The 72,089-nt window shown below is 33.8% G+C and overlaps 6 protein-coding genes across 11 annotated transcripts in view; 1 reads left to right on the top strand and 5 right to left on the bottom strand.

Moving 5' to 3' along the window:
• Positions 1-1,997, top strand: part of LOC137809314 (uncharacterized) — a 4,906-nt gene extending 2,909 nt beyond the window's left edge. The window contains exon 2 of the mRNA XM_068610443.1: positions 958-1,997. Within this exon, the coding sequence (XP_068466544.1) occupies positions 958-1,997 (1,040 nt within the window). The remainder of the gene's footprint in view (positions 1-957) is intronic.
• Positions 1,998-6,897: 4,900 nt separating this feature from the next.
• Positions 6,898-7,770, bottom strand: LOC137809313 (uncharacterized). The gene has a single exon (XM_068610442.1). It carries the CDS (start codon positions 7,768-7,770, stop codon positions 6,898-6,900), a length of 873 nt encoding a protein of 290 aa, XP_068466543.1.
• Positions 7,771-11,045: 3,275 nt separating this feature from the next.
• On the bottom strand, positions 11,046-11,609 carry LOC137809312 (secreted RxLR effector protein 78-like). The gene has a single exon (XM_068610441.1). It carries the CDS (start codon positions 11,607-11,609, stop codon positions 11,046-11,048), a length of 564 nt encoding a protein of 187 aa, XP_068466542.1.
• A 16,392-nt stretch (positions 11,610-28,001) lies between these two features.
• On the bottom strand, positions 28,002-29,855 carry LOC137809311 (uncharacterized). Its single transcript, XM_068610440.1, has 4 exons — positions 29,798-29,855; positions 29,323-29,409; positions 29,136-29,218; positions 28,002-28,556 (listed from the first exon to the last, which is right to left on the bottom strand). The coding sequence occupies exons 1-4, from the start codon at positions 29,853-29,855 to the stop codon at positions 28,002-28,004; spliced, it is 783 nt and encodes a 260-aa protein (XP_068466541.1).
• Positions 29,856-35,824: 5,969 nt separating this feature from the next.
• On the bottom strand, positions 35,825-42,440 carry LOC137811232 (lysine-specific demethylase JMJ13). 2 transcript variants are annotated; one of them, XM_068612891.1, is made up of 11 exons: positions 41,772-42,440; positions 40,279-40,621; positions 39,504-39,660; positions 39,193-39,412; positions 38,990-39,043; positions 38,831-38,910; positions 38,441-38,718; positions 37,930-38,325; positions 37,234-37,646; positions 36,835-37,113; positions 35,825-36,672 (listed from the first exon to the last, which is right to left on the bottom strand). In XM_068612891.1, exons 1-11 carry the CDS (start codon positions 41,772-41,774, stop codon positions 36,319-36,321), a joined length of 2,577 nt encoding a protein of 858 aa, XP_068468992.1. In that variant the 5' UTR covers positions 41,775-42,440; the 3' UTR covers positions 35,825-36,318. The 2 variants fall into 2 exon arrangements, with proteins under 2 accessions (XP_068468992.1, XP_068468993.1); XM_068612892.1 differs by having other exon boundaries at positions 35,825-36,721; positions 41,772-42,202.
• Positions 42,441-61,450: 19,010 nt separating this feature from the next.
• On the bottom strand, positions 61,451-67,461 carry LOC137811231 (homeobox-leucine zipper protein HDG5-like). 5 transcript variants are annotated; one of them, XM_068612888.1, is made up of 12 exons: positions 67,259-67,461; positions 66,789-67,039; positions 66,535-66,698; positions 66,271-66,388; positions 65,441-65,632; positions 64,681-65,154; positions 64,036-64,137; positions 63,737-63,949; positions 63,450-63,618; positions 62,850-63,118; positions 62,626-62,721; positions 61,451-62,374 (listed from the first exon to the last, which is right to left on the bottom strand). In XM_068612888.1, the coding sequence occupies exons 2-12, from the start codon at positions 66,924-66,926 to the stop codon at positions 61,931-61,933; spliced, it is 2,379 nt and encodes a 792-aa protein (XP_068468989.1). In that variant the 5' UTR covers positions 66,927-67,039; positions 67,259-67,461; the 3' UTR covers positions 61,451-61,930. The 5 variants fall into 5 exon arrangements, with proteins under 5 accessions (XP_068468989.1, XP_068468991.1, XP_068468990.1 ...); XM_068612890.1 differs by having other exon boundaries at positions 66,535-66,695; positions 66,789-66,954; positions 67,259-67,426; XM_068612889.1 differs by having other exon boundaries at positions 66,789-66,954; positions 67,259-67,424.
• Between the last annotated feature and the right edge of the window lie 4,628 nt (positions 67,462-72,089).

The raw sequence follows: 72,089 nt of genomic DNA, 5'->3' as shown, positions 1-72,089 counted from the left end.
TTCGGTACGGGCAGGTGACTGGGTGATGAACTGGGATTCTTCTCGTCCTCCTGCTTATCCCTCAGCACTCGGCACTCAGTCGTCGGGTGAACACCGGATTCTTCTTCTTCTTCTTCTTCTTCTTCTTCTTCTTCTTCTTCTTCTTCTTCTTCTTTGCGTGTGACCGGTCGGACTCTCCTCCCTCGGCCATACCGCTTATGGACTTTAGCTGGGGGGATCCCAACGTGGTTGAGAAAGCCGAGCGGCCGCTCTAGTTATTTCGATGTTGTGCCTTGTGAACCAACTGAGAGAGTGTGCATGGGGCGACCGGGTGACGGTCCCCCTTTCTTTTATATGTATACTTGTTTCTTCTCTGACCTCCACGTGTCTTTGCCTTTTGACACGTTTACGATGGGCGTTCTTCGAGCGCTCAACGTGGCGCCCACCCAGGTTCATCCGAACACCTGGGCGTCCCTTCAGGCCTTCCGCCTGTTGTGCAACGTAATGCGCCTTCACCCTTCTCCCTCTTGTTTTCTCTGTTATTATGCCTCTCACCCTGCCAAGAAGGCCTCGTGGCATTCATTGGTTGGGCGGACGGGTAGTGTTTTATTCGACCTATTTGCCGGCTCCTACAAAAGATTTAAGGAGCGTTTCGTTAAAGTCATCATTCGGCCGGAGGCGACAACCATATTTTTTGACGAGTCTGGTGGATCGAGGTTCCCTCTCTACTGGACTCGCAAGCCCTGCGGCTTCAAAGAATGGCCGAGGCCGACAGAGGGTGCCGATGAGATGGAAATTCTTTCGCTCTTTGACGCCCTCCCGAGGAGGCTCCCATGTCGAACGCTGGTCAAGGCTTATGCCAAGCCTGGGCGTTGGGCGACCGTTCGGGGTACGGGTTTTTGTTTTGGCGTTTAGTCGGTCCGTTGGTCGTCATCTTTCATCGTTCGACCTTTTTTAACTTGTGTTTTCTTTTTCCAGAGACCATGGTGAACGAACGACCAAGTGCTGTTGGCGTGCTTGATAAGCACCGACAGAAGGCGGCCGAGCGCAAGGGTCGCCGCAGCTTGGAGGTGATGCCTCCAGTCAATGAGGTGGCGGCCCAACCTAGGGAGCGGGCTGGTCCTTCCCAGAAGTCCAAGAAGCGGCCGAGGGAGGGTAGTAACATAGCAACTACCGTCCGGTCGCTTGGTTCGATGCCGACCCCGCCTCCTCCTCGTCGAGAGGCGGTCAAGGTGGCGCAGCTCTCTCCTCGCTCCCGCCCGGGTTCATCTGGGCCGACCCCCTTCGATCTCTTGGGGCGCGGCCATCAATTCACACGAAGGGTTCGTGTGGCGCTCCCCGATGAGTCTCGGGAGTCCCTCCAAGGTGTCGCCCCGACAGAGCTCTTCAGGAGTGGCCTCGAGCTCGTGTGCCGCTCGGTCGTACTTTTCCAGCACGGTCTCCAGGGGCAAGACCGACACGTGGAGACCGTGTCACACTTGGAGCATCAGCTCTCGGAGGTCACCCAGTCCTTGGAGCAATCTTTGGCTGCCAACGCTGACTTGACAACCAAGATTGCCAAGGAGTCGGCCGATAGGGAGTTAGCTCAAAATGAAGCTGCTGAGGCGAAGCGGCAGCTTGAGGCCGAGAAGAGGAGGGCGGCTGCTGAGGTCGCCCAGTTGAAGGAGTGGGCCGACAGGAAGCTTGCCGAGTCGGCCGCTGAGGTACTTGCCCTTCAGACTGCCAAGGCCAAAGTCGAAGCTGAACTGGACGAGAATTACGACGAGGCCGAGGAGTTATTGAAGCAGTGCTTTGAAAGAGCCGTGCGTCAAGGGCACGTGCTATATGGAGGGCCGCCGGCTGCTGGGGAGTTCGACCTTGATTGTGAAGTCTATCAGGGTCGGATCATGCCGAGTGCTGAAGTGGCGGCCTTGACTGCTCGAGGGTCTGAACCGGCCGGGACCGAAGTAGGGGAGGCCGAAGTTCAGGGTAGGGGGGCTGAGGCCGAGGAGGGTGAGTGTATTGAGGTGCAGGACTAGGCTTATACCTTTGGCCGGGTTGTGGCTTTTTCCTTCTTTTGTTATCCTCCGGGGCTGGGGCGTGGCCTTTTTACCTAATTTTCTGATGTATCGCCCAGTTTTAATGCTTAATATATTGTCCAACTTTCCTTTGAGTTTTGCATAAAAATTTTCAGTCGGCCTCTCATTAATTCGGGCGGTCGGCCATTAATTGCGAGTGTTAAGAATCGAGCAAGTGAAATGCGGGCGATCGGCCATTAATTGCGAGCGGTAAATTCGAGCAAGTAAGATATGGGCGATCGGCCATTAATTGCGAGTGTTAAAAATCGAGCAAGTGAAATGTGGGCGATCGGCCATTGATTACGAGCGGTAAACTCGAGCAAGTAAGATATAGGCGATCGGCCATTAATTGCGAGCGTTAAACTCGAGCAAGTGAAATGTGGGCGATCGGCCATTAATTGCGATCGTTAAACTCGAGCAAGTAAGATATGGGCGATCGGCCACTAATTGCGAGTGTTAAAAATTCGGTTGGCCGGCACTTGTGATGTTAATCGAGCAAGTGGGCGATCAGTTGGCCGGCACTTGCGATGTTAATCGAGCAAGTGGGCGATCAGTTGGCCGGCACTTGCGATGTTAATCGAGCAAGTGGGCGATCGGCTGGCCGGCACTTGCGACGTTAATCGAGCAAGTGGAGAGTCGGTTGGCTGGCACTTGCGATGTTTAATCGAGCAATCGGGCGGCCTGTCGTTGCTTGTACGACGGAATATTTTGGAGAGGTGGTGGCAGAATATTTCTAACTACTTGGATGAAAACGCCTCGTTAAAACCTCCCTGGTTGGGTGAGGAAAGAGTGCGTGATTTTATTGATTTTAGCTGTAATAGAACTTGAGGTGCGTGGTATTCTACGTCCTCGGTACAATTTTTCCTGAAAGCCATTCTAGATGATAGGCTCCTCCTTGTGCGACTTCTCGGACTCGGAAAGGCCCCTCCCAGTTGGATGAGAACTTCCCTTCCTTTTTTCTTGCATCGCTGCGCATTCTCCAGACGAGATCGCCCTTCTGGAAACCCCTCGGCCGGATTTTGGTGTTGTATCGTCTGGACGCCCGGGCTTTGCAGGCAGCCTCCCGAATCTTGCTTTTGTCGCAGAGCGCACTTACCAGGTCGAGGTTAACCGCTAGGCTTTCCTCGTTTAGGGTGAGATCGAACATTTGCCGTCGTATGGTGGGCTCGGCCACCTCAACCGGGATCATGGCCTCGGTCCCGTACGTCAGACTGTAGGGTGTTTCCTGTGTGGTAGTTTGCGGGGTGCACCTGTACGCCCAAAGTAACTCGATCAGTTCCTCGGTCCATCGGCCCTTTGCTTTGCCCAGCCGCTTCTTCAGCTCGTTGAGTATGACCTTGTTGGCGGCCTCAGCTTGCCCATTGGTTTGTGGGTGTTCCACCGAGGCCATGATTGATTTGATGCCCAGGTCATCATAAAAGGACTGTAGGCCTCGGTCGATGAACTGTCGGCCATTGTCAGTTATTATTGTGTGTGGGACGCCGAATCGGCAGACAATGTTTTTCCATACGAAGTTTTGCACATTCTTTGCCGAGATGGAGGCGAGGGGCTCGACCTCAATCCATTTTGTGAAGTAGTCGACTCCCACCAGGAGGAACTTGGTCTGCCCCTTCCCTGGGGAGAATGGTCCGATAATGTCCATCCCCCACATGGCGAACGGCCACGGGGAGATGATGCTGTGCAGCTCTTCCGGCCTAGTGTGGAGGAGGGGGCCGAATTCTTGGCACTTGGCACATTTCTTTACGTATTCGGCACAGTCGCCCTGTATGGTCGGCCAGTAGTAGCCGGCTCTCAAGACCTTGGCGGCCATAGTTCTCGCCCCGGCGTGATTTCCGCAGACTCCTTCATGGATCTCGGCCAGGATGTACTCGGCCCTTTTGCTGGTTATGCATTTTAGCAGAGGGGTTGAGTAGCCTCTCCGATACAAATCTTCGTTGATCATGGTTTACCGGGCGCATTGTTGCTTCATCGCCTTCTCTTGGTCGGCCGTGCACGTGCCGTCCGTCAGGTATTGGATGACGGGTGTCATCCAATTGTCGGCCTCGGCCTCAGCCTCTTCTTCTTCTACGGCCATACACTCGGTCTCGGTCTCCGTAACACTTGGATGTCTCAGCCATATTTGTATGACCGACCTCTGGTGACTCTTCTTTTTGGTGACCGAGAACTTGGACAGGATGTCGGCCCTCTTGTTGTCCTCCCTCGGTATGTGTTGCAAGGGTGCTTTGCTGAAGCGGACGATACTGTTTTTGGCCGCGTGGGAGTACCGCTGCAGCAAAGACTCTTTAACTTCGAAATCTCCATTGACTTGGCCGACCATCACCTGGGAGTCGCTTTTGCATGTGACCTCGCACGCTCCCATGTCGTAGGCTAGGTTCAGCCCAGCCAGCAGGGCTTTGTACTCGGCCTGATTGTTGGTCGCCCGGAATCCAAACTGGAGGGCTTGTTCCAAGAAGAGGTCGCTCGGCCCCTCCAGGACGACTTCCGCTCCACAGGCTGTTTTATTTGAGGAGCCGTCCACATAGAGAGTCCAACCGCCCGAAAGGGTGGGCAGCGGTGTCAGCTCGGCCGAGAAGTCGGCCAAGCACTTAGACTTGATGGCGCCCCTCGGCTCATAGCGTATGTCAAACTCGGAGAGTTCGACCGACCATCCTATCATCCTCCCTGCAAGGTCCGGTTTAGATAAAATTTTAAAAATAGGGTAGTCGGTTCTTACAGTTATGGAGTGATTTTGGAAGTAGGGGCGCATCCGCCTTGCCGTGAGGACGAGTGCGAGAGCCACCTTCTCAATCATCTGATATCGGGTTTCGGCCAAGTGGAGGGTTCGGCTGATAAAGTATATGGGTCACTCCTCGCCCTCGGCTTCCTGCACTAGGGCGGCGCTGACAGCTTCTTTCGAGACTGCTAGATATACCAGGATTGAGATGTCGGGCCTCGGCTTTTGGATGACGGTCGGGGATGTGAGGAACTCCTTGAATTGTTTGAAGATTTCCTCACATTGGTCGTCCCAGATGAATTTTTTGCCCTTTCGGAGCAACTGAACGATCGGCCTCGTCCTCTTGGCCATGCGGGGGACAAATCGAGAGAGGGCGGTCAGCCGCCCAAGGAGTTGTTGTACCTCCTTCACGGTGTTCGGGATTCTCATGCTGAGTATGGCCTGACATTTGTCGGGGTTGGCCTCTATCCCTCGGTGGGTGAGCATGAAGCCTAGGAACTTTCCTCCTTCCACCCCGAAAGTACATTTTTCGGGGTTGAGTTTCATGTTGACTCCCCTTAGAGCCCTGAAGACCTCGTCCAGATCCTTCAGATGCTGTTCAAACGAGTCGGACTTCACGACTATGTCGTCCACATAGACTTTCACGACTATGTCGTCCACATAGACTTCTACCGCCCGGCCTATCAGATCCTTGAAAATTTTGTCCATGAGACGCTGGTAGGTCGCCCTGGCGTTCTTGAGGCCGAACGGCATGACCTCGTAGTAGTAGTTGGCGTCGGCCGTCATGAAGGCCGTCTTCTCCTTGTCCCTCGGGTGCATGCTTATCTGGTTATAGCCAGAGTAAGCGTCCAGGAAGCTCATAATTTTGTGGTCGGCCGCCCCATCCACCAGGCAGTCAATGCTCGGGAGGGGGTAGGTGTCCTTCGGGCATGCGCTGTTGATGTTTCTGTAGTCAACGCACATCCTCCAGTTACCGTTAGGCTTGGTAACCATGACGACGTTGGCCAGCCATGTCGTGTATCGGGCCTCCCTTATGAATCCGGCCGACAAGAGATTGCCCGCTTCCTCCTTTGCCGCGAGTCGCTTTTCGTTGCCCAAGTCCCTCTTCTTTTGGGAGATCGGGCGGGCTTCCTTGAATATTGACAACCGATGGGTGATGACATCGGGGCTCACACCCGGCATGTCGGCCGGCGTCCAAGCGAACATGTCGATGTTCTTTTTTAGTGCGGCATGCAAGATCTCGGCCTCGGCCGCTGCCAAGGCTGTTCCTACAGCCGTGTTGTCTTCTTCGTCGAGGAGGGGGACTCTCCTTAGCTCTTCTCTTGCCTCCAGTCTGTCTTCGGTCGCCCGGGGGTCGAGGTCCACCAACGCCACGGTTGGCCTGATTTCCCTCGGGCGGTCCTTCCTGAGGGAGCGGTCTTTTCGGGAGGACTTCTTTACTCTGAGGGGAGAGGAGTCGGCCCTTAAAGGTTCCACCCGGAGGCTCTCGGCTTAGCACTCTCGTGCTTCTTTTTGGTCTACGTGGACCGTGAGAATGTCCCCTGTTCTGGAGGGAAACTTCATTGCGAGGTGGGGGGTTGATACTATGACCATCAGCCGGTTGATGGATGGTCGGCCGAGGAGGATGTTGTAGGAAGTGTGGGCGTCAATGACCAGGTATCGGATTTTGATGGTCCTGGTGCTCTTCCCCTCTCCGAAGGTGCTGTATAGGTCGATATAACCCTTGGTGCCCACCCTCTCGCTCGAGAATCCTACCACGTGGTCGTCGTATGGCATCATCTCGGTCCCGGCCATCCTCACAGCCTTGAAAGTTTTCCAGTAAAGGATATCCACCGAGCTTCCTTGGTCCACGAGGGTCTTCCGTATGGTGAATCGGTCTATGTCGACCGCTATCACCATCGGGTCGTCCTGCTGGCGGTAGTCTACGCCCTTGAAGTCCTCGTCCATGAAAGTGATGGGTGGCATCCTCGGTCGGAATGCCACCGTGTTCACTTGATGTACCGCCCGGAGGTGCCTCTTTCGAGCGTTGTTCGTGCTTCCTCCTCCGGCGAAGCCGCCGGCTATAGTATTGATAACCTCTCGGTTACCTCTCTGATCGGCCTCCCTGGGGGGATCGTCTCTTCGTGGGCGGTCGGCCCTTGCGGGTTGTCAGTCGCCTCTTGCATTTCGGTCACTTCGGCCGCGTTGAGGTGACCTCGTCCGCCTGGGTGGATCCTCCCGGCCGGGTGGGTCTCGGCCATTCCGGACGAAACGTCGGAGATGCCCGGCTTGGATGAGTTCCTCGATCTTATCCTTGAGAGCCTGACACTCGTCGGTCGAGTGTCCGGTGTTTTGGTGGTACCGACACTGCTTCCTCCGGTCGGCATTATTTGGGCTGGCCACCTTCCTTGGCGGAGGGATCAACTTGGCGTTGAGGGTTTCGTCCAAGATCCTCCCTCTCTCAGCCGTCAACGGCGTGTATCTCGAGAATCGAATTGGTCGGTCTCGATTCTCCCGTCGCCGGTCAGTTCTCTGTATCGGCCGCGCTTGGCGGTCCTTTTCTTCCTTCCTCTCTTCGCCGGTCTCGGCACGGGCCTGGTTGCGGAACTCTCTTAGTTCCTCCAGCTGCATGTACTTAGCGGCTCTCTTTCGCAGCTCGTCCAGGCTGTCGGCCGGCTGCATGCATAGGTTGTCGGCAAAGGGCCCTGGACGCAGAGCCGTCAGCATGTGGTGCATGGCGACATCCGGACTCAGATTTCGGATGCTTATCGCCACTTTGCTGAACCTATCCACGAAGGTTCTCAGCGACTCTCCCTTCTCCTGGCGGATGCCTACCAGAGCGATGGAGGTCAGATGGTGCGGCCGGCTGGTCGCGAACTGTGTTTCGAACTTTGCGACGAGCGTGGCAAAGCTGTCGATGGAGTTGGGTGAGAGCTTGGTGAACCAACTACGGGCTGCACCCTTCAAGGATGTGGGGAACGCTCGGCACAAGACGGCGTCGTCCGAGGTGTAGAGACTCATATGGGTGGTGTAGGCGTCCATATGCTCGTCCAGGTCGGTCGACCCGTCGTATTGGTCTCGGTTGAAACCCTTCCACTTCTCAGGAAGTGGGACTTCGATGATGTTGTTTGTAAAGGGATGTCGGCGGTTCGGGTCGGCCGTCAGGGTCGTCCGGGTGGACCTGATTAGGCATGACTCGTCGCCCATCTCAGTTCCGCGGGGAGGGGGTCGGCCTCTCGTCCCCTCGGCCACATCCGGGTTGGGGGAGAGGTGTAGGACTTGCCGACCACGTTCGTCGGTATGACAGAGGGTCCTCCCTCCCCCAGCTTCTTTCTCATATCTTCGTTCTCCCTGCGGAGAACCTGCAGCTCTTGCTCATTTTTCTGAGTGGCCTCCTCGGCCTTTCTTCGCATCTCGGCCATCTCCCTCTGGAGAGACAGCAGCAGCATTGTTTGGTCGGCTTCAGTCATTCTTTCCATGCTTCTTGTTGAAACCATATACTTTTTTCCTTCAGCTAGTATCCCTCGGCCCCACGGTGGGCGCCAATTGTTCCTGCTAGGGAGATGGGACCTAGAGAACTATTGAAGTCTTCTTCTCCTTCCTTCGGTACGGGCAGGTGACTGGGTGATGAACTGGGATTCTTCTCGTCCTCCTGCTTATCCCTCAGCACTCGGCACTCAGTCGTCGGGTGAACACCGGATGGTGGGGGTACCTGCGAAGGCACTCCGACGCTCAAGTCAGTAAAGCGGATGGTCAGCTCTCAGGTAGGTGAACAGTAATAAATGACGTACCTTACTCCTTGGAATGTGTGCTATTTATATTATTCTTATGGGTCTACCTTGTTGGGCCCGTTTATCGAGGTGGATATCGCTTAGGGTTGCATTACCTAATTCTTGATGGTGGATTAGCTTCATTGAGCTTGGTTTGAGAATTAATTGTGATGGGGTTCGGCCATCGGCCACCTTCTCATGGTGAGGGTCGGCCATCGGCCAAATCCATGTGGTCTTCGACCGTCCCAGTTAGGTCTTCTAAGGTCTCGGTCTCTCGGCCAAGTCCCCAAAGGTCTCGGCCACTCGGTCTCTCGGCCAAACATCCAAAGGTCTCGACCATTCAGTCTCTCAGGCAAACCAACTGGGTGTCGGGCAGCTAGGCAGGTCTTAGCCTCGCCCAGTACCGGTACAGACTATAATATTGGTGTTTGAAGAGTGTTTAAATTATTTTTTACAGTTAATTAAAGACCATGGATTGAGATGACAAAAAGATGTGCATGGTTATGCATTTGCATTTATCAAGTTTGTTTGAAATTAAATTTGGATAAAAATGAATTAATTAAATTAGAGAAAACACTTATTCTCCAACCTTATACAAAAGGATATCTAGCAAAACCAAAACAACAATGTCTCCCACCACCATAATCATAAAAAAAACTTGGTACAAAAATAACATCAAAATAATTACCAATCCTCCCACCAACTGTTTTCTCCGAACATATTTTACACTAAAATAAAATATATGAAAAATAGAAGGACAATAGTAGATAGTGACAAGTCATTTTGAATAAGGTGAGTAGGTATATTACGACATTCCTTTAACAATTTTTAATTATAGGATCTAGCACAATTAAAGTATTTTGTTTTATTGATATTTTGTTTAGACGGGTTGATTTAAACTATTTTAATTTTAGAATTAAATTTTAAAATAAAGTACATCGATCAATATCTTATTAAATTTTAAATAATTATTAATTAGTACAATTATTTAATACTTTATTATTTGTATTGATTGATTGATTTTCAATGGCATATCTTTACATCTAACACTCAATTTGTCAAAACAAATCAACATTTTCTCACAACCAACAAAATCAACATCTGATTTGTCTAAAATAAATCACTTATTTTTAATCGAAAACATACAAGTCAAAGGATCAACCACCAATCTGAAAAGAAAAAACAAGTTGAAGGAACTTTGGAGGTTACCCAAGACGAGACCTTCAATTAAGTCATCGAGAAGATTTTGAAATGATCTATCACTCCTCCCTTAAAAAAATTATTATTCTGATGTCTCCAAATCTCATTAACCAAAGCAATCCAGACAATTCAAAAAACTAAATTAACAAATGTAGGCGCACCAGACAAATTAAATTGTAAGAAATATAAGGCAGAAGCATGATAGTCAACCGAGTTCAACCCTAACCAGGCATAACAAAGATTTCAAACAAGCCAAGCAATTCTGCATTAAAAAACAAATGACTTGTTGTCTCCTAATTCACCCCGTAGAGGCAACAAGAAATATTTCCAACCACAACCCCATGTCTTACCAAATTAACCTTAGCAACAATCTTATTTTCCAGAACCCTCCAAGTTGTGACATGGGCTAAGGGCAAAACTTTCATCTTCCAAAGAGAGTTATACAAGCTCGTGGGCTCCCCAACTACCTTACCCCTTAAAAAATTGTACGCATTATTAGGTGAATACTCAATGCAATCACCGTCCTTTTAAACCCAACTATCATCGATTTCAAAGATGAGTCTCGAATCGTGCACTGCCTCAAGAAGCTAACTAACATGTTCCTTCTTCCAATTGAAAAGTCCCCTTCTCCAAAAGAAATTTCATTATTAATCCAATCCCCACAACAAAAAATCTTAGCATCTTTGGTTATTGCTAGAGAGAAAAGCGTTGGAAATCTACTTTTTAGAATGTCAGAACCCAACCAATTATCTTACCAGAAAAATAACTCTTTCTCATTACCAACTTCCCACCTGGAGTTGTCTTCAAATGACCTTTCCCAAATCTCCAGCTTCCAGACCTCCTTTAAATCTCTCAACCAAAGAGAGTTTGAGATGAGGAACCTTTGCTCTTTTAAACTTCTCCAACCACCATACTTAGACTCTAGAATTTCCTTCCAATGCCCTCCCTTACTCAAACTCAAATGCCAGATCCATTTTTCCAATAAGGTCGCATTAAAGAGCTTGATATTAAGGATGCCAAGATCGCTTGCTTTCCGAGACTCGCACACCTTATCTCAAGATACCCAGACAATTTTCCTCCCTTCGGACCCCCAACCTCATGAAAAATTCCTTTGTATAGACACGATCTTCTTCAACACAGTAGAAAACATCTTGAACAAAGATAAATAGAACAACGATATAGACGAAAATACAGATTTGATTAGACAAATCCTCCCAGCCATCGAGATGAATCTACCCTTCCATTTGTTCAATCTATTCTTTTTTTTGTCAACAACGCCTTCCCAAAACGCGCTCCTCTTATGACACCCCTCAACTGGCAACCCCGAGTATTTGAAAGGAATTTTCGTCACCTCGCAAAGCGAAGAGTAACAGCCTGATCGACTTTCACCCCTCCAATTCTGGTTTTCAAGAAATTCACCTTAAGACTAGAAGCTAGCTCAAAGCAATTCAGAATGACCTTTAAGTTAAACACGTTTTTAGTGTTAGCATTGCAAAAGAACAAAGTGTCATCTGCGTACTGAAGCATATTGACCTTAACCTTCTTGCATCCAATCTCCAGACTCTCAATCAAGTTCTTCCGAACAACTTTCTTTGAAACCTCGACTAGCCCTTCGACTGTGATAAGAAACAAGAATGGTGCTAAAGGATCACCTTGCTTCAGACCTTTCTTCGGAGTAAACTGCTTCAACAGACTCTCATCTACTAGAATAAACACCAACGCAGATTCCAAACAATATTTAATCCAGAAGCTCCACTTCTCGCAGAACCCAAGCCTATCTAACATGTAGTAAATAAATTCCTGTCGCACCGAGTCATATTCTTTCTCATAATCCACCTTAAAAAAAATGCAGCTCTTCTTCTTTCTCTTCACCTCCTCTAAAACTTCATTGGCCACAAGTACGCTATCCATTAAAGAAAGCAGATTGTCCAACGTTAATGACTTTATTCATCATTTTCTTCAACCTGATAGACAAAATCTTAGAAATAATCTTAAAAAGGCACCCCACCAGCGAAATAGGTCTGAAATCACACAACTCTTGCGGATTGACGGATTTAGGGATCTGAAACATAAACAAAGTGTTTGACCCCCTAGGCCATTTTCCTCTATTTGCGAAATCATTCACTGCCAAAAGAATATTCTTCTTTAAGCAATCCCAACAAAATTTAATGAAACCAAAATTAAAACCATCAGGACCATGGCTCTTCGAGCTGTCACATCTCCAAACTCCATTCTTAATTTCCTCTTCTAAAAAGGCGCCTACCAGCATCGCGTTGTCAACTCTAAAAATAGTATTGAAACCTACATTATCCAACCTGACTTGCAGCCCAAGATCCCTGTCAAATTTGGACTTGAAAAAATATCTAACCTTAGCTTTAACCACTTCCTTATCTTCACACCACTAACCATTCTCAAAGACCCCATTAATCATGTTTCTCGCTCTTCTCCACTTAATTGTCGAATGAAAAAACTGAGTTTAAATCACATTGTTTCAGTCACTTTTGACGGGCTTTCTGATACAAAACAACTTCTTGTTTAAAAAAGTTTCGACTTTGTTCTACCAACAAGATTCTCCCCTCCTTCCTTCCAAAGCCATCCAAACATCTCTCCGCCTTGCACACCTCATATATAAGCCATTTATTGTGTACAAAGTCACTGAACTTGTCATTACATTACTAGATATCTAAATTTCTAATCAGTCTCAAGTCTCAATCCACACTCATATCTTTTAACACAAGAGTGCAATCATTTGAGAATGTGATATGTGTTTAAAAAAAACAAAGATCATAATGTATGGTATGTGAAGAAAGAAAAACAAATTCTAGAATGCAGATGGAATATAATAGGTTGTGTTTAACAAAAAATTATATACGATTATTACATTCTAACATAATCCATTATATAATGGATATTTTTAATATAAGCAACGCATAAGTTTCATATATTATATTATAATATAATAAATAATAAAACTAATATAATAATAAAATAAAATAATTTAATTTTTATATTTCATAAAATAATTTATTTTGATATATTACTATTTTAATACCTTTTTTTATTTACTAAAATTTATAATCATTACAAGAAAATAATGAAATAGAAACCAATTTTTAGAGACCAAAATAATTAGTTGCAATAGTAACTAAATTAGAGACCATTCTATAAACTAAAAAAAATTGGTTTCTAAATTAGTTTATATTATTGTTAAATAGTTTCTAAATTTGGTATCTAATTAGCAAGGTTTTAACTACAATTATTTAGTTTCTAAATTTGGTAGCAAAAACCTTGGTTGCTAATTAGATATCAATTTAGAAACTATAACAATAATGAAAACTAATTTAGAAACCAATTTTTATTTTTTTTTCTAAAATAGTCTCTAATTTAGTTACTATTGCAAGTTACAACTAATCATTTTGGTATCTAAAAATTGATTTCTATTTCATGATTTTCTTGTAGTGAATAACTTTTTATTTTAATTTTAAAAATTATTTTAAGTCTAATTTATGTTTAAAAATTAATTTTGTATCAAATTAGTTTTAAAATGTTATTTTACTGATTATTTTTTAAATATATTAAAAATTTATTTCATTATATATTTACATATAGATATATTATAAACTTTTCACTTACTTTCTAATTTTCTTCTTTAAATTTAATAACCTTATATTTCACTATTTTTCTCTTTCATTCTTTTCTTTTTAATTAATTTTCATGTAATACAAAAAGAAATATTATTCTCGCAACAACACATATAGATATTAATAAAATTAGGCATATATTTAATGGATATATGTGTAGAACTATAAAGAATAGATAATTTTAAATTTTACCTTTTAAATTGTTGTTAAAAAAAGACATTTAATAATAACTTAAATTATTGTCATATATAATAATATACAATAATATATGTTATATGATAGTTTTAAATTAATTATCGATCTATATATATATATATATATATATATATATTAAATTTTTTGTATATTATATTATATAAAATTATTATATGAGAATTATCATATTATGTATAAAAATGATGATGATTATCATTATAAATATCATTTTTTTATTATTATATTTATACCAAATAATATTATATATAAAGTTATTTGTGTATGATAAAACATGTTATAATTTGTGTTCAATTCACAGTCAAATATAATTTATAATTAAAGTAGTATAAAAAATATTCATAATTCACTGAAAAAAATTATTAAAAAACAATTTTAAAGAAAAAAAATAATTAGTTAATATAGTGATTAATTATTTTTTTATCTTTAATATTAATTTATATTTAATAATTTTCTGATATTATGTTAGATATATACCATGTTTAAATAAAATGAAACATCACTAATCAGTTAATCAGTTGATGATGTATGTATATTTGAGTTTCAACTTTTTTTGTTTTTCAACTAATCAATAAGTTGAGGATTCTTCAATCCATACACATAATATTTCTCTTCATTGGTGTATAATGTAAACACATTCATAAAAAAATAATGATTTAAAGTATAAAACATAATTTAGATAATAATACTGAAATTAAATAATATTTAGAGGAATTTACATCATTCATAATTGTTTCTGCAAAAAAGGGGGTCAGAAACTCTCTTCAAGCTAAGTACGTTGACTTCTTGGATTGACTCTTCAGGTTGGACCTAAGTCTGGCAAGCTTCTTAAGTTGGGCTGGATCTACTGCACCTTTCGGCTTCTCCTCTCGGTCTCCTCTCACGATTGGGTGTGTACCTGCAAGGCGCTCCGATGTAAAAGTCAGAATCAGTTTACTTGATTATCAGATAAAAATTACTCTACTTACCTGTTAGACTGATGTCCTATTTATAGTATTTTCTTATTGTGCTCATAATCTACTTGGGCCTTTCTTTTTGTACCCACTGTCTTTTTAAACACACCTATTAATTTGGGCCTTATCATATTGAGTCTTGCTACAGTAACCATATTTATTATAATATATATATATATATATATATATATTACATTTAATTTTTTTACATATATACTTTTTTACTACACCTCTTTTTAGTGCATCCTTTTGGTTAGACCTCTCGGCCTAGCAGTACAATAATTAAATGTAATATTGTAATTTTTAACACATTACATACACATATATGCAATGACATATTACTCTTCCTAAAAGAAGTTGCTTTCATAGAAACCTTCACATGATTTATATATGATGATAACAATCTAACAATTGGATCATATGATTGTTAATAGATACATGTTGATTTTTTTTCAAAATATTTTTATTATCTATAAGCAACAAGTTCATATTAATGAAGTTATAAATATATATATATATATATAGAGAGAGAGAGGAGTGGTCAAACTCTTGTACAAAACTGAACAGAAACGTACAAACATCTTTCCCAAAAGCTTACCACAAATATCCTACTTGAGTAACTAAAAAACAAGTCAATAAATCAAAATAAAAACACCACATAAACAACCTAACACCTCATAAATAACCTTCTAAAAAATCAAAACCTTAGAATTTCAAAGTCTCTTAATCAAATACATACAAACTAAAATATCAATGCACTAAACATAATAAGAAAAACATATAGACAAATTTAAAAGTAACCCAAAATTATATCTTTAATTGAAAAAAAAATTTGAGAATGATGAATTACTTCTCCTTTAAAATAAAATTCTGCTTACCTTTAAAAAAAATCTTTGGTGTGATGTGTTTTTATGAAAATGTATGATCCAAAATATTTATAACTATTTGATCAAGTATTATTTATTATTTTAATTTTCTTATTTATAAAGTATGTATAAGTTTAGATGCGGAGAAAAGTAGCAGTGTAACGATATTCAATTAAAATGTTAGCATTAATTAATCCATGTGTTTGTCTTGAAAAGGATTACCAGTTGATGGTGTCAAAGGTTTTCAAATGGTTACAGTGAACAATTCCTTTTCAGTAAATCCTAATCAACAAATCTCACTCAGTTAGTGTAGAAAGCAAGCATTCATCATCGTCTTCCTTTCACAGCTAGCAACTATTCTGCTCAATCAATTACTCATATCATCACACATGGTTAATTTATTCCATATGCCTATTAGACTAAAACCCATGTCACATTCATGTTATTGTTTCTTTCTACAGTGTCAGTGTGCTTTGCCTTTCACTAAATAAAACACCATGGCACAATTCGGAGACAAGAAATGCAATGAGTAATAATTTCAAACAGAGTCAAACATTGAAGGAACAATCATACATGAAAAGAACAAGTTTTTCTTTATATTTTAGAGTATAATATTAAAACAAGAAAACAAATAGAATTAGACACACTAATCTATTCTATCTAATGTTCAGTTAGTTATACATATGTCAAAATTTCTTGTGAAGGAAAATTGTGTCAAAATTTCTCTCATATTATGTTGAAAATTATCCAGCAGAAGTAAGAATGTGAGAGTTGGTAGTTACAAGAGAGGGGAAATCACTGAATTTTGTGTTGATTATTTGGAGGTATTTGGGTTTTTCCTTATTGGTGTTACCGACATGAGAGATTATTATATGGGTCATATATTTTGTTGGAAACGATAAATGTTTTGCTCCGTATATACAAATTGAGTCGCAAAAGTCAAACACAGTGCGTAGCAATATTTGAACCACAGAAAAGAGAAAAGGTTAATATATGCAAAACAAAGTGAAGAAGTGAGGATGTCAATGTCAATCAATTAGCATGGGCATGGACACGACTGTGATCATTTTACTCCAAATCCCCATGTCCATACAGTGCTATGCATTGTTTCATGGGAAAAATATTAATATTCAAAACACAAAATTATAAATATTAATATTTTATATTTATAGCATTAAAACTAATGTTCGGATCAGTTGGTTCTACCCTCATCCAAAATATCATATTTTGAAAATTTTTAATATAAATTTTTAATAAAAAAATTTACTTTAATAGATCAGTTTACAATTTTTTTTAAAAATTCATATTTTTGCATGACCGACATTTCAAATAAATAATACTTTTTGAAAGTCTATCACATTGGAACAAACTAACCAAGTTTATTTAAGTCTTTATATCTTTATATCAATGGTTGTTCTGTTGATGACTTGTGTAATAATAGTTCAATTTATATTAAAAGAGAAAAAAAAATTATAACTTATTTAATGGTTTGATTAAGGGTTAATTAATTATTAATATAGAAATTTACTAAAATTATTTAAAATTTCAAGTAAAAATTAGAAAAATATTTACTTATAATACTTGAAATATGATTGATGAAAATAAATGATAGATAAACTAACAACTCATTATAAATATAAAATGAATCTCTTAATATGAACAAACTATGCTCTAGTTAGAAAATTTATAAATCATACATAAATATTTTTAATTAGAATAATTTATATTATAATATTAATTTTAAAAATAAAGTGAAAAATACCAAATCGTATTCAAACTATAAATTTATTGATCTCAACTAATTTGTTTAGTTCACTAGTGAAAAGACAAAAAAAATATTCAATTCTTTTTTAAGGTTATATTTTTAAGTAAAGTTAGATTTTTATAATATGAATTTTCTTTATCATTAAGAAAAATAAAATAAATGTTATTCATTTTAGAAGTGGTCTAATTTTTATACGGATCAAAGAGACAATCACACTTCTTTACCGGCAAAAACATAACTTACTAATTTATCATCAACTACCTACACATACATTACCAATCAAAATATCCTACCACTCTAAGTCACCAGAAAAGCTAACACTTCTCAAAGATACCAATAACCAGCCCAACCAACCTAAAAACATAAAAGACTTTTAATCGAATGCATACACACTTTAGATTTTAAGGACCAATCAGTGAAGAAAAAGATCACATGAGACACTTTTGATGAAATTCAAGACCAAGTAATAAGTAAAATTATTATATATTTCACATTAATTAAATATAAGAGCAATTTACAATATATAAGTGGGGTAATCATCACCTTACAAACCGATTTTTGTAAAAATGATTTATGTGATTATTTTTTATTGTTGATTAAAAAAAATTATGTTAAGAAGATATCAAATTAATCACAAATATATGAATCTAACATTCAAGATATACATGTCTGATGAAGAAAATGTTATAAATGGAGACCATCATTATCTTAAAAAATAAATTAGGTTCCTACACTTAAAAATATTTTTTTTTTTTTAATTTTTTAAGATAAGCTAGATATTAAAGTTATTATTTTAAATATTTTTTTCTCTCCCTTACGTATTCTTCTCAATTTCGAGGAAAAAATCATCTTCACAATCTTTTTTTCTCTTATATCTTTTGGTCTATATATATAATGAATGAAAAAGGAATTTTCACTCGTGTCAAACAAACAGCATGAAGGAATAAAAGTAACTGCGTAAACAGTAGGGGTCGTTTTGCAGCAGGGTACATATAATCCACCTAATTTCTCTAAAAACAAAAGCATCGATTTTGTGCATGGTGAAAAGTATGGTTTAGATAGACTGAAAATTTTGAAAGTGGTCTTGAGTTAATATACAAAGTTCCTTGCTTAAAGCAGGTTTGTTTTTCTTTGGTTTTACTTTTCCCTGTCTACCACCTAATTAATGAGCATCATCAAAATCTCTTTTTTGTTCTGTTAAAGCCTTAAAGAGTGAAATTATGGAAATCATCAAAAAGAAAATATATAATGACAATAAGTGATTTGTTGAGAGATGACCCTACGCGTTTCATGTGTCGATTTTTAGTCGACACGATTGTAACAGTTGTGATTCTCATTATAGGTGATAATAAAGGAATCTTTAAGGAACTAAAGGATATTACAGGTAGAAAAATTGTCTCACCCATATCTCTGTTTTTTTCCTTTTATATCTTCATTCCTTGCACTTAATTAATCAGTGGAACATTTGTTATAGAAAATATATGAAGTGGAGATGCATTTTGTTTTGTTTAGTGATTGGTGAGAGAGAAAAGAAAAGGTTGTAGATGCAGGTAGTATATATTGTTGAGAATATATTTGTTTCTTCCACGCAGCAAACAAGAAGATTGGTTTTTGTTTTGGGCATAGCGTAAGAGAATAGTAATTGGGCAACACTTAGGATAAAATCTGAATCATATATATGTATAGAAATATCCTTTTTCTTTTGGAAAAATTGAAAGGTAAGGATATAATATTGTATGGATGAGAGTTGAATAACATTCTTTTGAAAGTGTGATGAAATGATTTGGGGTTATATGCCTTGGAAACATAGCAGAACCCATGAATTAGAATTTTGTTGGGTGGAACCCCACAAATTAAAGAGTTGAAAAGCAGCAAAAGGGTTCTTTTTTCCATTTGCGTCCTAGCTATAAGCACATAGGCATATAGGATATATCCCCGTTTCTTTCCTAATACTCCTCCACAAGAAAAATAAACAAAGTAAAAGATGGAACATTTTGAATACATGTTTTCTGACAAAGAGGAGCAATGGATGATAAGGTTCCCCACATATCTAGTTAGACTACAGACTGAAAGATAATATGCGAGATTTTGACAAGAACCCATTAACATTAATTTTGGCTTTGTTCCCTGTCTCAATCTTACATTTTTCTTGCTTCACTTCACTTTCTATAAATTCACACATTTATTCTCTTTAGGAAAAGTTATACATAATTGTGGGAGCTAGATGGATGGCCCTACCAAGTTTCTTTAGCTATTCAATCAAACTGGAAAATTGGTGGATTTGCCATGGAAGTCAAGTTACACAAGCATGAAGGTTCCCTCTTGATTTGACTCATTGTTTGTTTCCTTTGATGGACAGATAATAATATTATACATATGCTTGCTTCAGTTACCAACTTGGGGAGGCCAGATACCTAGAACTCCCAACACACAAATTCAAAACACATTGCTCAAAAATCAACATAATTATCATTCACCTTCATTATTTTTTTAAGAGAAACCAAAAATGTAGCAAAAGGGTCATTACCAATGGGTCTGGAGAAGTCCAAGGAAGGCTGCAAGGAAGGAAAAGGAATAAAAAGGGTAGAGTACATCATATCATAGGGTTGAGTGAAACCTTTTTCGTGTATGGTGTATTGTGTGAAAAGAATCGAAGAAATAATCAAACTAAAAGTGTGATTGAGATGGATCATGCTAATACATCTCCAGAATAAAATGATGAAAATAGTTCCTCCTTCTATACGCTTCTATTTAGAAACAAAGTCCTTAACAACAGTTCTTTTAGGTTGGATAACTTTAGTGATGCAGACCCATGTGGATTTTTTTTATCAGTAAAATAAATAAATAAATAAAAATTATTTAAGGGTGTTTCAATTTATATACATATAACTATGCTACTCAACATAATGTTTAATAATCTTACCCAAATCAACCAAGTCAAAACCAACTATATACAGCCAAGAACTATCAGGAACATTAAATTAATAACAAATTAAGACATCAATCAGAAAATAATAGGAGGAAATAAAAACTATTTTTTTAAAAAAAAATAGAGTAAATTTTCTGTTTTTTTACCATATATATTACAAGAATATTAGGTTTACAGATGAGAGAGACACAAAAGATGGTGTGATGATAAATAGAAATTGAAAATGATTAGCACATAGTTATTTATAGGTTGAGATGTTTGCAAATCATGTTTGACGATTAGTGTGATCACAACCAAGGTGTTTCTTTCTTTTCTTTTTAATAAGAATTTGAAGTCCACAACAAAAAAGCTGTAGTGGTGATTAGAGAAATGTGAAAGGAAAATCACTAACTATAATCAAAATAAAGAGGTCATCAAATTGAGATGTTCTTTATATTTTTCTAAATAAAAAAAACTTTAATATGTAATGTTGGATTGGTAGTTTGAAAGGGACATGCATAAGATTTGGTGCAAAAATAATGCATGATTGCTAATGAGAAACAGAAATAATTGAGTATTTCAATGATATGAACAAAATCAATGAATAGAAGTGGTGATAATCATCACTTCATTCTGGAACTCCTTTCAAAGAATCTAAATTTATGTTCGAAGTTTCTTCCTTGTGTTGTGCGTGTACCAATGACTATGACAAACTAAGTCATGTTTGCATTGCTAAAATTTTGAAATAGTGCATTAAGTTATGATCCCTTATCTTTTGTAGGAATTCTATAAAAGATGTGTGGTCGTATGAATCTATTGCAACTTGCAAGGCAATGTCAGAAACTTAGGGACCCCCAAAAAACATTTACACGAGTTGAATAACATAAATAGCATTAAAAAAAGTTACACGATAGTTTTCAATAAAAAAAAATGGCATTATTTTCCTCTTAATTCTTTTCATGTGGGAGAAGTATCTAAGAGAATTAAAGATAATCTTTAGATAAAAATAAATGTTTCAAATGAAACTTCTTATTAAAGTTGCACATATGCACTCCTTATTTTATTTTTTTTCTTTCCCATGCATTCAACTTCTTCTATCGTCTCTCATGGAGAACCCAAATCGGTTTTCTCCCTAACCTTTATTTTTCCCTTAATTTATGATCATCGTTTGTAGTGGTGAAAAAGAATATCTGAGTTTTGCATTTTTAATACAAAGTTACATATTAGTCCATGCAAGGGTTGTTTTCTTGGTATAAAACACTTTCATGTGCTCTTTCTCTCTATATCTATATATAAAGTATATATTGTATTAAAATAAAATAGGATTAAATATATTTTTATTCACATGTTATATATAATGTAAAAATGATTTCTTAATTCAAACTTTTATAGTCAAAAAATTATTAAAATAAGTTTTTATTAATGTTTTTTACATAATAATTGAATTTTCAATTTATACAGTATTATAATATTTATGTTAATTATGAATTAACATGAAATATTTTAATATTTTAATTATATTGAAAATTTGTTATATTTATAAAAAAAATTTAACAATAACATATTTCGATTGTTTCTTTATCTTAAAATTTCGAGTATAGAAAAAGATCAATTTCACGTAAAAATACAACCACGAATAAATATTCAATCCAATAAAATAAAAAGGTATATCTATAAAATTCAAATGTTGTTTTGAACTTGCATTGAATCTCAAATCCTTGACGTTTGAGTGATATAAAATATTTTAGTATAGGTAGATGATTAGTGGCATCCATTAGATGGGCGTGTGTGTGGTATGAGAATATTCAAAAGCAAAGTATGAGGTGAACATAATTTATGGAGTAATGAAACAATATTTCATACCAGATTCCATAACAATATCTTCAAGCATATATTTATGCCTTTAGAAGAAATGAAGGAGCACCATTCTCTTTAGCTGCATTTTAACTTATATTATTATGCAGGTTGCATTCATATCAATACTCATATACAGATCATTCTAACTCCATAATTCAATGAGTTTTGATGATAATAGTACAATAATCAATTACCTTCTCAAAACATAATAACATATAAGATTGAATAGGGTCTTTTTTTAATTTTAATATGTTTCTACTATCTAAAAATATGACTTTATTTACTTTCTGTAAGAAAATACTTATTAGTTTTTATATTGGAGGTATTTTTTAACTGTTCTTTTCTAATCTTCATCGTTAACTTTAATTAGTTTAACGCTAAAATTTAAAAAAAAAATGTGATTAAAATAATAAAAAATATTTTAAATTAAGATAATTAGATTTTTCAGATACGTAATAAAATTAGTAATATAGTTATTTTTAAGATAAATAAGTAATTATTTTTACTTTTCCATTCAATAATTTTATTTTACATAAAAATAATTATAATTTACTTAGAGGTTTGGTTACATTTTATTTTCTATATATTAATATTAGTTTTAATTTTATAATATTACATCATTTTAAAATAAACTTTAATATCATAAACAAAAATAATAATGTCTAAAGAGAAAAGCATAAAATATGTTTTATATTTTAATATATGTTGGTTACTTTTTATTATTATGTATGAATGAAAAAAAAAAGTAAAAATACTTAAAATTTTGAATATGAATTTAATTTTTATTTAAAGTTTTTACTTTTATTTTGTTAATTTAGATATAATAATTTAATTTCTACTACATGCTTTTTTTAGATATATTTGAAAAAAATAAAAGTATTATATAAATTTAAATATTTAATACTTAAAAATTAGTTATTATATAATATTACAAATTTAAAAGACAAATATAATATATTGATATAGAGAAGAGGAATAGAGGAGAAAAGAAAATAGATCTAACAATTCTGACTTAATATCAATTTGGTAGAATTACTTAGAATATTCAACTTCCACTTCCTAATGCACTGGTCCTTTCACATTTATTTTATTTTATATTATATTTTTTGAAATATTAAAATAGTCTTTTGGATGCAAGGGTAGGGTTTAGAAGACGTTCAAGTTTTAAATCTTAGTTTGGATTGTTAGATGTTTAGGATTTTAAGTAAACAAGAACCTTATTTTCTAATTTCTTTAAGGTATGAGTAACTTCATTCTTATATGTTACTCATATATAGTCTCAAAGTTCTTTTATACTCTCATTTATTTTATTAAAAACTCCTCAACATAACAAAACCCACAAAAACAACTTAAATATCTATACTTTTTAATTTATTGCCTATTATTTTAATGGTTATTTTTTTAAGTTTGCATTATAATAAACTAACCATAATTATAGTCCTTCAATAAATTCTATATCGGGCAATCTTATGAAAAATAATAAGAAGTAACACCTTTTACATTAAAATTTTAAAATTTACTATTTTCCACATAGTTGAGTTAAGTAATATAATGCTCGATAAAGAACATGAACTTGATTGTGTAGGCATGTGGAACCATATGTGAGATCCATTTAGTAAAACTTTTAAAAATTATTGGATTAGAAAGAAGATTTAACGAAGTTGTAAAAAAAATACTCAGAAAGATAATTATGCGTAAATATGAAACTCATTAAATAATGTTAAATGTAAAAAAGTTAAAGATATTGGATTGGAAATAGTCTATCAGTATGTTTGTTTATACAAGTGTTTTTATAAGGATTTGTAAAAAAATAATTTCTCAGCAATATATGTATAAATTAATTTTAAAAACTATATGATATAATTATTTTAAATTTTATTTTAATCTATAAGTTTATTTTATTTTATCTTTCATTGTTTTCTCTTCTAAAAGTCACCGTAGAAAATCTAGTTTGTACATTAACTTTATCAAAATAACTTTCATAAATAAAAATGATAAAAATTATCACAATAAAGTGGAGATACGTGAACATATTTTGGCCCGTCACGAGTTGAAGGCCTCTCTTTCTATAAGCCCACTTTCTTTTATTGAAACGTAAACTAGAGGAATTTCTTCTTACACCTCCATGCATTTCTTTTACACCACCATAAATATGAAAATTTTCATTTTGCATTTTTGAATTGTAAAATTCTGAAGTTAAGAATGATTTTTGGATTATATAATATAGAATTGTATAATTTAGAAGAAAAAAAAATATTTTTTAGATTGTATAATTCAAAAATGATGTAATCTTTTCTGTTGAAAAATGGTAAATTGATAGCTAAGGTCACACTTAATGTTTCGTAGTAGAAAAGGACAACAACATCGTTAGTTAAGAACTCGATTTTAATGGTGATTTTCTTCTACACAATAGTTGTATAAAAAAAATTATTAAATATAAATTAATTTTAGAGACCAAAATAATTAGTCATTATATATTATTGAATTAGAGACAATTTTATAAACTATAAAATTATTGGTATCTAAAATAGTTTCTATTATTAATAAAAATTTATAAAATAGTTTCTAAATTAGCATCTAACTATTAGCTACCAAGGTTTTAGCTACTAACTATTTATGTTCTAAATTAGTCTTTATTAACTTTTTAGAGACTAATTTAGAATCTAAAATATTAGTAGTTAAAATTTTGGTAACCAATTTAAATACTAATTTAAAAATAATTTTATAATATTTTATTAAAAATAGAAATTACATTAGATTCAATATTTTTTTAGTTTCTAAATTAATATCTAATTTATTTAATATAGTGATTAATTATTTTTAGTTTTTAAATTTAATTATTATTTAATAATTTTTTTATAGTGTAATTATAATTAAAAATGACAACTAAGATTATGAAAGTCATCTGAATTCTGAAAACTAAAAATAACTTTGGAATTGTATAATTTAGAAAAAGAAAATAAAGTGATTTTGTTTATATTTTTAAAGGTGGAGAAAAAAAATATGGAGGAAAAAAAAAGGTTTTAAACCCGACATCAAATTGCTTTAAAAAATCACCAGATACATAACAAAAAAAATTGTGATTATGAATAAAGTTAGAGTGGGTCCATGTATTCTTTCCTGGGTCTTAAAATTAGTCATAAGTTGTGAACAAAAAAGGAAAATAGTTAGTCAAAAGTTTCGGCCACTTCTATCAGATGATGCATATTACGTATTCCTAGTAAAAAACAAGGTTCCTGTCTTAGTGGAGAGACAAAACTTTAAATTTAAACAAATAATTCTAATAATTAAGAATTGAACAAAAATTCAGAGGGAAAAATAGATAAAATGTTGTATGAATATAGTCATGCTAGTTTATATTTAAGATAAAGAGAAAAGATGGAAATAAATTAGATAATATGGTATGATAAAAAAATATATAGATATTAATGAAGTGTCTATATATAATTACTCTAACAAAAACTTTTCACTCTAAACCGATTAAAACAATCACAATAGCAAGTATACTCCGATGTCACTATACCATGAATATAGATTTCGTTTTTTAAGTTCAAAGAATAAAACTTAAATTAAATAAAAGAATGAAAATATCATTTCGAAAAAAGTATACATAAATTTAAAATATTTCATTTTTTATTTACTATAAAATTTTATTTATTTCAAACTTTAAATCCTTTGTATTCTTTCTCTAAGTTAGTGCAATAATCTCTATCATTTTATTGTTCAAACTCTAAAGTTTAGAAAACACTTGAATTTTAAGTTAAGATTAACTAATTAGAATCTTAATCATGATAAGTTTCTTATTATCCTACTCTTAAATCTATTTTATTTTTCTCTTTTATTCTTATATGTGAACTTTTGTATTCCTCATATTTGATCAGTTGAGAAATATAAATTTTTTCTTCCATTAAACTAATGATGTTGCTTTAACTTAAAGGTTTGTGTTTTGAAAGCTCTTTAAAAGAGTTTTGTGCACTCTAGGAACTAAAGATATACTATAATACTTTTTCTTGTCTAACAAAATGTTTTCATAAAAGTTATTTGGAGTTAAATTACGAAGTTGATGTTAGTTTTTTTTTTTCCTATGATGCATAAACAGGTTGTTAGATGTTTTTTTGCTATAATTATGTTTTTCTAATTTTCTACATATACTACTTGATGAACATAAGCATCACATCAAAACACAAATGTAACTATCAGGAGATCAACCATTAATCTAAACAAACAAACAAAAATGTTATTCATTGAAGTATTAGAATGTGTACACTCACTACAAGAAAATCATGAAATATAAATCAAGTTTTAGAGACCAAAATAGTTAGTTGCAATAATAACTAAATTAGAGATCATTCTAGAAACTAAAAAAAAAAATTGGTTTCTAAATTAGTTTCTATTATTGGTAAATAGTTTCAAAATTGGTATCTAATTAGCAACCAAGGTTTTAGAAACTAAATAATTGGTAGTTAAAACTTTGGTTGCTAATTAGATACAAATTTAGAAACTATTTAACAATAATAGAAACTAATTTAGAAACCAATTTTTTATTTAGTTTCTAAAATGGTCTCTAATTTAGTTATTATTGTAACTAATTATTTTGATCTTCAAAAATTGATTTTTATTTCATGATTTTCTTGTAGTGACTATTCTCATTACGAAAGTTGACGTGTGGGATTGAGCCTTCCAAAAAGGTGTTGAGTTCATTGAAGAAACCAATACAAATAAATATTATATTGATTTTACTTCACCCAACTTTTAAGGATATATAAAACAAACATTAGAAAGAGTCATAAGAGTTAATTGAACTTACTTGAAAAATAAAGATAAAGATATGAACATGAAGTTTAGAAGTTCTTCAAACATGAGAATTAAGTATGAATATTCTTTGAAAGAATATTCCTTTTTTAAGCATATAGTTAACATTCATTATGAATTGGTTCTTTGTGCAATAAGGTTTGTTACACAAGAATGTCTACATCTCAGAATAAGCAAGAGAGAATTATTGTTTAAGCATTCAATTGGTCCATCAAGCTATAATTTTCATATTTAGTAAGAGAGAGATGTTGAGACTATTTTCTCTTTTCTAGAATTTTCACCGTTCAAGTGATGTAAATTTGTTAAGCGAATAACTTTGGATGAGATTTTGTAAGTGTGAAGCTTGAGTAATGACTAAGGTCACTAAAGTGGTAGTTTGAGTGCTTGAGGAGTAAGAGTTAAGGTTTACTTTTTTTCTACTAGAGTTGGTCGCTAAAATGTAAAAAATAGAGACTCAAGCAAGAAAAAGTTTGTAACTTCTCATCTTTTGTAGTTATGTATCAAGCAGTAAAGTGATTACTTAAGCAAAAAGGTCAATTGTTCAAGCTGTTAGTTTTCAACTTGAGTAAGGAAAAGTCAATAACTTGGTTTCAACTATGAAGAAGTCACTCAAGTGAGGATATCTCGCTCAAGCAACATTCCTCTCTTTCTTAAGTCATGTTTTCATTTATAAAAATTAAAGGTTATATTTATATATACATACAATTGAATTATATGATTATGGATGTTTTTTGTTGAAATTGCGTGAATGAATTCTATTGAACTATACAATGATTTAATTAGAATGAGAAAAGTCAATAACTTAATTTCAATTATGAAGAAAATTCATTCAAGTGAGGATGACTCGCTCAAGCAACATTCCTTTGTTTCTAAAGTCATGTTTTCATTTATAAAAGTTATAGGTTATATTTATATATTTCTACAATATGATTACTAGATTGATGTATTTTGTTGAAATTACATGAATGAATTGTATTAAGTTATACAATGATTTGATTGGAATGAAAAAATGTTATCAAATAATATTTTGGCTAAGTTGTTATTTGTGATATTGAGTAAAAGAAACACATTGAAGATAGGAGTAGATATCTTATTGATGGCCTAAATGATATAAATTAAGATATTAAATAGTGAGAAATTGAATTTTTTTTTTATCAGCAATAAAAAATAAATAAATGGGAACCACTTCAGGGGTGGTCCAAGTCTTATACACGAAGAGCACCAAACTCCTACCTAGAGACACCTTCCAGCTTAACTAAGGAACTACCAAACCAAACTCAAGAAAGCATTAAACAACCAACATCATACAATCCACTGGGTTCATAACCCAGTTATAGTACGTAAAGGAAGTACAACGGGACTTTGCATAAATCCAAGACCAAACATTTACCTGTACTAGTGTGCATACTTCGAGCGCATCTACCACACCCCTGTCAAAGGTCACAGAATTCCTATGTCTCCAAATTTCGCTCACAACACCAACCCAAATCGCACGCCAAACGTCATTAACCACATCAGAAGCCGAACACATCCTGAATTGTAGAAAGTTTACCAAAGGGTCTTTGTGAATAACAAACGACATGTCTAGCCACTCAAAACAAAGACACCAAACACGCCAAGTAAAGTCGCAGATTGAAAACAGATGATTGGACGACTCTTCCACCTTCCCACACAAACCACACAACGAATTCTCAACCACCACCCCTCGCCTTTTCAAATTTACCCTAGTAGCAATCTTATTCTCCAACACCCTCCAAGCAGTGAGCAAAGCAGAAGGCAAAGCTTTGCACCTCCACAACTTACTGTAAACTGGATAAACCTCCCCAACTTTATCCTTCCTAACCTAAAAATAGGCTGAGTTAACCGTAAATGTTTGAAACCCCCCAGCCTTCCAAATCCAGCAATTTGTCTTCCCCAATTCCAACTTCGCCCCATGCAGTATTTGAACAAACTGCTCCACCAAAGATTTCTCCCATTCAAAAAAGGGTCTACGTCATTCGAAGTGCCACACCCAAACACCACCAATCCAATTTCCTAGCTCAACCACCTTTGCAACTTTGGACAAACTAAGAGAGAATAGTCTCGGGAAAACACCCTTCAACGCTCCACAACTCAACCAAATATCCTCCCAAAATGAGATACCCCTCCCCTCACCAACTTCCCACTTAAACCCATCTTCAAAACTTCTTCCCCAACCCTTCGAAGCCCACACCTCCTTCAAATCTTTCCACCACAGAGAGCCCTTACTAATTTTACCTTCCTCTCTCAAGCTTCTCCACCCACCATACTTAGAAACAAAGATCTTTTTCCACAAACCTCCCTTATTCGTACCCAACCTTCAAATCCACTTACCAAATAGAGCCAAATTAAACTTCCTTAGGTCAATAATACCAAGACCCCCATAGTCACGCGGCTCGCATACCTTTTTCCAAGAGGCCCAAGCAATCTTCCTACCATCTGACCCCCACCCCCAAAGGAAATTCCTTTGGAGCCGCACTAACTTCTCTGACACCATAGAAGGTAACTTAACAGTGACATAAAAAATAACGGAATTGAGGAGAGAACAGAATTTAACAAGCAAATCCTCCCAGCCAACGACAGACACCTACCTCTCCACATTGAAAGTTTACCTTGAACTCTCTCTAACACTCTGCTCCAAAATGCACCCCGCTTGTGACACCCTCCTACCGGCAATCCTAGATAAACAAAAGGAGTCACCATCACTTTACAATTAAGAATAGCCGCAAAACTCTGAAGCAGGCTCTGACCCAACCCCGTCCCACCGATACAACTCTTCACAAAATTCACCTTAAGCCCAGAAACAAGCTCAAAGCAGTAGAATCGCCTTAATATTGAAGACACTTTTTATGTTAGCTTTACAAAAGAATAAAGTGTCGTCAGCATATTGTAACATATTTAACTTCACTTTATTCGTTCCAACCTCTAGACTGTCTATCAAACTCTTCTCTTCTGCCATCCTGGAGACCTCAGTCAACCCTTCCGCAACTATAAGAAAAAGAAATGGTGCTAGTGGATCACCTTAACGAAGTCCCTTCCCAGGAGTAAACTCCTTAGTTTGATTACCGTTCACAAGCACAGAGACTAAGCAGATTCTAAGCAACCCTTTATCGAACGAATCCATTGAGCGCAAAAGCCCAACATATCTAGCATATAATAAAGAAATTCCCAACTTACCGAGTCATATGCCTTCTCGTAGTCAACCTTGAAGAAAACACAACTCTTCCTTTTCCTTTTATATTCTTCAAGCACCTCATCCGCCACTAACACACTGTCTAACAAACCGCTACCTTAAATGAAAGCTGACTGTCTAATATCAATAACTTTGCTAATCACCTTTTTCAAGCATAGAGACAACACTTTAGAGATGATCTTATATAGGCATCTGACTAACGAAATAGGTCTAAATTCACCAAGTTGCTGAGGGTTTTCTACTTTTGGACAGAGACTTAGGAATGATGCATTTGAACCTCTAGGCCAATGACTCTTAGAAGCAAAATCCTTCACCGCTGACACCACTTCCAACTTAATGATTTCCCAGCAATGCTTTAAGAACCCAAAATTAAAACCATTTGGGCCAGGACTCTTAGAACTATCACAATTCCATATTGCATCCCTAATTTCTTCTTCAGAAAAATCAACAATAAATAACTCATTATCCTCTTTCAAAATAGAGTTGAACCTAACGTTGTCCAACCTAACCTGACACCTTTCTTTTCTGGCAAACCTCTCTTCAAAGAAAACTCTGACCTTATCCTTAATCACCTCCTTATCCTCACACCACCGGTCGTCAACAAACATCCCATGTAACTCGTTCCTTGCCCTTCTCCACTTCACGGACTAGTGGAAGAACTTTGTATTAAAATCTCCATGTTTCAACCACTTTTGTCTTGCTTTTTGGAATATGACCGCCTCTTATTTAAACATAGCTCTATTAAGGTCAGCTAATAAAGTTCTCCTTTTCTCCCTTTCAGACTCAACCAAGCCTCTATCATCATCTTGTGCATCTAACTCATTAATCCTCTTTTGTAACTCCTCTCTAGCAAGGCTGACATCCCCGAAGACCTCTTTGTTCCAAACTTTTAAATCTACTTTAAGCTTTTTCAGTTTCTCTTTGAAAATATAAATTCCACGTCCTTGTACATCATTGTTAGCCCATTTCCTCCTCACAAAATCTTTAAATCTATTATCTCTTTGTCACACATCCAAACACCTAAAAGGTCTCGGACCCCAGTCAACAGACACTTCTTTAAGAACAACTGCACAATGATCCGAAATTGATTTATTTAGGACGAACTGTTGATAGCGGGGCCAAGCATCAAGCCATTCTTTTGACACAATAACCCTATCAATTATGCTCTTCACCATTCCATTAGGTTTATACCACGTAAACTTCCTGCCAACCAACAGAATATCTACTAATTCTGATTTTTCAATAAACTCATTAAATCCTTTTATTTTTCTCTAAAATAATCTATCTCCGAGATCATACTTTTCCTCTCCTCTTGACGTCTGATTGAGTTAAAATCTCCAACAACACACCAAGCCTTCGAGAGTTGATTCGACCTAAACCCATTAATCTCTTCCCAAACCTCTTTCCTCTCCCGTAAAGAGCCAGAGCAGTAAACATTTACTATTGTTACAAGTACCCCATTACCAACCTTCCAAGAACCCTCAATAATAGTAAAATTCCTTCTGTTAACATAGTTAGACATCTAAACAAACTTTTTATTCCAAATCGTCAAGACTCCACTAGCACTATTGTTTACTTTATTTACGACCCAGTCAACTTCGTTACTTCCCCAAAGAAGACAAACTTTCTCCCTACTAAACTCAGAACATTTTGTCTCTTGTAAGCACACCATATCCGCCTGTTCCTTGCTTACCAAATCACTTAAATATGTTCTTTTCAAAGAACCTCCTAGCTCTCTAACATTCAGACTAATTATTTTCATCGACAAACTTTCTGATTTCCCCCCTTGGCTTCCTCCCTTCACTACCATCCCAAAAAGACAAGGCATGTAAACTATTAATGACTACATCTTCTTGCTCGAGGTTAGAATACTCTGCTTCTTTACCAACACTCCAAACACTGGACGCCACATTTTTGTCATTCTTTACCCAAAAAAATTTGTTGCAATTTTCAATTCCACTATCAGTCGAGAAATTAAGATCATCAAACGGGAAATCTGCAACATCAGACTTAACTTCTTCTACTCCCATTTCCTTCCAAGTTGTTAGGACCATGGAGCGATTAACTTCGTTTATCTCCAAGAATCTAGCATCCTCAGACTCCACCCTAGCCACCCCTACCGGAGGGAATACTCCCTCGCACTCACCCTCTAGCACCAAAGCCCCCTTCCGTCGATCCCCACTCCCAACGCTGTAAGTCCCTCTCGGCCCAACGACGACACTTGGAGGGCCAACCACCTTCGTCACGGCCAAGCCTCCACCACCAGGAACGCCCCGTGAACCTGCATCTTTGTTTTTTGCTGTCTCCCACATACTTGAGTGCTCCTGCCAGCCCAAGCTTCCCACGTGACCCAAAAAACCACCAGAAAAAAGCAACTCTTCATTCTCCTTCATTCGTGAATTAGAGGAACCCACTTTAAATGCATGGCAACTTTTTGCATGCACTTCTTTAATGTTAGGTAGGTGAGAAGTGGTCTCCTCATTAATTGATAGGGAACCGTGTGCCACCTCAGCCCTTCCCACGAGCCCACTCCCAACTCCAACACTCATAAATGAGTTATTCACACCCACCACTTGCTCCTCGAAAACACCCTGGACTTCTTCTTCTCTTTCCTTATTTAATACCAGAAGATCCTCAACAACACCCTTAAAACCGCACTCAACAGCGTGTCAGGCCTCCAAAGAGTGGGCCACTCCTTCAATAAATTTTGCACCATTTTCTACTAACCCTTCGATTCTACCAGGTTGGTGATAAGAAATATTCTCGATGGAACCAACCACTTTTACTGCACCTCTTAAACTCTCTTGAACTTCAGAAGCCACTTGCATCTGGACAGTCGCGCCAAGGGTCGACGAACACACCTTGCCCTAGACAGTTTCGCCTTCACCAACTCCACCTCCAATAGCTTCTCCGAAATCAGAAGCTACCGAATAACAAAAACTTCCTCCCACTTCACCTTCTTCTGACCCTGCTTCCGTGTCCACCTCTGAGAAACCTCCATTCCACTTAGCATAAAATCTTTTATATTCAAGATTTGGGACTCTCTCCTCCTCTTCAAGCAACACCTTACACGAAATACCATTGATACAAATATCTTTCTCCAACCTAACCGAACTGGCTACCGGTAACTTAACTTGAAAACGAGCAAACTCTAATACTTCCTTTTCCAAGGTTACGTCATCTATCTGAACCACTTCCCCAACAAGAGCACTAATACTAACAAAACTTTGAGAACACCAAAGTTGTAGAGGGATGCCTCTACACCGAACCCAGGCAAACCTCTCTAACTAAAAATGAACCATCCCAGGGGACAACCGAAGAAAACAGTCCATCAAACCAAGCTTTGTTCTCAGCAATAAGCCTCTCGAGAACTCCCTCGTCATCACAAGACAGCAGAATAGACCTCTCCCCAAGATATCTTAGCCTAACAAGACTAAATCCTCCCATGATAAAGCTTTCCTTAATCGATTGCATACAAGATACCTCCCTAATACAACCAATAAAACATCCCTCTAGCCAAGAGGTCAATTCCACTTGTACGTTAAAAGAAGTAGCTCTCGCACTCTCATGTGAGCAGTTCGCAAACTCGCCCGAAACTACAACGTGAGCATAGGAAACCTTCTTCTGCTACTCCTTCGGTTTCCAGACATTCCTAACACGAACCGGTCTTGACTTGGCGTTCCAATCTTTCCTTGTCACCTCACTCCTCCGGTACTTAGGTAGGTTCACCTGTAATTTCCACATACCTATCCATATTGTATCCAGTTCCCTTTCCAGACAAAAAAAGTCAGCCACACCATGAAACCTAACAAACCCAAACCTTTGATTCCTTGCATTAAGTTTTCTAGAGATGAAGACATCCAGTACTCTTCCCCATCTTTGGAAAACTTTCCACAAATCTCTTTCGAAGAAGTGATCGGGAAAGTTAGTAAAGAAAAATGAAGTATCAGCCATCGTCTTGCACCCTACCTCATCGGAAAAAACTCTCAGCCTCACCGAAAAAATCTCTCAATCTCACTGTGTTTCCCTCTCCATCTTGAGTTCTAGATACATCGCTTCTCACTTCGCGTATCAATGAAAATTTGAATATGATTCTTTCACTATTTCTATAAACATTTTACAAATAAATTTTATTATAAAACTAAAATTGGTGTCCTGAAAGTGTTCTTAGAATGAGTTAAATAACATATACTTAATACGAATCTATTAAAAGGTATTAAGTTACAATGAATTTCATTAACAAGTTGTGATTGTTGTTGTGAATAAGATATAATAATGAATGTGTATGATGATTTAGAATAACTTATAACGAGCTACTCTCTCACTTATGACTATTATAATTGAATTTTGTATGAACACAAATGATGTTGTACATCTTATTAGTAGATTTAGATAGACTTGGAAAATTTTATATTTTATATACTTTCTATTGAAAGGTTTTGTATATAATTTTGTAAAGAATAACAAATCTAATTGGTTATATATATAAAGAAAGAAAGAATGAAAAAATTAACCTAACAGTCGAGGGAGTAAATATCTAAAGTGATTAATATACATGCTATGTTAGATATCAATAAATACAGCTGCAAATGCTTGTAACTAATAACTATAGTCAGATGTGTTAAAAAAACTGATAAGCTAATACAAATTATATCAATAAATAGCAAGAAATGTAATTCTCAAACAAATTCTCTCCAAAAAATCTCAGACAAACCATTACCTAGTTGAATACTCCTGTCTCATGAAGATTCCTAGAAGGGCATTAAAGACAAAATCTAAGAGATTTAAATAATGGAACTAAAAATAGTCGCAGGAGAATAATATTGGAATTTGGATTTGGTTTTTAATACATTGTAATTTAACGTTTGGAGATTATTTATGCGTATATAAAACTTGTAAATTCGAAAATAAAATAAATGTGTAAGAATTACTGAATTATCATCAATTGAAGTCAGCTAAGTAACATACACTAATTAAAGGAAATCTTCGGATCTTACTAAAATAGTATTCTAAGAACATAGAAGTTAAAGAATATAGAACATAGTTTGCTAAATACTCTTAATCGCTTAAAAGGTAATTATTTTATATATATTCGTCTGAATGTTTAACTTTAGTTTTCTTAACTAGACGACAATCCTTAAAACATTCCTAGACAACCTGCAAGATAGCTTGAACAAAATATCTAAATAAAACGAACAAAACCTTCAAATGCCTTAAAACAAATATATTACTCGAACATTTTTATTGCGGTTGTGCATCCGTGGCTATGAGACAGCTGGATACAAAACAAACAAATACCATTTTAAAAAATATGGATAGTTTTATTACACAAGTAAGTTTGATTTTAGACATAAATAAGTATTTTTGGAAGAAGTTATCACTGTGTATAGATCAACTAAACAAATTTTCCGGTTAACCAATTGACATAGGTTAAACTAACAAATATTGATGCTGTCTAATTTGATGTGAATAGTCTCAGAAACATGTGACCTCTGCCACCATAACAAAGCTACCTACCCACAACAATTTACTCCTGTGGCGTGTTATTAAACTAAAAAGTACAATCATCATTCACCATGAATGCCGCGAACTTTTCACCAGCGGTTCATCTTGACAACATTGTAGGGGCTAGGAAAAATAGACAGCATAATTTTTATTATCTTTTAAAACAATTAGACAGACTATACGTAATTATTACGCATAAAAAGTATTATTCTTAGCAGTTATATAATCCACTAAAATGTTTCATGATAATTAGGAATGTGGTAAAGAATAGTATATTACACCAAATGATTTCTTGCTCTGGTTCATGAAATATATGATCATCATTAGTTACAAAAGAGCAACTGCCCTTCACCGAATTTGATCAGCACAACAAATAATGGACGAACTGTAAGGTATTGAGAGAAAATGAGAAATTTCCCTGAACTTTATTCAAGTAGTTCTAGGTACAAAGAGGACCTATTGCTACAAAAAGAATGGATTAACATCAGAAGGGGAAGCAGCTGATAGAATTTAATGAGAAAACAATGGAGAGACCCAAGTTCCTAACAGACCTAAACAACTGGTGAGAAGAAAAATACAAATTTACACGGAAATAATTGTCGCTAACCCGATTTCTAAGTCCTAACTTTGCAAGTCAGGTTCACCAACCAAAGTTGGAAAAACACCTCGGCGCGAGAACCCAAAGGATCACCACCCGTGCAGATTCCAAATGTTGGCCTGCACAAAGAATGTAATTTCATATCCTAATACGTTAATATCTTGCCGCTGCTTGCTCCCTTAATCAATGATTTGGATTTAGTGTATTGTTAGAAAGCCCGTAAGCTAAATGAAGTTAGCAAATTCAGACTCTTGATCGCGTTTCACAATCATTTCGAGCCAACTTGAAACATCAATTCAATCTGCTCTCTAAGCCTAAAAACGAAGGGCCTCGGACTTTAAGGCGCTTTGGCTCCATCTCAATGGAAGGCGGTGCCCTAAATGTCTGTCGCTGCAACAACCTATCTTTCCGGTGTTGGTGGTGATCTCGTTGCATACTTATTTCCTCGTTCCCTAACTTCTTATATCTTATAGAAATGGGAATGCCATTACCCCTTGCAAATCTGTCCCTGGAGGAGACTTCAACACGACCTTTATGGTTAACAACAGGGTGAGTGTGTTTGTAACTTGATTCATGGGTTCTGCTGAAATCCATTGGTTGATCACTCTTTCCTTCAGGAAGGACTTTCTTCAGTCGTTTTAGTCCCTGCTCATATAGATTACAATGTCATCATGGTCCATTCATATAGCAAAATCTGATAATCCATTTAGGAAAGAGGAAACATTGGGAACGTAAGTTGAGCGCTGAGATAAAATGGCAACGGTGTACATTATGGACTAAATAAGTAAACTAAATGTTTGACAATACCTGCTGCTCAGTCTGCTTCGAAGACATGACATCATTCATATGTCTCCTCTCCGCTTTAAGAGAAGAAGGGCGCTTTACCCTAAATATCTCTGAATCAGAATCACTCTCGTCCGCGATGGGCTTTGTATCAAATCTCTGAAGAACACCCTGTGGTTTACCCGAGCTTTCATGGCACACAGCAGGGGATAATGAAGATTCACATGCACTGTTGGATATTCTTTCACCAAACTCCTCAAAATCAGCGATACCTTCTAAATTGATATTAGTTTGCCCTTCAGCCTGTTAGCAGAATAAATAATTAACAGACAGTTTAGCTCCAGAATCGATAATAGCTGTTTAATAACCTTAATGAAATAATATGCAACGTCAATATTCAAAAACCATATTCAGATTACTTACATTTTTGGGATTAGAGAAGCTCTCAAGAGATTCAGAAAGAGTGGACGTGGCTGATGAAAATGAAACGTCAGACACCATGGGTATTTGATTTTCAGAGCAAGGTACAAAGAGAGATTGATTCTGTGTACTGTATTCTTGATTATTTGTTGAGTGCTCTGGAGTTGTATAAAATTCAACAACAGAATCAAGTTTTAGCTCACAATAAGGAATGTATCCATTTGCCTCGGCTCTCTGAAACATATTTGATAAAGGATACGCATACATGTTTTGGCCACTTTTGGTTTGCTTCCTTATCTCATATGATATCCCATCTTCCTGCTCAAACATCTTGGCTGCAGCTTCCATATCCATAATATCCTCCCTCATATAAAGTGTGTGTTTGCTCCCACAGGTTAAGTCAAGAGAATCAACATCTGAATTCTCAAAATTTAAAGACATAAAAAATGAGAATATTGAATCACAAAAAATGCATGTAATAATCAAGTAAATAACTCATTGTGTCCATAATTTATTCTTTTAGTCCAGAAACAAGATATTTTTTTTCCTATTATAATGTCATAGGATATTGAAGAAACAACTCTAAATCCATGAGATTATCATACATGGTAAATAATATTAAGCAAAGCATAGAATAAAATAACACGTAACAACCAAACATACATAACACATTAGTAAATGACAATGAGCAAAGCTTACCGTGACGTAGGCATACAGGATGCGCATGACAGTTGCAGTCAACATAAGCTATGTAACAGTCACGTTTGCAAAGGCTACAGAGAATTGTGCCATGGGAATGAGAAGAGAAGCTTATACAAGCCCTTGATTTCGTTAGAAACCATCGCGCACAATGATGAAATCGCATCAAGTTAACAAATGAAATCTTAATGCTATTGTGAGAAAAGAAATCAGAAGAGGGAAAATCAGAATCTTCAAGTTCCAAGCATGTACGGAGAAGCATTGCTTCTTTGCATAGAAGTTCTTCATGAGGCAGTAAAGGAACCCTGTTAAGAAGTGCATATCTTCTGCTAGCAATAGCCCCTAACGGAAACCAATCACCAATAGCAAAATTCACTGCTTCTCCACAGTTGAAACCTACAATTGTAACGAATATTACATGGATTAGTTTTTTTAATTTATTTACTTCACATGCAGTGAATAGGTGGGATATCATTCCTGGGACTACAAAATAGAAATGAGAAAATCTAACCATGACTGAAGCCAGCATGATAGGCCCTAGGGAAAGTTATTATAAACTCGCCAGGCTTTTGAACAGCCTTGTAAACAGGGACTTCATGCTCCAACAAAATATTTGGTGGAAACAGAGTTGTTTTCCCCAGGAGAACATCAAAGGCACCATCTTCCCCATCACTTGATAAAATATCATTAGTGTACACATGTTCTCTCACCACCCTTTCAAATTCCAAAGCTGCATGACCTGGAATACCGTACCATGTTTTGGATGCCCCACAGTGATGATAATTAATGCTGTCATAACAATGTAATATATTAATATCAATAAATAAACAACTAAAGAAGAAAGTCTTCAGTTGTGATAATTTTATCATGAACTTATTATGAAAATAAGCAACATTTTTACCTGTACAAATAATGATCTTCCACATGCCAAGCAAACATACTAAACAGCATTCCAATGTAAAGCATGGGTTCCGTTACTCCCTGGAATGAAAATCTAATATTAATTCATGTAAAAAGTATATTACAAAAATGACTTGACCAGCATAAGAAACTATCATACCGGAATTAATGTTTCCAAGAGACGTAAACTTGATTTGGGCAACCTTGAAAGTTTCTGAGATCATAGAGAAGGAATTGTTTAATAAGTTAACTACTATATCAAGGGAAAAGCCAAAACGTATCTTTGTCACAGATATTCTGCTCTTCTATAAAGAAAGAAAAAGGATATCTAAACAAATAGTGAGACACCAATAAAATCAAGACCTTCAAATTCCATTTGCTGTTCCCAAGCTGGTCAATGGGAGAAGACGAAAAGGCACTGCCATCAACATCACATGCATATTCAACAGTTTCCATCTTCCCACAACCAATTTCATTCCAAAACTCTTTTTCCAAGTATGTGGCAGGAAGGCATCCAGAACTGCAATATCTTCTAGCAAATACCTTGTTTGCCATTTTCTCAAAATCACGAAACGTGTAATTTCTGTTTAAATTAATATTTATTAATCAAAAAGGCAATAATGCAATTAAAATCACATAATGCAAATATTAATATAATCAGTAGGGAAACCGACCTTCCACTCATAAAAAACGTGACTTTGTCTTCAGAATCCCATTCAGCAAGGCGAAGAGGCTGCACTCTAGTTGTAAACTTGAATCCTGCTTTCTCCTTCATTAAGACAACCCCAGCAGGTACTGAAGCGCTCAAAGGAGAAATAATCTTGCATATACCTGAAATTTATCACAAGATTCAAATAGAAAACATTTAGGTCAGTTCTATTGCTCAAATGGTTTCATCTATCCCCTCCCCCAATATACAAGGAGGCTACTTTCATTTCATCATGCTGAATAGAATTTAACTACCAAATTCCAAAATAACCAATAGTAATCCTCACATTTAAACCAAAGGTTTCAGAAAAAAATACGAATATAGAATACCTCAGGAAATGAATACAAATAGTGAGTGTTAGGCTAGACATATGATGACACAAGATTGAGAGAAAAATCATTTAATTAATATCTCCACACCATGTCCATTAGTCAGACTTCTTGATTTCATTATGTATATAATCTTTTTAAAGTTTAAGATACAGAAAGAATGATCATCCTTCAGTTAATCTTACATTTTGTATCCTCATCATTCAATGATTTTATCTTTTACAGCACTAATGTTCAATACCCTCTCTACAAACTCAAAAACGGATTAAAGAAGGACAAGCACTGGAAAACCCTGCCATTCCGTGAGTTTTTCAAAACCACATACTGTTCACCAATATGTAATATCAATCCAAAATACTAAAGTGAATACACACTAGAAGAAATAATATTCAACAGACCAAAACTTATTACCATATTTAGAAGCTTCTGGAGCTATCTTTTGCAAATAAATCAAAGGATCCTCAAATTCCTCTTTTGTTGGCGAATACACAGGACACTCTGGAATTGAATCAGTCCAGTCCAGGTCATTTGTATCAAACTTATCCACCTTGCGTTTGGAAAAGACATCAGCATTACCATGCAATCTCATGCCACATGATGATGAAGCTCTTAAAGCATCTCCTCCACTTCTGTTCATCATGTTAGCAATATTTGTCTGGGTGGCAGTGACAGATTGTGCACGCTGAAGCCTTTTACGCTTCAAAAATTCTAACCCATTCCTAACTTCCTTAGATAAAGTCACTCTTCTTTCCACCTGTATTTCAAACATTTCACATTCAGGATTTTAAATGTAATGCTAGAGTGAAACGCACACGTGAAAACAAAATTAAGTCAATGTGAAAATAGATGGATAGTGATCAACAATGAACATATTGAAATATGTTATGTTAGCAAAACTGGATCGTTGAACTAAGGTGACAAAGCGTCATGCAAGGCATTGCCCGGTAATTCTTCAAATGAACAAAAAGGATGTCAATCCAGCTTGAAAGAATGTATTTCGAAGGAGTGAATGGACTAAAGTTTGAATTCTAGCAAACTAGAGCAATCCCAGGGCGAAAATAAATTCGAATTTCTATCGTATATTACCATTGAGGAGTCAATAATTAGAAGATGGGTCGTTCGTAATGTGGCAACCAAAGTTGGGAACATTATACGAACAGAGTCATTCTGAGTCAAACGTAAGATCACCTCATTCTGAAAAGTATCCGCTAAGGGAAAAAATTGAGCAAAAGTACCTTATCCCAATTTAGAACCACGCAAAGCAAAAGAGTCAACAAAAACAATCTAATAGAAATATTCAACAAATGCATGCGCTGAAATTTGAATAGTTTACTCCTCTCAACATCACTATTTCCACCTTGGGATAAATCAATAAAAAAAAAGTAGCGCAAATCACATAAATTTCAACACGAAAAAGGAAAGAAAATTATAAGCCGAGAAAATTATTAATCATCGGTTAAACTTAATCTTCTAAAATACTATTCCAGAAACTGGTGAGAAAAAAGAAAAAGAGAAGAACCGTGTTCCTCTTTTCTATTCTACTAATGATTTTCAGAGAAGAACCATGGTTTACTTACTGGAGAAAAAACATACACTCTAACAAAATGCACCTTAAGCATCCCTCAAGAACATCAGTTGTGTATCACACTCTGAATCCCAAACACGAAAAACATAAACGAGGGAAAAAGAAAAATATTAAAAGACGTGATTTGAAAAAAATCATTATTCAAGCAAACAAAACAACAGGAATCACATCAAAACTGTAAAATATTGTAACAATGTCCGAGATCTGAAGGAAGAGCAGAAGAAGATACATTATCTGGAGAGTTCCAAGCATTAGCGAATCAAAAACCAAATAAAAAGGCAATACAAAAAAATTTCTGAACAAAACACGATTGGCCTACCATTTCATTACGAAGTCGCTCCCTGTAGGCCTCCGTCTTCGTTAACTAGTACAAAAAATCGCCAGAAAAAGCAGGCACGATAAAAATCTGAATCCAAACCCTAAACAACGATCCTCAATGATGCAGATTAAGCGCGAGCCTCGAATAACAACCAGGCTCGCCACATTCTCGAAGAACGCCGAATAGAAGGCTAAAACCGCGTCACAGAGAGATCCAACGCCTCGGAGATGCTACAAAAGCAAATTGCGAGAGAATGCCAACGTGAGAATGAGAAGACCGAAATCAGCTTCCTCTGGAGACGCTGAAAAAGGGACGCGGAAAACGAAAGCGGTTTTCCGGCGAACGGGGGAGGTTTTCCGGCTGTACCAGAAAACGGAGAGAAATAGTGGATGAGGAAAGAGAGGAAGCGAATGCTTAGAAAACCGAAAAAGGGTAAGGAAGGGATAATTTATAGTTTTATACTCTAAACTAATTATCTCTTTATTAGTTCAGAAAACCGAATAAAAAATATACTTTAATTATTCATTTTATTATTAAAAAATAATTAAATTAAAGAAACTTTGGGAAGTGGTTGTTATTAGGTGGTTCAACGAAAACAAAACGTGCCGTCCAAATTCGAAGACGCGTTTTGGGTGTAAAAGGGATTGAATTTTTCCCGTTCCGTGTATTCACGGGATCGCCGTTACTGTTAAGTGGATTTATTTATTGGCGGGTATAGAATTGAAGAGCCGGTGATTACTACACTGTAGAAAAGGGTAATTTGGTAATTGTTCAAGGACGGTATTACCAATGAAAGGCAAGAAGAAGGAATGATCAAGTGGGATAAGACTGGGGTCAATTACATATCCAACTTTGACATCGAACCGTTGATTTTCTTCGTCGTTTACTTGAAACCGTCCAAAGTACGTGAACGCTATCGAATCAGAAAGCTCCAGGAGCATGTGTACTTTTTCTGTTCAACGGCCGGCTTATACAGGATAACTCTCACCTACCTTACAGTTAGTTAAGCCTTAGGAGATGAAATGACGGGTTTGTCCTTGTTCAGTTAAGTCCCGTTGTCACAACGAGAAAGGTGTTTCAGGGTTTTTTTCAATGACTTTGGTAAATAAGTAAAATAGGGTAATTGTGACCTGACATTATCGAAAGGGATAAAATGTGAACTAATATACAAACTATCCCATTCTAAGTCAAAGCAAATTGTCTTTTCTCTTTTCCTTTTTTTCTATTTAATATTCAAATTATTTTAAAATTATGATATTTACCACAATAGTTTTAAAAAAATAGGTTATCATAAAGGAATAATGTCATACTCCGTTCTTTTTTCTTAATCAGTATTTTTAAAATATCAGCTATTGGTTTATTTTAATTATTAATAATGTAAAATATACATCTAATTCTTAATTTACAATTTTATGTGCAATAAAAGTGTTATCATTGTTATTTATATTTATTATAAAATATAAAATAGTTTTTAAAAAATAGTAGTGATATCTATTAAGAAAGAAAGTGACCAAAATTGAATATAATGTTTTTGATTGGTTGAAATGTTGTTTTGAACTTTTTGTTAGGCGGAGGTTGGACTAATGATTAAAATTTGATATGGTGAGGAAATAATGGAAGTAAGATGATATTTCACACTGGCCTCATAAAAAATTTAATCCGTACTGATGTGAAATGGTTAGGGTTAGGATGTAATTTCAAGAAATAAAGACTAAAAAGAAAAAAAAAATTAATTTGGAGAACAGGAAGTGACAAAAAATGTCTTTTATTAATAATTAAAGTAAGTGGCACGCAATAAATGCGGCAATGGACACACGAAACCTGTTATTATTAACTGTGGAAGGCGAAGCTTCCCTGCTTTGCGTGTAAGCTCAGGTTGCGGATACTCGCTTAAAATAGCTGTGACTGCTGCTGAAAGCAGGAAGGGTATCTTGGTAATGTTGATGAGCCAGTTGGGTTTTGGTTGGAGGAGTAAGGGTAAAGATTCTGTTTCTGGAAAGTTCTTCAATTGACCAAAATACCTGATAGATACTGCGAATTCACATAAATACCTGTGGCTATTGAGTATGCAAAACTTTGTGCTGTGACTTACAAAACAAAAAATAATGTGCAGGGACCACAGCACAACCAACCAGCCTTTGTCACAGCTCACAAGTGTAAAAATTGTGTGAAGGGTTAATTAATTGCTTGGATAAGATGAATAGAGTATATGTAAATTAAAGTTACCAGATATTTAAAAAAAAAAAAGTGTCAGTGAATGAACTAAGAGTGAAGAAGAATTGGATATTGGATATGAATTTTAATCCATATCACAGATATGATGGGATGGGACCATGAGGAATTGGATTGGATAGGAGATAATTGAGGAGAGGCAGAGAAGTTATGATGCCGCATTTATAAAGGGTAGCTACAAAGTTAAATGAGGCAGCTAGCAGAGATGATGATGGGTAAGCATCCAAGTGTTTAAGAAGGGTTAACTTTGGAGGTGTCCATTTCCAAAGCACCGGCGATCTTGGAAGTTAAATGACCCAAAATGGGGTGAATGACAATGTCATTGGAGAATTTCAGTGAGATGGACCAAGTTCCTAGTTGCTCATAAAATAAAGACAAAAAAGGCAAAATTAGGAAAAGGATTATGCATACAAAAAGACCCCACCTCTTGCTTTATCTTACTCCCTTTCTTATCTAAAACATATTCATGTTATCCGTTTTGTATTAAAAATGAAGCACCACCTTCATCATTCACATAAATAAATAAATACCTAAAATAAAAAAATGAAGAAAATAACTAAATGATTAGAAACAGACACAAGCCATGATGTGATGGGAAATTTGGATTGGGAGATGATCGTGTGACTGCAATATTTGAGCATTAAAAGGCACATGGATTATCGATCAAGGTTGTGCAATACCAGTATAACAAAACCGTTGACAATTTTAGAATGATAATTGTTCGGTTGGGTAAAGTAACGAACGTGTTCAGATCTAGAATGACTAATCAAAATTTAGCTATTCATTTTATTTCATTTTTAGTTGTTATTATAGCTATCATATAAATTATATTATTATTTTATGGTTGAATAGGAATCTGTGGTACACGAAAGATACGAAAAGATGTGAGGTTTTGATGAGGATAGTTGTACGCCGAAGCATTCCTTAATTACGAAGCAGATTTGACAGAAAAGAAGGTCTTATTAACAATTCATCCATTTCCCACGCAACGTTGTTTCTACCAGTTCTCTTGAAATGCAGCCAAAGTAAATAATGTTCCAAAGATTCACGCCCAAACATAATCTAAGAATCAATCATTGTGATCCTATCTATGGGGCTATGTCACATTCTCAATGCACCATTGCTTAAGGTATCGTTAATATTTTAATAATTAATAATCACTTAATTAAGCCACAACATGAAGAAGAGAATAACTCCTTTTGGAAACAACTCACTCACCAATACCTACATACTTTTTTATTTCAAACTCTACTACCACCCTTTACTACCTACTATTCCCGGTCATACTCAAACAAACCAGCCATTATTTAAGTTAGTTTAATTGGTTATTTAGTAGCTTCCGTTTGAGTTGACTCTAAACCCTTTCACTTCTATTTATAGTTATTTCTATTAATGACATATTAACTGTCTGTGTTAAATAGATGCTATTATATATGAGTGAATCATAAATATCTTTGCTTATATCTAAAATGTAATTTCAAATTTAAATTTGACAACTTCTATTTCTTCTAATTTTTCATCCACCAACATCAAAAGAAAGGAGTTAACAAATCAACAACAACCAACCATCCATTATTAAACCTAATTTTTATATTGGAATATAGTTGGTAGCGGTAGGTTTCCAGTGGAAGAAATTTTCAGTGACGTGTGTACATCAAATAATGTTTTAAGTTTGGTTCTAGAACATTGTTTTTAAACACCAACGATCACTAATTCGAATTTTAGTCAAACAACATTACTGTAAAATAATACATTTATTTTAAAACTTTTAAACATAAATATGAAAAAATATATTCAACGGCTAAACTGAATTCAATCAATAATAAAAAACTAATAATAGTTAATATTTATATAAAGTAAAAAAATTAAAAATATAAGACATTATTTCATTAAAAAAAACATCATAGTGTAATGAATATCAGCATCTTGTTAAAAATAAATTAATAGGAATACTCAAGCATTTAGATTGGTAGTTACATCATATGTTCATATATCTAGGACGTGATCGATTTAGTGCCCTATTCTATTTTTGCTACATATAAAACCCTTCAAGTTAACCATAATCATGATATTAGTTTCTGGTTTAGTGTATATAAGAGAAAAATTCAAATAAGTCACATTAAATTCTAAGTTAAAATATAGTTTGCACCAATTTTATTTTATTTTTGGAAATGGTTAGTTTCTTTAACATTTTTTTCAAGTAAAATAGTTTTTTTTTAAAATAATGAGTGTTTTATCACCCTCCTTTAACCATTATAGGTGGAAAAATAATTCTTTCATATTTTTAACACAATTATATTGCAGAAACTCAAACTTTTTTTTAAGTTTAAATAACTCTAGGTAATTATAGTAATAGTTTGGGTTATATATCTAACACATTCTTAATTATATTAGATTAATAAACTTTCTTTTATGGATAAATATTAATGTCAAACACCTAATTTTGATTATCAATGGGATAGTTCAACCACTCATTATTAGAATGAATACCTTATCATCCTTTGCACAAAGATTATTTATTCAATTTTATTATCTTACAATAAGGTCAAAAGGACCTTGCTATATAGAAAGAAAAAAAAAACAAGTTAGTCCACTCAACTTGCAAAAACAAGTTAGTGAAGTTAGGCACTAGTATATAGTACTTGATCTTTGTTTTTATCTCATATTTGTTAAATACTCATTTGTCATTATTTTGTGATATAAAGATGAAAAATATTTTTTTTAGCGAAAACAGCCCGTAGATAACTTGCAATATTTTATTTTTAAATTTCTAATTATTATTTAATTTTTTTTATCATTTTTAATTATTATTTATCAATATTACTTATATATGTGTTTAGGATTATTATTGTATATGTTATTATAATTATTATTAATATCAGACATAAACTGTTGGGACTCAAATTCAAGCCCCTTAAATATTCAAAGAAGTTTCAATCATTATACTAGTCAAACTTTGTTGTTATATTATGATTATTATTATGCTTATTAGTAGGATTATCAATATTAATATAATTAATAATATAAAAAATTATTTAATATTATCAAATATTACACATATTATTAAATATTATTAATATTATAAATAATATTAATATTATTAATTTATAATGTTAATAATATATCCACTGGTTATAATTATTATTTATGAATATTAGTTATGAATTTTATAATTATTTATATTATAATTATATTTTTAATATTACATATATAATTATCATGATGAATATTATCTATATTATTAATAAAAAATTATACTAATAATAATAATTTTTAATTTATTTTGGATATATATTCGTGGATAAATTTGTGGATAATGTAAAAAAATTTTACGGATAGAGATTTGTGGGTAATAATCTGTAGGTAAAATTGAATTTACCTAGGATAGAGTTATGTGGGTAATAATTTGTAGGTAAAGCTCAATTTACCTATGGATTCAGTTTCGTATGTAATACTGAATTTACCTACGGATTCAAATTAGTGAATAATATTTGTAAATAATGCTGAATTTATCTACGAATTCATGTATGTGGGTAAAAATTTGTCGGTAATTCTGAGTTTTTCAATAGTGTTGGGCTTTCGACGGTTGGATCTTTTAGATTATACTTTGATATATGTGTTTGGACTGGTTCTTATCATTCGGCTGCTTGGTCAAGTTCCACTATTGACTTCTAGGTCCAAGGTTGCTCTTAGGTGGGTGTGTACCTACAAGGTGCTCCGATGATAAAGTTAGATTCATCTTATTAAAAAAAATTGAATGTTAAAAAAAAAAACAAATTTGGACGTACTAAATAAAAGTAAAGATACCGAGTTAAAATATAAAAACATTGAAAAAAAAAATCCTAATAATCTAATGACACAAAAACTCACTACTAGGCAGATTAGGAAATTATTAACAGTCTAAATTAGTTTATTTATCGATAGTTGTGTTATTGTGAGTGAAATAAATTTCTGAGTGAATAGTATAGAAAATAATAAAGGCACAGAGAATCTTGGCATTAAAAAATGAAGAAAGAAGGGGAAAAAGTAAGTGTTTTGGAGGGGTGTGTGGTCTGAAAAGAGGCTATGAAACTCCCACTTGTGCAGAAAACAACGAGGCATAATTCTTGGAATAGAGATCTGAAGGTTTTATAGAAAGAAGTGACACGTGCCCTGTTCTTAGATTGGAGAACAAAAACACCGTACGGGAAACACGCAGGTTTCCTCTGTAAGAAAGTTCTGCATGTGGTTAATCAATAACAAGTAGATGGTTCACAAATGCTGTGTTAATTTGGTTAAGTCATTTTTGTTTTCTTACATAACCCAACCATTCCCAAAAAATGAGAACATAATATGAGTTAAAACTTTCTTCTTTCTTCACTACATATGTGTAGCCTTAGTCCATGAATGAAAAGGCAGGTAGTAGGATAGTGTTCCAAAAAGCAAAGCTTCTAAACCAGCAACAAAGATGGTTCTGCTGGTTAAAATAGAGGCACCATTATTGATGTCTCTGTGTATAGTACATATAGGATATACAATGATGAGGATAATATAAATATTTGATTTGGATGAGAAAAATATTTCATCAAGTGCCCTTATTTGTACACCTATGAAGGGTTCTTATTATAATGCCCATATGGCCACTTTTGTTGTTTGAACAACATGAAGAAAAGTAAGACATAGAAAGCAATAATATAAAAAAAAGAGGCAAAGGGAAAGATTAATATCCATAGATAATGAATTTATATGATGAATTTGAACTTGTAGTTTGGTCAAGAAATTTATAGAGAAAGAACTGAGAAATAGCCAAAGGAATGATAAATTTGGACATTTTTGTTTCCCTTTGAGAAGGGGAAAACTCTGATGTAGGGTAATTTTCAAAAGTCAACTATTTGATGTATGTAGCCAAGTATCATAAATTAATCAAAATCTTCAGAAGAATATTCTGTGATAAAGATAATGAGCATGTAATGACGTTATTTTTATTGCCAAAGAACCCTCATGTGCTAGTCCATTCTAGATGCAATGACTTCTAAAAAAAACTTGTCAATTCACAAGATTCACCCTAGAAATTCATTTTAACATTTTTTTTAAAATTAAAAAATGGCATTATTTAATAATGACCTTTTTAAGAGATGATGAAAACAGGGAATTGATTCTACGAATTCCCAGAACACATTATTTGTTCTTATGTATCATTTTATATCTACACATGAGAGTCTGTGTCTTTTTTTTTTATTCTTATAAATATAATTAAATTTATTGTTGATAGCCTTAAGAAAATTCGTATATATAAGGCGTGTTTAAAATATTTATGAAAATTAAATTCTTTTAATTATTAATTGTATAATTTATATTTTATAACAATGATTGGATTTTGTAAGTGTTATTTTGTCAACACCTTTTTACCTTATATTATATAGATCAACAAATTTTTTAATTTCTATTACCTATAAAATCTACTAATAAAGATTATTTTTTTTATTATATATTATAATAACAAATAAAAGTTAAAATATTTTATAACCATTATGTTATATAAGAAAATAATTTTATAATTTTTTGTTACAATTAATATAACGGAATAGTTATATTATAACTAATATAATAGAGAGCATAATAGTCGTGTTATGAGTAGGTTTTAGGATTTATAACTTACAATGTTATAAACGAAGGTGTGATACAATTGACAAAATAGTTACAACAATTGACAAACATAGTAGAGCAGTACAAGATGACTGATGAATAGTTATAACTAATAAAATAATCAAAACTAAATAACTAAAATGTTTATATAAAATCAAGCTTATCATCTAATAATATATATTTATATTTAAAATTAGTTATATAATTTATATTTTATAACAATATATAATAGGATCAGATTTTGTAAGTCTTATTTTGTCAACACGTTTTTTACTCTTTTTTTTAATCTTTTTATATTACATAGATATTTTTTTTAATTTCTATTGCCTATAAAATCTACTAAAGATTAAAATTATTTTTATCATATAATTATAATAACAAATAAAAGTTAAAATATTTATAACTATTTATATTACGTAAAAAAATATTTTTATGATTTTTCGTACATAACTGAACATTTTACGTTACGACTACCGATAATTATGTTATAACTGACAATGCAAAAAATTACATTATAACTAACAGAATATCAAAATATAACATACATAGTAAATGCGTTGTAATTGAGAGTGTAGAGCATAACAGTCACAACGTAATATAATAATTACGTTACCAAATAATAGAACAGTTATAAATGATGGAATAGTACAATTCCAACAATTGACCAAGCAAACCCAAACATAATATAAGACTTACAACTGACATAACAAATGAGAACAGTCAAGCAATTAGAACTGAAAAACTAAAATATGTATATAAGATAAAACTTTTCATCCAATAATATATATTTATATTTAAAATGAAACTTTTATCTAAATAAAATAGTATAGAAAATGTGAAAACACTATAATACCTTTGTTTTTTTAGTTATATACACTATGAATTAGTTTTTGTTTAATTAGATTAGTTGAAAAATAATTAATATTGAGATGGAAAAAAAAAGTACATAAGAATAAATGTGTATGAAACGGAAAAAGGGGAAAAATAATCACAAGTTTTTAATACAGAAAATAACTTGTTTTTTCATATTTGTTTTAAAAATTTAAGCTATTATGTCAAGCAAACAAATTATTTACAAACAATGCTTTTTTATTTCTCAATTTCAGATGAAACTACTGGAATTTGAGTGTGGAAGATCATGTGACGTAATATATTATGCCATTAATAAATAGAAAAAGTATTAAAAATTGAAAAGTAATATTTTTTTGAAGTCAACATTAAATTCTATAAAACATGTAAACACTAAAAACATGTGCATGATATTTAAGTGCCAGGTTTTGAAATTGATTGGAAGCAGAATTTGACTACTTCTAAGGATTCACAAATAGGAAAACAGACTGAGACAAAATCCAAAACCGCAGACACGTAGAAAGCTAGCATACCCACCTCTGACTTAAAAGTACCAATTTAGTTTACTCATTCCCACCTTGGATGAAAACTATGGGTTTAAAAAAAACTTTGTGCATTAAGTTGGAAAAGACTCATTGGGCACAACCTTTTCAGCCACCATTTTGTGCACACTTGACCAAATCTTTGAATTTTCACTTCACACCAACTTTTCTATGCCCCTTCATTAATCCACGTTTCCAAAGCTTGTGTCTCTCACCATACACCATAGGGGTATTACCCTTATGACCATCTCTTGCTAACTTTTTAAATTTTGATTGATAAGGGGAAAACCCACAAAGAATATGTGTAAATCGAATTGAAGTAGGAAAATGGTCACACATTTTGAAAGGGGAATTTACTAGGGAAGGTGTGTTTTTTATGGCTATGGAGGTGGGATTTGTTTTATGGTAAATGAAAGCACCACGTATTTGGGGTAGCTAAAAAGAAAAGAAAAAGTTGAGGCAAACAAACTTTTGAACTTTAACATAAATTTGTGGGTTCACAAGGTAACCAAGTTTTGTGTCCACATTTGGTTGAGAATAGCCTATGATTCACAGCCACATATGCAATAAAAGGAAAAAAAAGAAAAAGAGGTGCTCCTTTGTCTGCGCAATCACTGTTCACAAAGCACTTTTACTTAACCCCACTTGTTTTATTCCCTCGAATCAATAATGTATGTTCTCCAATGTTCATAGTGACCACTTCAATGGCCCAGTATCTATCTATCTATCTATGGTTTTGGTTGTGTGGGTTTTTTTTCCCACCAAATCTCCTTCTCTAAAGCTTAATTTGATTTTTTATATGCATAGGGTTCAATGTGTGGAATAAAGTAAAATCAGATTAAGTTGATCTAACAGGTTCACTTAGATCTACCTAATTTTTTTGCCTAAATTTTGAGTTCCTATTTCCTACCTAAATGCACCATGCAATTCAAGGAATCCCCTGGGGTCTGTGTTGTGGTTCACATTAATATTCTAGCGGTGTGGTAGATTTTTTGATGTGATGTTGAATCATCCCTCCTCTTCCACTCTTCAGGCATTTTCTTGATTCCTCTACACATTACCAATACGCTTTTTCTTATTGTTCACTCACCAATTCACTTTTTCTTATTTTCAGTACTTTTTTTTTTCTTTAATATTGTAATTAAAACAAAATGTAACACCTGAATACTTAGACATTCAGATATAGTTCTAGATTTTAGTATATGATCATTAAACAATCTACTTATATATTGGAGAATGGTGATGTGACACATTCGTTCATATTCATGTCATGAATATAATAAGGTGCGTTGAAGATTTTACCTAACTTAAAACTATTTTTTTTATATAGATTTTTTATTATTAATTAAATTATGACTAAACTTTACTTTTTTAACCGAAAATTTAATACATCTTACCTATTAAACTGGTTTAGATCGATCAAAATCACATTTTTTTAATATGTAATTGGTGTTTTTTTTCAAAATTTTAAAATCTTTTATTTTAAAATTTTATAATATATAATGGATTATAAATTGATTTTACGAGGTTGAATTAAGTTTAAAGTTCATTTATCAATTTAAAGTCTACTGTGTTTTTTTATCGGTAAGAAATGATAACTAAATATGAACCACTTTCAGGAATGATCCAACTCTTATATACAACATTACCTCCTAACAACTGTGGAGGACATACCCATTTACACCTAACCAAATAAAACAAAACTCAAAACTTTTAAATCTGATACATACAAGCCAAATGATGAAGACGTCATTCAGAATAAGAAAAAACAGTTGAAGGTACCTTCAGAATAAGAAAAAACAGTTGAAGGTACCTTGTAGACAATTCACGACCAAAACTTTAGTTGAATAAGTATAAACACTTTTGAAACATTCACCATCTCTTTTAAAATTATCTTATTCTTTAGTCTCTTATAATGAGAGTTTATCAGTTTCATCATCAGCATACATATAATATTTTAGAATAATTTATTAATAAGAAGTAATTTATTTTTAAGAAGAACTTCATGTTCGACTTCGTACAACCAATTTGGATTCCAACTTATGTAGAAATTTGAGAAAGTATGAAAAACTTGTTTTTCTGCCATGAAGATTAAAAAAAAATAAACATATAGAAACAGTGGTTGTTTACGAATTGGGTAAAACATTGTAGACGCAAAAAACAATTGGAGCTTCACGTGCGTAATCACTTAAATTCTAAAATAATTGATCCTTGAGGATTAGAATATTCGTTACCTACTACTAGGAGCTTAATTTAATTCATCAGTATTCACTTTCCAGCACAAAATAGAACAAATAAAATTCTTAGTCTCTTCTACCTTTCAAAGCGATACTATTCCCCTAATAAATTTTGAGTTTACACTGGAATACGTGGCCTGAACTAGTAGATAATATAAAATAAAATAAAATTTGAATATGAATATGAAAAGGTAGAAAGTGTGGAAATTAACCAAGGTTTGGTGGAGTATGAAAGGAAATTTCCTTACAAGTTAGCAAAGATATTTAAAAGAGAAATATGGTTTAAGAAATGGAGAGACAAGTATTTTTATATTGGCTCAATCATTTGGCCACTTGTCCCTTTATTATGTTTTGTGTGTGACACCAACTATGCTTTTAAGAATGAATGTTTTGGAGCTTGTTTATGAGATTGGTTCAAAGTAAAATGGGAAAACGCTTACATGCTTGAAACCTTGACCAAGTTGATGGTGTTGTGTGTTGATGTTAGGCAAAGACCACGACTTGGACCTCAATCATCTTTATTTTATTTTTCTTTGAATAGGTCAAAATCAAAACGACAACTTCTCAAAATCTGCTCTTAGTTATGAGTGTCTTGGTTGGCTATTCCCTAAACGACAGATACTCATTTCATTCAACGAATCTTATGCTTTTCATGCCATTGTTAGAGGTTTAGCTTCAATTGTCTCCTCCATCTTTCTTCTTGCTTTAACAAGTAGTCTTGCATAGTGCATGGCATGCTTAAGCATGCACAACACATATAGAATCTTGGTCAAATTTCAAGTTATACCTTTTGCTCTCTTCTTTCTTTCCCCTTTAAAGCTAAAAGATTTCACTTGCCTCAAACTTCTAGGTCATTTTATTAAGTTTAAATTTCTACACCATTACCATTTCATTTGTCTACAACTAGAAGGGCCTAAAAAAGTATTACTACAAATTGGAGGAGAGTTTACTAATTAATTAACATCAATTAGAAGGAAAAATTTGTCAACTAGAGATTATTTCAAACCCCAGATGAATTTTATCATATACAATGTTTTGTCTGCTTTTTAAAACCTTAATCATTAAAGAAGACATATTTGGGTATTTTTGAAATGCTAAATTACTTGTTACTAATGAGGGTGTAATTTGAACAAAAACATAAGTCAACAAGAACAAGAGGGAAAAAAAGGTATAAAATGTTGAGTGGCTTGGCCGTTTAGACTCTTGGTCGTAAAGCATGCTTGGAAATTGGTTTGATGGGCACCGACAATGATTATAGCATTAGCCTTTTAGGCTATAATCAATGGTCGGAGGAAGACGTAGGAAGAATAAAATTGATTGCAAAAAAAGAGGAAAACAGAACCAAAGAGAAAAAGGAAACTAAATAATTAAAAAAAAAAAAGATATAGAAAGAAAAAGTAGCAGCTGGGTGGGAGAGTGGGCCTCAATCTTTTTTGCAGAATAAGGTTTGATTGGTTTTAAGATCTAATGGGCTGGGCCGAAACATGAATGATGGGCTGATTATGTTTACAAAAATACTAAAATACCCTTAATGAATTTTGCAAAAATACGAAAATGTCCTCAATAAAATTGAAATTAGGTTAAGGAAGAAATCTGCACCCAATCACAGCACCCTTCGTTTTCGCGCAGCAGCCGCCACGGTCACGACCACCTTCGTGCTCGCGCAGCAACCGCCACCGCCACCTTTATTTTCGCATTGAACACAGTGGGCAGCGTCGTCTTGTCATTCTTCCGTTCGCATTTCTCCTATGAGGCAGTTGTATCCATTGAGAATGCTGAAAAAAAAATATCACTTAGCTTCCGGATATAGAAATCCATAAGTCAAAAAATATACTTCCGCATGTCCACATCCAGAACACAGTTAACTATTCCAGATATGTACATCCGAAATTCCAAACCCAATTTTAGATATGTACATCCAGAATACAAAACTCAATTCCGGATAATGATATTCGTAATGCATTTCACTAATACGGACATATGTGTCCAGGAGCTTCAACTGCAAATGTTAATTGCTTACATATGTTTATATTCAAAATGATTAACAAAAACAAGGGCATAATGAGATTTTAAAAAGTTTGTCAGGTGCATGAAACAATTAATTGGGTGCAGGAAGTAATTGACTCAATGATGGTCCAATGAATAATGGTCCAAGTTCACTAGTCATATATTTTTTTGTCATTTCTTTTTGTATTTCCATATTTTCATATGCATTCATATGAATGATGAAAAGATCAAACTATGTTCTTGTCATTGTTGCCACCATCCCTTCTTATCCGTGTCCCCGTCACACTACCCTTATTTATATGTTGAGACATGGATTGACTTAAGAAAGAAAATGTTTCACATTGTGCAAATCATAAGACAATTCTATATTCTTCATTTTGGAAGTGAATATTTTTTGCCATAAAAAAAACTTTTGAATTATTTAATCTGAAAGACACTTCTAAAAATTGTTAATTTAGAAGACACGGATTAAGTAAAAATAACTTATGGATTGAGTAATTTAGAAGTTTTTTTAAAAAAAATAAATAAATTGTATAATTTGAAACTCATTTTTTATTTGAAAAAAGTATTTTAGATTGCATAGTAAAAAAACTTTTAGATTCTATAATCCAAAAGTCAAAAGTGACTTTTGAATTGTGCATTATTTTTGCAAAAAAATTACTTTAAAAGCCTCTTTTACTTCTACTTAATATAAAAATTGTTTTTTTAATAAACATGTATAATTAGGAAGTCATTTTTTACTTTCCAATTGTGAAATTTGAAAATTTTTATTTCATGAAAAAAAATAAGTTATGAATTTTATATTCGAAAGTTATTTTTTCATTAACCATAAATGCCAAAAAAAAAGTAAGATTTTTCATATTTTTAAAGTAATGAAGGAAGTTATGGATTTTTTTTTATAATTATGAAATCTTCCTTCGCCAGCCTGTTTGGTAGCACCCACAGTATTTACTTTTTACTCTGGTCATCCAGCAATTAAATGGAGGCAATAACTTTTTCTTATAAAAATTAATATTGTCACACATGTTTGATGTGTTATTTATATGATTGAAGATTTGGAGTGATGAACTAATTTTAATGCGAAAACAAGACAACTTAGAACTGAGTAAAATTAGAAGAGAGAGAGAATGGTAGATTATTGTATGTTCGGTGAGCATTAAAAACACAGAGAATATGCTATTTTCAAATTACAGTATTTTCGGAGAACAAAAAAAAAGTAATTATTGGAGTGAAGTTTACAAAGCGGTGAAGTGTAATGGATGCATTTAAGTATTGGCATGTGAAAGTGTAAATAGTAACTGCCGTCACAAATAGCACGTGGCCCTTAAAGTATCCAGTTTTAAGCCCAAATGTTAAGTATAAACTAGACGATTTGGGTAATTCCATGCGTTTCTTCCTGCACCCTCATATTTTTAATATATCCAAATTATTCTTTGATGTTTTTCATTGTTTTTTTAACTCTAGTTGAATCCAGAGACTTTTTGGATTATAGAATTGAGAAAATTTTTATTTTTTATTTTTTATATTCTGGATTGTTTAACGTGGAATACAAAATTTATAATCTGAGTAGAATCTAAAATGGATAATTTCAATATTTTTAAATCATGGGTGAAGAAGAAAATCATGGGGTGGAGAAAGAAATCCCTAAAGATCATATGCTCAGACCCAATGGGTTAGCTCGTTGTCAGTCTAAAAATTGGATGAGGAATGAATGTCTTAGCCCATTTAAGTTGCAGACACGAAAGTTTATACATCTGATTTTTTGGGATATTTCTTCCTCCACCTCCATATATTTCGTTCGTGTTGTATCTCCATATATTCCATAAGTATGAAGGTTCCTATTTTATTTTTTTAATAATTTTTAGATAGTATAATTCAAAAGTTACTTTTGACTTCCAAATTACATGTGAAAACTAGTTTTTGCTTAAAAGAACCTTTTAAAATTGCAAAATCAAAAGTGGTTTCTAAGTTGTATAATTTAAAAGTCAAAATAACTTTTAATCTGTGTAGTCTAAAAAATAAAATGACTTCCCAATTATATAATTTTTAGGTTCTTGTATATAATATAATTCATAAGATACTTTTCATTTCGTGATTACCAAATTTAGGAAGCATAAAATAGAAATTTGCATATTTATAAAAGTGTAGGACGAAAATATGAAAGTAAAAGAAGAAAATAGTTTTTTTTTCTTCATTTTGTAAGCACGCCACCTTTTTTTTTTACATGTTTGTTATTATGAAAGCTATCCTTTTTTTTATAAAAATATTTTTTATTTATTTTTGTATCACCTTCATTATTCTTTAAACATTTTGTTTTTCACTATTTATCTTCATTATTCTGTGAGCTTTGATTTTATACCTCCATCTTCAGTATTCATTAAGCATTTTGCATGTATTTTACCTTATCTTTTCTTTATAATTTCGTCAAAATTTCATTAGTTATATTTTTTTTATCAAACTTGATAATAATACTCACGTTTTCTATTAATGTATCAAACCAATACACAATATCGAGTTGTAAAATATTGACTTTTGTGTTTATTAATGTTTTTAAAATTGGACTAGGAACGAGTGAAAAGATTAATTTAAGATTTTGAAAGATTAAAGAAAAATGAAAATCGCATACGAAAACTAAAAAAAATCAACTTAAGGATAGAGCGTGCAACATAGATCTTTAAAGAGAAGAATTTTGATATCATAATACGAAGAAGAAGAGATCGTCTAGACACCGCAGATCGTCCAGCAGAAAAAGACGAAGATTGCGTCTGAGAGAAAGAAAGCGAAGTTTGCAAGAAAGAAAACGAAAGAAAGATACAAGACGAAGCACGGAAAGATGTTCATATATCGTACAGATGGTAAAAACAAAGGCAGCGTCTGATGATGTATAAATACTAATGAAATAAGAAAAAATTTGGGCCAATACAAAAAAGGCCCTAAAATGAAAACAAAAAGGCATATTCTCCCTGCACCCAATGAATTTTGACTGACACCCAATCGGCCATTTAAAAAAACTAAAATGTCCTTAATGAAATGAAAATTAGGTTAAGGATGTGCATCCAATCCAGGCACCCAACACAGACACAACAACCACCCGTTGTCGTTTTCATTCTTCTATGCGCGCGTCTCCGTTCACTGAGGCAACAACGCTTCACCTTCACTGAGGAGCGACGTCCATTGTTGTGGTGACTGAGGCAACATAGTTTGTGAGGGAGTTGGACAGTGACAGAGAACGAAGCCACTGGAAAAACGAAGTGACCTGAGAAGAAGACATGCATAAGGTTAATTTTCTCTTTGCCTAGGCGTTCCAAATATTTTATGTCGAAATTGCTTAATGACCTACGAATATTGTTATCGGAACGTCATTTTGTTGGTTCTGAATGTGTGGTATCCAGAAGTGTAATTTTCTACTGTGAATGCCTATGTCTGGAAGCAAGCTTGTTTGCACTGCAATGCTTAGTTTTGGATAAATTTATCTGGAACCCATTTTCCACTTACGGACATTTGCGTCCATAATTCATCTTTGTCTTACAGATATTGGTGTTCAGAATATTAAATTGGAAATTTTAATTTTATATGGATTTTTATATCCGCAATGATCAACAATGCCTTCCGGACTCGTGCATCCGGAGGCCAATATTCAAGTTTTCATCATTTTTCTTAATAAAAAAGACAAGGGTAAAATGGAGTTTTAAAATTTTTGTCGGGCGCTAGTCAAAATTGATTGGTGCAGGAAGCAATTGTCAAACAAAAAATAGCTAAGCCCAAAAATAAACAAACAAATTTAGACAAGTTCTTCCAACACTCAATTTTTTTGAACCTACACCTATATAGTTTTAAATTTCCAAAAATGCCCTTTATTCTATAAATGAAAAAAAAATTAAAAAAATTAAAATCTCATTTTAAATAAAAAAATCCTTAATAAAAAAAATTCGTTCCAAAATAAATGCAGAAACATATTTTAGAAAAGAAGGTCGTATTTTTAATATGTAACCCATTTTACTTAAGGACATTTTCGTCTTTCATAATAGTCATATGGTGCAGGAAGTAATTGCCATAAACACCAAAAGAATTACAAGGAAAAGAAATTCTAAAGATTTCAGTGGAATTGAAGGGAATAATAACATTTACAAAAGAATGAAAACATATTTTTTTTCATAAGGGGAGGAAAGAGAATAGTTATTATAGGTCTTTTTCATATTTAATATCTTTAGTATGACCCAAAGAATTTATTAAACTCTAGTTCCAACCTAACCTCAAAAGATTATTAGGTTTAGGGTTTAGGCCAAAAAATTATGAGGTCAAATGGTCGCCAGATCTTCAAGTGTCACACAATTATGAGGTTAAACACTTCAATTTCCAATGCAATGAAAACGTATATTTTCATTAATCAACTGCTACTTAAAACCAGGATGTTAAACACAACACAACTTTTATAAAAAAAATCAAATGAATTTTCAAGTCTGTGTATTAATCCATTTACTCCTTTTTCAAGAGTCCATTAATCTAGAGAAAAATAGTAATTATTTTATATTTTTAAAATTAAGTTTAGATTAATTATTTATGGAATATTTTTAAATACACATTCACTTTTTTATTTAAAAATAACATATTAAATGAAACTTAAATAAAAAATACCTGAAAATTAAATTTTAAAATATAAATATTAAATAACTTTTATATCTAAAAAATGATTTTATTATAAGAAAATTTTATCGTACTTCCTAGATGAAATTCACATATCATGAGAATGATCCAAGTAGCAGAGAATTTACATTCAATCTTCACCGCATAAGCAAGATTAGTAGCAGAAAATTTATAAAGTTAACATTAATTACATTATCATAAGCAAGATTAGTTTTTAACTTAATAGATGAGAGAATATGAGGACTCAAAAAACCACATTATACTTTATATCGGTGAGGATAGTATGATTGATATCACACCTCGATCTTTATCATTGGGCCGACCGACAGTTAATCAAGGTTCACATCCATTGGACCGACCGATAGCTCAAGTCCAATTACGCTCAACCAACAAGGTCAACGAAGCTAATCCGTGATTAGGAGTTAGGTAATGTAGCCCTAAGCACGGTTCAACTCCTTAACCTGATCCAATAAGGAAAGCCCATCAAAGGTAATATAAATAACATATATCCCAAGAATCAAGTATGTCATCATATATTGTGCTATGAGAATCAAGTACCGAAGGTATTTGCTAACTTGAGCGTCGAAGTGCCTTCTGCAGGTACCTTCCGAGTCTGGATTACGAGAAGATCGAGAGCTGAGGCTAAAAAGGAAGAGAAAAGGTAGGAAGATTGTAGACAGTACGAGAAATCAAGTTCTCAATAGTTCTCTAGATTCCAACCATCACACGAGAACAATAATTAAAAAAATCACTTCACTTATGTTATTAATAAAGTAATACTTATACTCTTTTTTATTTACATTTATATTTGTATTAAAACCGCATTTAAACATAATAATAGCTAAATAAAATTAACCATACATTTTATAGTTGTTTATTAGTTTTATATTAAAATAATGTTTTCTAAAAAATATATATTTTTATGATATTTTAATATATAATAATTAAATAATTCAGATTTTATGTTAATAACAATTTTTTAATTTAATATTTTAAAACTTTAAATTAAATTTTATAATTTTTAAATCAAAGAAGTAAAGTGAAGGACTTCTTATTAAAATATAAGAGGGATGAATGTGAAGATGTGAATGTTTATTTATAAGTTAGAGAATGTGAATATCATTTTATATATTATCTTTAAAAATGGGATAATGCTATTGAGATTTTCATGATGGATAACAAGTAAGTTTTTAAAAAGAATTTTTTCCTGATTGATGTCTATGTCCATTTGCTTGAAAACAGTGCGTTAGTTGAGAAGGTTTTAGTTCTTATAATAAGATTTGTCCTTTAGCCACCTTTTGACCTATTCAAAACGGTGGATACAGGGTGCTTACAGTGTGATTAAAATCTGCAGGTGATGATGATAACAATATCAATTTGCAGATGAGGTTGTTTAAGTTAGACATGTGCAAGAAAATGAATAACTAAGGGATTATTAGAACAATGAAGGTTAGAAAGGATAATTACGTATGCATATATAAATTAATAAGAGGTGTGAAGGTAACGAGAATAAGGTTTTCATAGGAAACAGAAGATGAAAACGAGAGAAAACATAAAGAAGTGAATTAAGTGAAGTTGAATGATGATAAGCATAAAAATAAACACAATAGAGGCTGACATAGAAACAAGAGTCAATTCCCGAACCACAGCACCCTTACTGAATGGTGAGGCCATGGCCTCACTCCAGAGCCCAAGGTACTATCTGGTGCGCTCTTGACTCCCTCAGTCCCTCTACCCTCACACACATAAATTCATGCGATTCCACATTGTTTCTCAATTCTTACACACATCCATTACTCACACCTTACATTTCTAACACGCTTCCCTACCTAATTAATAATCCCCACTCAAATCCATTTTTATTTTAAACTACTCTTACCCTCGTTATTGCTTCCCCCATCATGTCTAGAAAAATAACCTCATTCTTCTCCTCTTGGTAGTTCCTCTGGCCACAACTACAAGATCATAAATCCAAAAGGGTAAACAAAACTCGGGTAAAGGAACCATTTTGTGACTTTCCATTTCACCTCTTGGGAGGAGCACTGGCGGTGGGTTCAGTGCAAAGGAAATTGGTGCCATTCTCGTTGCCATTAGAAAGAGCAGCTTCAATTTGGTGCAAGGTGTTGCAGAGGTGGTTGTTGATGGCCGTGACACTTGAGAGATTGAGCTTTGCAGAAGGGATTGTGCTGGCGAGAACTTGCAGCCCCATGGTTAGGAGGCAACCTGAGTTGAGAGATGGAGGCTCTGAGGAGTTAGCATTGATGGGTGTGTCAACGTTGGGTGATGATAGCATTGGCACTATCGTGAAGCCTTGGGGGAGAAGGGCAATGCAAGAAGGGTCCTCGCCACTCATGGCTAGCTGGATGGAATCCACATCAATGGTGGTGTATACTACCAAGCTTCCGGACTGGTCGGTGCAACTCTCTTGCAGCATTAGCTCTACGTTCTGGGATGAGTTGCTTGCTACCTGCATATATGTAACAATAACCTACGATTTAGAATAGAAAACCTTTAACATTGTATTATAACTAGATTATTTCACATCAAATCAAAATGTCCACAGCAGTCATCCTCTCCATTGTCTAACAGGAAACAAACAACATATCAGGAAAAGGCATTTTTCTGTTAGTTGTTATTTCTCTGAGAAAATACGTATGTGTACTTTTTTTAAAGTATTTCTGGTATAATGATCTAATCACTTATTAAAATTGATCTTACATTTATGCGAAGAAGTGAAATGCAGTTTCCTGGATGTGAGCCATTTGCAATATGAGCCACTTCATTCAATGAGTTCCCATTTGAAAGAGCATCCATCTGCCAAAAAAAAAATAAAAATTCGGGTATTCATTACTTAACCGTTAAAGTGCAATGGATTAAGAATTGAATTTGAATTGCAATCGATGAGTAGAATATTGGGTGGGGAGAAGAGGGGTTTGCACTACCTGAGATCTGTGGCGTTCGTCTCTGAGGAGATCAAAGACCTTGGTATGAGAATAGGGCAACCAAGTGGTTGAAACAGCACTTAGAATCACACCATTTGGTTGGCCAGGCTCCGTGACTTTCCTAGTTGTGATTCTGACTGTGTCTTCAGGGGAATCTGATATGGCTGTCCACGATTGACCACCAGAGGTACTCATGTTAAGGCCAAACGTTTTTATCATTCTCTGGGCTAGTTTCATCAAGTTCTTTCGCGCTTCTGGCGAAGGTATCACTGCAATTGTAGTACAACATATATGTGTCACAAGTTACTATCATATATATATAGTTGTTGAGAAATTATTAATGGACACATTGTAGTAATCTATATCTAAATAGATGGAAGAGACAGAAATATAGAAGCTATATAGGTGATAAAATAAAGAGGGTCAATTAGGCGTACAAACTCTAGGAACGTTCATGAATCATTACTTATATTTGTTTGTGTGGTTTCCCTAGCCAAGTTTTAGGTGTTTCATATACACAGTCTCCTTGTTAATTACTGAATTAAAAATAACTTGTTGAAATTAGTGCAATTAAGATTAGAGAGATAAGATTTTGAGAACCTCCAAGATCTGATATGTTTCTGGCCATGAGGCTGGCGACCCTCTCGCACTGTCTCTGCAAAACTCCTAACCAACGCTGTGCTCCGAATGCCATTCCACTGTACACATAGTTGCTGAATATCTGATGCACAGGTTTCTCTTCTACTTTTGCGTGCTCAACCCATGTTACCTACATATATAAATACACATAATCGAAGCATAACGATGAAATTAGGTATATGCATACACACCAGAAAATGCTGGCAATGAAATATATAATTAGAAGCACCAATGGGTTTAGGACTTACCCTTGAATACCCATTTGGCATATCTTGAATGACGCAACCAGAGGATCTCCTGCAGTATCTGGGATATGAAGGGTGAAAATTTTGGTGAAAGCTGTCAACAGGAAAATCAACAATGGCCCAGGTTCCCTCCTCAGCATTTTGTTGACAATAACGAAGAAAATGAGTCTCACGAGTGGACACCAAAGGAGAAAGAACTTGAAATTCTGCGGACATCTAGAAAAATACAAGCAATATATCAATAACCTAGCTAAATTATATAACGTAGCATTTCAATATTTACAAGCAACGTGACACTATACCAGCTGAAGAGTCCCGCTTGCATGACCAGAAGCACCAGAAGATATGATTTGGACAGTTTTTGCTCGAGACACGATTGTAGGAAACAATTCCATCCATTTTTGCTAAAATGTAAAAGGACAGAAGTCATCAGAAAACAAATCCAATTAGAAGGGGCAAAGGAAAAGAAAAGAAAGAGCTTTCATTATATAGTTAAGGTTTAAATTGACAAAACTTAAATTTCACCTTTTGTTGTTACTAAAAGTGTACAGACATTAAGGTAAATGATATTTTACAAATGAAAAGGTGTATTTGTATAAATTTTTGTACAAGAAAGAAACAGATAGAGAAGTGAAAATAGTGTGGATAAAATATAATTGATCTGTAAAGAGTGATGGAGAAAAAATAATGCTATTAAAAATGGAGCAAAACATTGTACAAATGAAGTGAAAGTTTCTAAAAATAATAAGATGAAGGATGATATATTTACAAAGAAAAAGAAAAACAACTTTATTCTGAAATGAAATGGAACAATTTTAAAATTGTATTGGTGAAATTATAATAAATTAGTATATTTCAATTTACAGTTTTCAGAATAACATTTTCCGATGAAAGAAAAGGATTTACTCAGAATGAAAAAGGGTGCTAAAAACTCAGCAATCACTTACACCATCAAGGAAAGCATCAACAAGAGTGACGCTATTCATTATAACCACAGAAGTGTCACGGCTAGCTTCAGTCCTCAGTTCACTTCGGTGTTTGAGATTCTGAGGCCAAGGAAATATCCTTGCGTGCTCTTCAAAATTTAACACTTCCCTTTCACCCTCACTGCTTCGGATCCAAAGTGGCTCGTTTGTCTGACACATCTTCACAAGTTCCGCCATGGAAGAAGCCGCGAGCTCCAAGGCCAGAGACTTTTCTTCCTCCATTAAGACTCCTCCACCCTCAGAAAATGGTGAAGCTTCGGGAGGCAGCATTGGCACAGGAATCATTTCTGTGCAAGGAGCAACAGAATCCGAAAAGTGCCTAGGATACATGTTCATATCCAAATCCAATGAAGGGGCCATGAGAGTAGGACCTGCTGCCATTGTTTGCAATGAACGCCCAGTATACCTTGAAGTCAGGCAACACACACGTTCTAACTGCAAAATCAACATTCACATTAATTCTAAATGTAAAGTTGAAGTTTACATAACTTAATTTCTATATATGCATTATTAATTAATCAAAAATAGTATAACTATCTATAAAACTGAAACGTTAATTTGTTGTTTTGTGGACTGTTTTTTCAACTTCTGTACTAACCATCAACTCCATTTCCAAATTTTAAGACAGTTTTGTACAGCACAACGAAAATTTGATCAAATATTTGTTGAATGTGATTCTGAGAGAGAGAAGTTTTAATTGAAATAATGGTAATAAATATACCTCTTCTCTTAAGCGGGCATTTTCAATGCGAACTTGGTGTTCATCCAAACCCAGATCAGCACCCATTATGCATTGGCCACCACAATTGGGACACATAACGTTGCGCAGTGCAGCTTGTAACCGATAGTTCTCGCTCTTTAGAGTCTCATTCTCGGCTCTAAGTATGATATTATCTGCCCGATCTTGTTGTGCCTATGTCCCAGAATTGATAAAGTCAAACATGAATTAATGGCTAAAGCAAACCAACCAAAGACTCTTCCGTATGTTTTGTAGTCTTACAACATATATAGTAATGAGGGTATAATCTTCATGCATATAATTCGATAAATCCTTCAACATAAATGCTTTTAAAATTTATGGCGGAGAAAGAGAAGACCGAAGACCCTTCATCATCCATTCAAACCCTAAAACCGTAATGATAATAGCAATAAATATGAGTACCGTTTGAGACCACTTGGGACAGGTAGGGTTTAATGCGTACATTAATGGAATACAGACTGTATGATGGACTTACCAAGAACCACAAGTAAATGAGAGTTTCCCCTCTTCCTTTTTTTTTTCTTTTATTTATTCACATATATATGATGGGTTTTTTTAATCTATTTTCCTGTTGCACTGTTGATGTAGCTGTTTTATTAGGGCATAGGAAAGTTTTAATGCAAGGGAAGGAAACGCGGTTCATTGGGAAACGTGCTAGCAGTATACGTTAGATTTAATGGGTGGAATTAAGAGCATGTATACAGTTTAGGGTTTGGTTTTATTATAAGATAGTAAAAGTGAACGTTTTAATGGAAGCTGAGAAAAAGCATGGTAATTAAGTTGCAGCGTACCTTCATCTGGGTTCGACGGTTCTGGAACCAGAACTTGACCTGGCGCGGTTTCAGGCCCAATTCATGGCTCAGTTTCAGCCTCTGCTTATCATCTGGGTGAGGACATTCCTTGAACAAACTGCCAAAGTTACATTTTACACATGCAGCAAACAATGAACAACAAGTTAAAGCCTTGAATTTCCGTTTCATAGCAAGAAAACAAAAAGACAGAGAAGAATAAGGGAAAGAGAAAGAGAGATCTAGAATCATATAGCATATTCTCACGCTTCCATTTCTTGGATCTGGCGAGCAGTGTGCCTGTGATAACGCTTCTTCTTTGTGGGTTGTTCACTCTCTTGTTCATTCCCTGACTTGTCTTCAACCTGTTCACTTCCTGACCCACTCTCCATCTCCTCCTTCCCTCGCAGCATCCCATCTTCTTCTTTCTGCTTCAAAAACAAAAGGGTAAATCAAAGGCAAGAAGAAAGAGATTGAACAGAAACATGCAAAAGAAAAATAGTTGATGAGTTAATAATTACCATGGAAGGAAAAGGTTGGAAAGGCATGGTGGGGATGAAGTTGAAGTTAGAGTTCTGGATCGAGGAGGAGAAGAGAGTGTCGGAGTTCACTACTACGTTCCCTCCCATACTTGACATAACTTGGCAATCCCCATACATTCTTCTTGCTTTGGAGAACCAACTTCACCTGTGTGTTGTACTGTTTTTGAAGGTGCTAAGAGAGAGATAAGCTAACCAAACCAAACCTTACTTCAGTTGAGCCAAACCTGTCTCTAACACCCCACAACAAAAGTTTCCCATATCAGAATCCAAACAATAAAAAGCTTTAAACCATCAAAACATTCTCATTCAACCCCAAAAACACAAGAGTGTGAAATATTCCAGACTAGACTACCAACCGACCAACCCAGCCCGGAATCTTAAAAAGATTTTTTAGCATGTCACATGATATGAAAAAAAAATGAAAAAAAAAGAGTTGAGTTACAACATACCAGAAGGAGTTTTGTTGAATGATCTTAGTTGAGTTGAGAGTTGAGTTGTGTAACACACGCACACAAAACACACAAAAGGGGACCCTCTCTTTTCTCTTGATCCCTCCTTATCCTACTCTCTTTCTGTTCCTCTCTCACATAATATAATGCTCACATTGATACTACTGTGTTGTAATAAATCGGTTAATTCAATAATTTACTGTGAATGGTAAGTGCAGGTCCACAGAAACCGATCACTGCCACTTACTCCGTCGGCTGTTACATGCCACGTGCTGCTCTCTTAATGGCCATTCCAAACGTTTCCCACACCCTTCTCCAAAGTCAAACCTTTTTTCCTTTCAACTTCTCCCCACGCGCTTCTGCCTCCTCACAATCCACCACACCTACACGCGCCTTCTCGGGGGAGATATCTTCCGTGGATGTGATAAGAACAAAAACCTCAACCCTGTTTATTACCATTATTTTTAAATGCTACTACTAATAATCACTTATGATTAATCAGTATTCCATTTTTTAACGCTTTATTGGAAATAGTTCTCACAGAAAATAACGTTGTAAAAATATATCTTTATTTTTTAACCTCTTAGGATAAGTTTATATAATATCAATTACAGTTTATAATAACATCTTTTTTTCTTAATATTAATATATAGGAGATAATCATGATTAGAAATTGAAACTACATAGTCTCTTTAATTATTTATGATCTTAGTGTGTGAATTTGTGAAGTTGAAAGAGAAAGAAAAGAGAAGGGGTGGATTGACATTGGAGATTTGCATGATGGAAAGGTGAGTTATTCATTGAGGTTTGACACTGAAAGCAGTGAGATCCAAGGGTGTCCCTTTCAGGAGGGGACCACACCATGGATGAAAAGCCCCTATGGAATTAAATTTGGTGGAGGAACTGGACAGGGATTTTAATTGCATTGGAAACTTAATTATGATCATTCTGCAACAGATTTAAATTTTGCATCATGAGGGGAGCCCAAGTTCCTGGCTTATGGTTGGGTCAAATATGTCAACTTATGTTGCTTTCAAACCATTTCTTATGCCTTGCAAATTCTCTAACCTTTCTTATTTCTTGGTTAAGGTTTGGTTTCTGGTAATGTTTCTTCATCTGGAATCATTCTGGAAAGAGGGTGCTGAGGCTGTGTGTATCACATTTTGGCAATTCTATTTTATTAAGGACGTGTGACAAGAACTCGCATTGCGTTTTGGGTAGGTAAAAAGATGCGACAAAAACTCAAACTTCTCATGGAAAATAAAACGTACTTCATTCAAAGTCAATGTGTAACTTCCACACACTTAATTCAAGGAGAGTTACTAAATGGAGTAAATTTATTGTCAATTATCTCAAATTAAAACCAACTATACACCTCTAATCAAAATATATTCATTTCTTCTATCAGCCTTTGTGTTAATCCTAATACTCATTGACTATCAGTTTTGGATAATTTTGACCAATGATAAAAAAAATAACTAGTTTTGATATCAAATTATTACGGTTTATTTTTTTTATTATTAAGAAATAGATTTAAGTATAATTTAATTTTATAAAATTATGAATTAGTATTATTTTTAATTGAGGGAAGACCTCTGACTATTTTTAGTGTCGTAATTATTGATAATTTGTATATGAGATTAAATATTTATAATTAATCTAATATCGATCCGGTAATAATAGATGTATGAGATAATGTTTCATTAGAATACATTCTAGATAATTATTTTAATATTATATTAAAATATTATAATAAAAAGGTGAACTTTACAAAAACTTAATTATAAAATGAGATTTTCAAACCATATGAATTTTGATTTTGATAATATATGAATTCATTTTTATCTCAGCGGTAGGAAACATTTCAACCTTATTCTCTCGGTATACGTGCACATGTTTATCTTATACTTTGTAACCTTAGATAATAAATTGTAATGATAAAACAATTATATATTAATGTGGGAGACTTAAACTTATTTCTCATCCTATTATATGTATTTTGTCTTTCATCAAACAATGTTTCATTTTTTAAAACTATGTTGCTAAATCATGTTAACTTTAATATGGTTATGTTAGATGTTAGGAATTTTATGTACCCCTTTCCCTTACAAAAAAAGTTAGTAATTTAAAATTACATTATCTATTAATTTATTTTGAACATGTTTTCAATTAAATACTCATTTTTTCTACAATAATTAAAAACCTCAACTTAAATTTTTTTCTAGAGGCTTCATTGGTTTTACACATAAATTCAAATTTAAAAAATGAAAAATTTGCTTGAAGGCTCTATATAAGGCAAACTTTCACAATATTTTTTTTTTAAGGTAGAAGTTAAAGTAGTGATTCCAAAGACAAATTTATATCATTAAAATATAGCAAAGATTGCAATGTATAATTGGGTAAATTTCAGTTGTAAAAGAAGAAAAATTAACTAGAAGTGGTTACCACCTCATAAAACATCAAATTTACCAAAAAAGGAGAGAAGATATAATGTTTGTATCAAATTTTAATGTTCTTTCAAACTACAAAAATAAATTTTATTCTTTTTACTCGTTTTATTTTTCTTATGTGTAATCAGATTAAGTAGAATATCACATTATTAAGATGATTAAGAAAGGTTTTAGAAAATTGAAAATGAGAGGGTTGACAAAATTAATTTGATTCTATATTTATTAACAACATTGTAATCATCATGGTTAATGTTTTTTACAGTAAAAAGATAATTGTATATACTATTATTTAATACATATTATTGAATTGTAACAATAGCAAATTTTAATATGCTTTCAAACTACAAATATAAATACTTATTCTGCTAAGTATATGAAGAAAAAGAACAAAAAGAAGAGAAACAAAAGAATGTTTAGAAGTTGAACATGAATGGAAATAAGACTACTTTGTTTCGATATTTTTCAATTTAATAATTATATATAATGATTATTTGTTTATATAATGTATGATTTTAATTATTGAATCAATATTATTAATTATATTTATTTGTTTTATTTTAACAATGATTGTTACTTCTCTCTCTCTCTCTATATATAATTTATTATAATAAGTAACGACAATAATAATAAAATAATTATATATAAGAATTTTACATCATGTTAATAATAAAAAGTAACGAATTATAAGAATTTTCATTCATAAAAAAAACAATATAAAATAATCAAATGTTACAACAAAATAAATTTTGATTAATAAATATTTTTTTCTTTTAAAATATAAATTTCAAATATTAAAATTTGAATTTTTAAGAGATAACAATGATAATAATAAAAAAATAAAGTTGAGTCACTTAAATAATAATTATATATTAATGTTTTGCATCAATAATACTTAATGCACAATTTATACGTTAAGTAATTTATTACTGAAAGATATTAATTAATAATTACTATAATATATCAATAATAATTATTCGGATAGATTTAAAGTGTATTTTTATTTCCAATTTTCAGAAATATACAAATGATAAATTTTAAATGTTAAAACTTCATATAATAATATTAATTATGATTAATATTGTTTTATAATTAAAACCATCAAAATCTGATAATACTAAATCTTGAAAGTTAAATTTCATCAATTTTATATTTTACCCCTTTATAGTTAAAATAATATAATTTCTAAATGAATTAATGTTTAAATTTGTTTTCCAAAAGTATACTTAAAAAATAAAAAATAAAATATAATTTTTTTTTTAAGTATATCATTGAATTTGAAATTTTCAATGTGAATTCAAAATTTTAATATTAAAATTCAAAGTTGCATTCTATTAAATTTCAAGTTAGTTTTTTATACTGTAGATAGCATATTGTAAATTATTTAAAATTTTAAGTGTGAATTTATTATTCGATTTATATCTAAGGTTACATTTTGAATGGTGGAATTTTAAATCAAAATATTAAATTTCAAAATTTTCATTTTAAAAATTAAATACTAACAAAAATAATATTTATAATTATTTTTTCTATTAAAAAAACATTACAATAAAATAAACACATCTTATAAACGTAGATTAAAATAATTATTTTCAAAATTATAACAAAAAGGATATTGTTTTTTCAAATTGTATCATCTATCTCACAAAGTTATTACCATATTAAAAATATAAAAAAATGTCTCATTTCAATATTTTTTTAGCAACCACATTATTAATTACTAGCAGAAACACATAGCAATTTTTTAATTAATTAATATATATAACATATATTTATATATATACATATTAAAAAAAGAATTCTCTTTATTCATATATATATACTTTTTATTATGAAAAACACATGAACATGTATGTCCATCTTTCTTGATTTAATAAAAAAATATTTTTATTAAATCTTTATGTAAGCTAATTATAAATATTTAAATATAATAATTACATTATAAAATAATTAAGACTAAAATAGAAATGTTAAATATATATTTTCTATTAAACACATGAATAATAATTTTATCATAAATAATTTTTATCGTAAACTGTTAAAATTGTGAATAATAAAATAAATTATATTAATAAAGGTATAACTGGTAACAAAATGTGTAAAAAAAATAGTTACATAACAATTATAAAAGGTCCTCTTTATTAGATTATATCTTAATTTTATTTATAAAATTATACTTGGTAATGTTATTTAAAAATAATACTAACTCAAAATATTCTTTTTATATTAAAAATAGCAGCTTCATAATTATTTTATGTGATATTTTTAAATATCAAATAAACACATGCTTGAATATATATATATATATATATATATATATATATTAATTATAAAAATAATTTAAAATTTCCGTAGAAAGCGCGGTTTTAAGGTTTAGTTTATTA

Source organism: Phaseolus vulgaris, chromosome 2 (assembly GCF_000499845.2).
Source record: "Phaseolus vulgaris cultivar G19833 chromosome 2, P. vulgaris v2.0, whole genome shotgun sequence".
NCBI classification, from domain to species: domain Eukaryota; kingdom Viridiplantae; phylum Streptophyta; class Magnoliopsida; order Fabales; family Fabaceae; genus Phaseolus; species Phaseolus vulgaris.
The sequence above is the reverse complement of the archived record's forward strand: the minus strand, read 5'-3'. Positions and strand labels throughout refer to the sequence as shown.

What these genes read in the sequence shown, in the direction of transcription:
- LOC137809313 (XM_068610442.1), bottom strand. Translation starts at nt 7,770, where the DNA reads ATGGACGCCTACACCACCCATATGAGTCTCTACACCTCGGACGACGCC.
- LOC137809312 (XM_068610441.1), bottom strand. Translation starts at nt 11,609, where the DNA reads ATGGATAGCGTACTTGTGGCCAATGAAGTTTTAGAGGAGGTGAAGAGA.
- LOC137809311 (XM_068610440.1), bottom strand. Translation starts at nt 29,855, where the DNA reads ATGGATTCGTTCGATAAAGGGTTGCTTAGAATCTGCTTAGTCTCTGTG. An exon ending in TAAACTTTCAATGTGGAGAG is followed by an intron (nt 29,219 to 29,322) that starts GTAGGTGTCTGT and finishes CTATGGTGTCAG; the next exon opens with AGAAGTTAGTGCGGCTCCAA. An exon ending in CTTGGGCCTCTTGGAAAAAG is followed by an intron (nt 28,557 to 29,135) that starts GTATGCGAGCCG and finishes GCCTATTTTTAG; the next exon opens with GTTAGGAAGGATAAAGTTGG.
- LOC137811232 (XM_068612891.1), bottom strand. An exon ending in TCCAGAAGCTTCTAAATATG is followed by an intron (nt 39,661 to 40,278) that starts GTAATAAGTTTT and finishes GATAAATTTCAG; the next exon opens with GTATATGCAAGATTATTTCT. An exon ending in GCTTCTCTAATCCCAAAAAT is followed by an intron (nt 37,114 to 37,233) that starts GTAAGTAATCTG and finishes TTCTGCTAACAG; the next exon opens with GCTGAAGGGCAAACTAATAT.
- LOC137811231 (XM_068612888.1), bottom strand. Translation starts at nt 66,926, where the DNA reads ATGTATGGGGATTGCCAAGTTATGTCAAGTATGGGAGGGAACGTAGTA. An exon ending in ACCGTCGAACCCAGATGAAG is followed by an intron (nt 65,633 to 66,270) that starts GTACGCTGCAAC and finishes TCTGGGACATAG; the next exon opens with GCACAACAAGATCGGGCAGA. An exon ending in TTTCACTTCTTCGCATAAAT is followed by an intron (nt 62,375 to 62,625) that starts GTAAGATCAATT and finishes ACATATATGCAG; the next exon opens with GTAGCAAGCAACTCATCCCA.